This window comes from Salvelinus sp. IW2-2015, linkage group LG6.2, assembly GCF_002910315.2.
Source record: "Salvelinus sp. IW2-2015 linkage group LG6.2, ASM291031v2, whole genome shotgun sequence".
NCBI classification, from domain to species: Eukaryota; Metazoa; Chordata; class Actinopteri; order Salmoniformes; family Salmonidae; genus Salvelinus; species Salvelinus sp. IW2-2015.
The window spans coordinates 1047072-1118419 of record NC_036846.1 but is presented as its reverse complement, the minus strand read 5'-3'; the positions used below and the strand labels follow the sequence as shown (position 1 = coordinate 1118419).

Sequence of the window (71348 nt, the reverse complement as noted above, 5' to 3'; positions counted from 1 at the left end):
ATACACACACTGTTTCTATTTTCTGTCTCACAATGGACAATTAAGTTATATTCTGCGCTTTATTTTTATCATTGACTCCCTCTCTCTTCTCAGGAGACTGCTGACGGAGAGAGGGAGATCTCCTTTTCCATCGCTGGCACCTCAGACTGCCTCCACTCATCTGAAGACTGCTTTCAGTTCCAGATCAAGAAAGAGGGAGACAAGGAGAGCAAAGCAAAAAACTACTTCTCCACACTTCCACTGGACACAGATACCTTGGAGACTTGCAGCGTCTACACTTCTGAAAAACTCAACTTCTTATAGAGCACAGAGAAGAGGCGTGAATGGAGGTAAAGAAAGAGCGAGAGGAGAGAAAATAGTGGAGGGCGATATGATTAAACTGTTCACGGGTGATATTGTAATTATAGTGCCTTCACTTTCAGAACCCTATTTGGATCTGTTTGGGTATTGCATATTACTTCATATAATTTCTTTATGATCATGTTGTTACGCACGCCTCTAGGAAGAGGGAACGCAACACCCTGCTACAACTCAACTCCCTGTGAAGTGAAWGAGTTATGGACTGTAGGCAWGAGAAAGGATGACAAAAAGGCAGAATTGACCGTTTACTAGGATTTTATTCCTTTACACGGTAATATGGGGAAAAGGGGCTGGACGGAACCAAAGCAAAGAAAGTRAATGTCAAAGCCCCCCTCTCTCCTATCTAACCTGCCTACCCACTACTTACCTAACTTAGCACCACCTGGTGCACTAACTAAAATACAGGGGGTGGTCCGCCCAGGTCTTACCTAGTGTGCCTAGACAGTGAATATACTACAGGTATATGTATGCCCGCGGGCCTCTGTTAGGATTTATGTTTATGCACTATAGCCTGTTAGCATATTGTTTGAAGATGAATATTGTTTTGTTACACACACACACACACACACACAAACAATACAGATGGGTGTGTGTGTGTAGGTGTGTAAGGACTGACCAACACAGGCCATAAAAGCTGTGGTCAGTCTGGAGAGGGGAGGGGTGCATCACTCTAGGCCAACCAGGGAGGTTGAGAGACTGTTCAGTACCATATTAGGAATTGTTTGRGTGAAGAATCAAGGGGAGACACAAGACGGAGCTACTCTACCCAGCAACCAGATGTGGACAAAGAAAAGCGCCAAGGGGCTTGGACAAGTTCGGGTGCCCCCAAAGGCGGAGCAAGAGTCCGCGCTCAGCCTCTACTGTGATAGGCCAACAGGCGCGTTGGAACTACGTCATCACGGTATAAGAACAGCTGTTTACGTACTTCCTGCCAGTTCCCTGTTTTACCCTGCGCGGTGATACAGCGAACCCGTATATACAAAAATTGCATTTGCCATTCATTGTTTGCGGTAATTTAACATAATTAAAGAAAGTTAGCAGACCTTGCTTTTTATTTATCCTGACACCGGATGTGTTACACACAGCGTTCACACCTCTTGCCTAAGYACTCCCTAGGTGCCTTCCCCTTCCCCCCTGGGAACAAATGAAACAATCTCAAACAATTACTCAAACTAATAAACAAAGGACATCAAATAAGCTCTAGCTGAGCAACAATCTCACACGGAACATACCAACTGCTCCCAGCAACAACTAACACAGTACATACCAACGACCAACATGCTATAACCCTCAGCCATCAACCTCCTCTCTCAGCAATGATATATATAACATTCAATCTCTCAGCCAGCAATGATCTCAGCCAGCCAATGATCTCAGCCAGCCAATGATCTCAGCCAGCCAATGATCTCAGCCAGCCAATGATCTCAGCCAGCCAATGATCTCNTCAGCCAGCCAATGATCTCAGCCAGCCAATGATCTCAGCCAGCCAATGATCTCAGCCAGCCAATGATCTCAGCCAGCCAATGATCTCAGCCAGCCTATCATCTCACTCTTCTGAACAACAGAACACTGGCTTTTATAGCTTCAGAAGGCATTGTTAATTGGAGACTGCTGCGTCTTGACGAGGGGGCGGGGTCAGCTCTCCAATCATCAATTGGGGCCGACCAATCAGCTGCCTGGGGAGAATTTCAGGAAGCCATCTCCTGAAACACACACACTCAAATACAAACTACAACACAGAAACTGGGGAACGTAACACATGTCATTATCATTCCTTTTAAGAATGAGATGAGCAATATCCTCCATTTTGGCATATCACTCCTTTGTACAACTGGATAGGTAATGTTTCCAAAAATCAAAAATACTTTTTGCTACCTACCAAGGAACCCTCAGGACCACACATTTAAACCTGTACTGTAAGCTATAGATGACTGTATATATGTGTAAATATATGGAAGTTATGTTAGGATGAAGAAGAGATGTCAACGTTAAAGAAGAGATGAGGAATTGTCAGATTTTGTAATAGAATATGGGAATTGCCTCTCAATTTAAAAGCATATCTAACTGCATGTGTTACCTACTATTAAACATGTAAATTAACACAAAATAATAAAAATAAACTTTTATTAGATTACATATCTTTACATAACATATACGTTGTTTGCGAATGCCATAAAATGGTGTACATGATTAAATTACTGTTACATTATTTCACAAGGTATTCACATTGTCATTGAGGTTTTATAGAATGGATTATAATATGTTTGAAGTCATATACCTTTCCCAATGTTTTGTGTATTAACGTATCATTGGTTTGTTAGTCAAGTAATGAATGAAGCTCGAGAAAATAAAAGGAATTAAATCTAGTTATGAAAGTTGTCGTAGTCATGACAGTGGGGGAACGAAGAAGAGCTCGCTTTGGAGGACTGATGCTATCCCAGCGTGCACTGTTTTCGACGCGGCAATGAAACGCCAGCGTGCGAACTTGGAACAAAACAAAAATAAAGTAGGCACAATAGTTGCCTAAATAGTTGCAAGACTTTCAAGATAGTTTGCCATCAAGCGTAACACAAAAAAATCGTGTTTAGCTACAGAGGGACGTGCACTTGAAATATGTCTTTGGTTTGCGCAAGTAAGTTGAACATGCTTCTGAAGTTGAATGAGCTAGATCGCTTACCTAGCACCCTGCTAGCTAACGTTAGTGTGGCTAATTTGCGAGCTAGTAACTGATGCATTGTATTTCTAGTCTGTCACTTTTCTGCAACATGGTATTCATGGTGGCTTACTAGTTATATTATCTAGCCATGAAACAATAGCTAACAATTGTATGTATCCTCTTATGTTCCCCCACTCAGTTTCCAATGAGGTCCCGGAGCACCCTTGCGTGTCCCCGGTGTCTAACCAGGTGTTCGAGCGCCGACTGATCGAGAAGTATATCGCAGAGAATGGAGTGGATCCAATGAATAGCCAACCACTGTCGGAAGAGCAACTTATCGATATAAAAGGTAAGCAGGGCGGGGAGAGACAGTTAACGTAATCGGTCGAATCGATTACATCAAATATGTATTTATGTACTGATTTTAGTTTTGGCTTAGAAGGAAATCCTAAGTAGGTTCCAATGTATTCGAAGAGATGTTTTCGAAATGGATTTGAATCAATGTTGTGCCGCCTTCTGTTGCCCAGTGTCTCATCCTATCCGACCAAAGGCTCCCTCTTCTACCAGTATCCCTGCCATACTCAAGGCTCTGCAAGATGAGTGGGTGAGTTTCTAGGCAGACTGGTTTGTAGTCTACCTGTGGACAGTGTTACAACAGAATACTCTTCCTCTGTATTATTAAATCTTTCCCTTAATGTATTCTGTCTCTTTCAAGGATGCGGTCATGTTGCACAGTTTCACTCTGAGGCAGCAGCTGCAGACGACTCGCCAGGAGCTCTCTCACGCCCTCTACCAGCATGACGCAGCCTGCAGAGTCATTGCTCGTCTTACCAAGGAGGTCACTGCAGCCAGAGAGGGTAAGAGAGGGCCAAGGGATCTCTATAGTCTGAAGTCACTTCCTCACCTTCTCTCATTCACTGACCTGTGAAGGCAAAATGCTTACTCTTTGCCCATTCTCCCATTCAACAGCCCTGGCCACACTCAAACCCCAAGCCGGATTGGTGGCCCCTCAGAATATGCCTGCCTCTCAGCCAGCCGCTGGGGTGAGTGATTAGCGCTGATTCCCATCCATCAAACAGGATTCCTGTCCATCAGAGATTGAGGATAGATGTTTTCTCTTTTCTAAGTATTGTTCTCTCTGTTGTTTTGACTCCCTTTCTCAGGGTGCTGGTGGGGAACCAATGGAGGTTAGTGTGCAGGTGGGAATGACTCCAGAGATCATCCAGAAGGTAAGAGCTAATTTCCTCTTCATCTTTTTACCCCCTGTGATTAGTGTTCTCATTACTCTGAGACCCTCTCAATATGGGATAGGATTTGTGATTCGTTGAATTCTCATTAGTCTCTTTCCTGCTTCTCTACTGTTCTGTTTTCAGCTTCAAGATAAGGCTACTGTCCTTACCACAGAAAGAAAGAAGGTAAGATTTTCATTCAAGAAAATGTCTGTCATGCGTTGTAGGCTTGCAGAGATGGATGATAAAACACTCAATCTTTTAATACACTTATTTTGTCCCTTGTGTTTGCTCACTCCTCCCTTTCTCTCCCTAACCAGAGAGGAAAGACCGTGCCAGAGGAGCTGGTCAGGGCTGAGGATCTGAGCAAATACCGCCAAGTGGCTTCCCACGCTGTGAGTACTACTATCTGTAGGACTGTAATAACCTGTAACTGGGCTGACTGTGCTGCTTAGCACTACTATCTGAGGTTGCCCTTAGCTGTCTGTCTGTCCATATAGTGACCATGTTCTTTTGAATGTCTCAGGGACTTCACAGTGCCAGTGTCCCAGGAATCCTGTGTATGGACCTCTGTCCTTCAGACACCAACAAAGTACTCACTGGTAAGTACCCCTGCTTTTTCTAACAGCTTTTTATTTTCTCTCCATCTCTTTTTCTTGCATATCTAAATAGAACTATCAATCAAATGCCATTGATGACTATCTTGTGTTGCCAGGTGGGGCTGATAAGAATGTGGTGGTATTTGATAAGAAGGAGGAGCAGATCATTGCCACCCTCAAGGGTCACACCAAGAAGGTCACCTCTGTCATCTACCACCCCTCCCAGGTAACAGACCTGTCTATACACCTGTCTAGCTCCTAACGTTTTATGGAAATTAACTCAATTATGCTTTATATGCTACTTTTCAACATCATGTATACAGGGAAATTAAAATAGAGTTAAAAGATATGTTGATTTGTGGTATCTATATACCCCGGTTTAAAATGTGTTGTAGTGTGTAAATCTCCCTTATTTCCTTCCTCACTTTAGTTTTTTTCTTTTATTTGTATTTTCCATCTTTCTTTCCTCTCCAGTCTGTGGTGTTCTCTGCCTCTCCAGACAGCACCATCCGGGTGTGGTCTGTTACTGGGGGCAACTGTATCCAGGTGGTGCGAGCTCACGAGGCGAGCGTAACCGGGCTGTCACTTCACGCAACCGGGGACTACCTTCTCAGCTCTTCCGAAGACCAGGTAAGTCCATTGTACTGGTAGAACACCTGAGTTCAGCATGTTGTTACAACTCCTGAGTCCACTGGTCTGTTGAATATAATGGCACCAGCTGCAATTTTGTCAAAAGTAAATGTAATGGCACCTCTGTGTTGGTGGATGTATGTTAACACTGCATTCCTCTCTATCTTTCTCAGTACTGGGCCTTCTCGGATATCCAAACTGGCCAAGTCCTTACCAAAGTCACAGATGAGGCTGCTGGTGTTGGTAAGTGGGTTTGTGGTCAGGTCTATGCGTATGGACACAAAAGATGGGTTACTATTTTTGTCTGTGTCTCATATCTCTGCCCACCTCCTCCTCCTCAGCTCTGACTTGTGCTCAGTTCCACCCTGACGGTCTGATCTTCGGGACGGGAACCGCCGACTCCCAGATCAAGATCTGGGATCTGAAGGAGCGCACAAACGTGGCCAACTTCCCCGGCCACTCTGGCCCTGTCACCTCCATCGCCTTCTCTGAGAACGGATACTACCTGGCTACAGGTCAGTCGCTCTCCAACCTCACAAAACAGTGTAAATAATGTTGGATTTCTCATGGATTCCCTGACCCAGTCTCTCTCTCTCTGTGCTCCAGGTGCCCAGGACAGCTCTGTGAAGCTGTGGGATCTGAGGAAACTGAAGAACTTCAAGACCATCGCCCTGGACAACAGCTATGAGGTGAGAATGAGAGACTGTGCGGAGTCTGTTAGCTACAGATATGGGTCAACTTCTCACTAATTTAGCTCATGTACTGCAAATAACATGGTTATTTCTTGCAGAGTTTTTCACTGGAATTTTATTTACTCTCTCTCAGGTTAAGTCTCTGGTGTTTGATCAGAGTGGTACRTACTTGGCTGTGGGTGGATCTGACATCAGGGTGTACATCTGCAAGCAGTGGTCGGAGGTCCTCAACTTCAGCGGTGAGAAAAACAACTGAACAGAATATTTAACTCAACTTTCATCAGACCTTGTGTGCTCACTGTACAAATCATACATACACATGGTTAGGAAAAACTCAGTGTCCTATTGCATGCGTCATCTTACACCGAGTCACCTTAAATGTTTTAAAATATACATGTTTTTCTTCCTCTTTTCCCCAGACCATTCTGGCCTGGTGACAGGGGTGGCGTTCGGAGACAATGCTCAATTCCTTTCCTCCGCTGGAATGGACAGAAGCCTCAAGTTCYACAGCCTGTAGATTAGTACAGGCGGATGGATAAAGTGAGAGGAAAGAGAGCGAGGATAAGATTGGAGGGTTCTGGTTAGGCCTAATCTCGAATCTAGACCAGTGTGATTATTTTGACTCTGCTACACAGCTATCCGTTTTGTGAAATATAGACCGATGGCCAGGGGGTAGACGGTTGAATCCTTATGATTTATTTGATGTTCTTGTATTGCTGAGATCAGAATCCCTATCCGAGGTGCGTTCAATAAGGGAAATAGTTTGCGAATGTTGGCTAGCGTTAGCAAACATATTCCATTTGTTTTGTGTTAGCCGCGACCGTTAGCTAACCGTCTGAGAATATAGTGTACGGCGAACGTAAGTGTCTGTTTCTGGTCTAAACTGCTGCTAAAAACAATCAAGTGGCCATGTAGACTTTCTACTATATTTAGTAGGAGTAGGTAAGTCGTTTTCAGTTTGAATATTGTTGCTAAAAAGCCACAGTAATCCTTAAAAAATGCTGTTTGATGTTTCACCGTAACATATTGGAATGTTCATTCAAATAGTTCAACTGAAATTGTTACTCTGGCAGCAAGCCCTGTTTTAACTCGCCTCTGGCCTAGGCAGGAGCTTTTTAGTCAGTTACCAGCAGATTATGAATTTAGCATTTTGAAAATGGACCTGTRGTTATTTAGGATCCCAGGGTGGGTGGAGGAACRGGTGCTACGGTATTTACTTTTCCCTTCATGTATTCTTCTTAAATCCCCTCCCCAGACGTCTGTTCTTCTCCTTTCAGTGGTTAAACCAACAGCTCTCAGCTGTTGAAATATCATTTGTTGTAACTGTTTTTAACTGTTTTTGTGTAAGCCAATTCTCTATATTGCTGTGTTTATTCAAAGGTCTCCTTTCCCTTCCACCCTTTTTACACTTCAATAAAGCAAGTTATTTTTGTAGTGACGGCCAGCTATTTGCTTGATCAATGGAATGTATTGTGTATGCCTCAAGTTGTCCTTTCAGCCTGTCTGAGGCACCAGTATGACTTTGATCCCAATAGACTGTGCTCTGCTTTGTACATGTTGTCACTATGACAGGGGTGGATTGGTCATCTAGCTGGTTGAAATTGACAATGTTTTATATATAAAAAATAAAACAATGAAAAAGGTGMCATGRCCCGGATAAAAAAAAAAGTGAATATTTTCTCTGTTATACTAATCTACTAATCTATAATGAGCCTTTGGTTGATCGGTGGGCAATGGCAGGTGTGGTGATAATGATGGTTTGTTAGTATAGCAGGTTAGGATCATTAACGTGGCTGGTTACTAATGTAGGAGGTTAGGTGAGTTAGCTTTGCGGTTAGAGCTTTAGGCCAGTAACCAAAAGGTTGTTAGTTCAAATCCCCAAGGTGAAAAATCTGTCTGTTYGACTCCCCGAGCTGACAMGGTGAATCTGTCGATGTGCCCTTGAGCAAGGCCCTTAACCCTAATTGCTACTGGGTTACTGTTGATAATGGCTGACTGGCCGTGATCCCACTCTCTCCGAAGGTGTCTCGGGGAGTTGGGTTATGCAAAAAACACATTTCCAATTCACACATGCATATAATACATGCGAAATAGGACAAATATAAGCACCCACCAAATGATTATTAACATAGCAGGTTAGGAGAGTGAGGTTAAGGTCACAGGAAAAACATCCCCACAGCATGATGCTGCCATCACCATACTTCACTGTAGGGATGGTGCTAGGTTTTCTCCAGACATAACGCTTGGCATTCAGGCCAAAGAGTTCGATCTTGGTTTCATCAGACCAGAGAACCTTGTTTCTCGTGGTCAGTGTCCTTTTTAGGTTCCTTTTTGGCATACTCCCAAGTGGGCTGTCATGTGGCTTTTACTGAGGAGTGGCTTCCGTCTGGCCAATCTACCATAAAGTCCTGATTGGTGGAGTGCTGCAGAGATGGTTGTCCTTCTGGAAGGTTTTTCCATCTCCACAGAGGAACTCTGCAGCTCTGTCAGAGTGACCATTTGATTCTTGGTCATCTCCCTTGATTGTTCAGTTTGGCTGGGTGGCCAGCTCTAAGAAGAGTCTTGGTGGTTCCAAACTTCTTCCATTTAAGAATGATGGAAGTCGCTGTGTTCTTGGGGACCTTCAATGCTGCAGAAATGTTTTTGTACCCTTTCCCAGATCTGTGCCTCGACACAATCCTGTCTCGTAGCTCTACAGGCAATTCCTTCAACCTCATGGCTTGGTTTTTGCTCTGACATGCACTGTCAGCTATGGGACCTTTATATAGACAGGTGTGTGCCTTTCCAAATCATGTCCAATCAGTTRAATTTACCACAGGTGGACTGTGGTAAATTCGAGTTGTAGAAACAGCTCAAGGAGGATCAATGGAAACAGGATGCACCTGAGCTCAATTTTGAGTCTCGTAGCAAAGGGTCTGAATACTTATGTAAATAAGGTATTTCTGTTTTATTTTTAATACATTTGCAAAAATGTCTAAAAACTATTTTTGCTTTGTCATTATGGTGTATTGTGTCTAGATTGATGAAAAAATATGTTTTAATCAATTTTAGAACAGGGCTGTAACATAACAAAATGTGGAAAAGGGGAAGGAGTCTGAATACTTTCTGAATGCACTGTATATTTTGTATTTCTCAACTTTAAATATTCAGCTCAATAGCCACTATTTTACAACCAAGATATTTGATATGGCTTTTCAGATCATATGGAGCAGCGTGTGCTCGGAATTTGCACACMGGCCATTGCGAGGTCTTAGGCCTAAGGTCTCATGGGTAATAGCTTACAACTGCACATTTTATTAGGACACTAAATTTACTGTTGGATGAATACATGGCTACTAGCAGTGGGTATTATATCTAGAGTTAGCGATTTAGTTAGTGTTTTGAGTTTCCACTTCCTCAGGATTTGAACCCCAAATTATTTAGCCTATGAACAAAACAACAAATCGGGAAATTCTGGTGTCCTATTTTGACAGTAAAATATAGCAACTATATTCTAATTGTCAACCCAAAATTCATGACAAATTACTGAATTATGTTGCGCATCAAAATATCTTGAATCATGCATTCCTGCTTGGACGTGTTAGATGAAACAACTTAGTTATTGAATATCTCAGTAGCCTATTTATTATACTTCTTAATAAAGCATGAATGACTGGGACACTGCCACCACCTGTAAAAGTTATTGACACCAGTGGAAAATGTTAGTCTGGAGCCCTGTAATAGTAATTAACACTTAGGGTAGGTGTCGATTCAGGGGAGCACAAATGACAGGCACTAATTTGCAATATAGCCTAAGTCATTAGCTTGGCTTTTATAACTTATATTTCTTACGCAGACAGACAGATGGAGAACAAGAAGAAGCACAGAGTGACAGCAGAGAAGATGCTGAGACAGATAGACAGCACAACATGGAGGCAACACATATGTCTAGAGCAGAGACTGTTATAGTGGTGAGTTGTATCTCCAGACAGAGACCGTTATAGTGGTGAGTTGTATCTCCAGACAGAGACCGTTATAGTGGTGAGTTCGTATCTCCAGACAGGAACACGTTATAGTGGTGAGTTGTATCTCCAGACAGAGAGACAGTTATAGTGGTGAGTTGTATCTCCAGACAGAGACCGTGTATAGTGGTGAGTTGCATCTCCAGACAGACACAGTTATAGTGGTGAGTTGCATCTCCAGACAGACACAGTTATAGTGGTGAGTTGCATCTCTAGACAGAGAAACCGTTGTAGTGGTGAGTTGCATCTCTAGACAGAGAAACCGTTGTAGTGGTGAGTTGTATCTCCAGAAAGAGACATAGTTGTAGTGGTGAGTTGTATCTCCAGACAAAGACACAGTTGTAGTGGTGAGTTGTATCTCCAGACAAAGACACAGTTGTAGTGGTGAGTTATATCTCCAGACAGAGACACAGTTGTAGTGGTGAGTTGTATCTCCAGACAGAGACACAGTTGTAGTGGTGAGTTGTATCTCCAGTGGTGCTTTTACGTATTGTATTTGTTTTAAACATGATCTGGTTAAAAAAGTGGAGGATCGGATCTCGCCAGACTGGAACAGAAGTGGTTGAGAAACACTGTACAGATCTCGCCAGACACTGGTACAGAAATGGTTGAGAAACACTGTACAGATCTCGCCAGACACTGGTACAGAAATGGTTGAGAAACACTGTACAGATCTCGCCAGACACTGGTACAGAAGTGGTTGAGCAACACTGTACAGATCTCGCCAGACACTGGTACAGAAGTGGTTGAGAAACGCTGTACTGTACTGCCAATGTTATGTGTCAGCACTACTGCCTGTCTAAGTAGGGTCAGGGTGTGTGTATGGTGGCATGCACAGTGATGTGGGCTGGTGTGGATAAAATTCCAGGGCCCAATACATGTCCCAGTCTGCAGCTGCAAGTTTGTGTTTTTTTAACAAGGCTGATTTGAGGAATTTGGGCTAAGATAGGGAAGAATAGAGAATAATATATATACTGTAGGGTAGAAAACTCAACATGTTTTTAAACGTCCACTTGCCATCTAACCAGTCTGTCCATAGGCCTCTGACCTATGTAAATAAAGTTTGGGAACGTTAACAAATAACGTGACATGAAACCAGCGAACGGGAAGGGCGAGTCATTTCTCTCGCTCCTTCCCCTAAGAACTTCACCAAAGACAGTACTCGTGATTACCGTTCTCCTACCGGCAGGATATTATGCTGGCAGGATGATTGCAAAATGTATGTATAAAAAAAAGTCCCCTGCAAAGACATGCTAAACTTTGACTAGCAATAAAACATTTTTAAAAATCCCAGCATTGCAACGACCTCTGAAGAAATACATGTATAATTTGACGTATTTTAATTTTGTATTATTTATACCAGAATTTATTTTGAAAGTTTACAAAAATACTGGTATATTGAAAGCTTTTGTGTAGGCTATATTTAAAGAAATACACTTTTAATAAAATACAAATATATGTTATTGGAATTACTTAACAGTATCTGCAAAACTTAAATGGTTCTCTTGTGCTGGGCACCAGGTTTAATACAGAGTACTGGTGACTCCTTATACCTAGGTGTCTAGTTAGACTGTAAACTCTCCTTCCAGACTCACATTAAGCATCTCCAATCCAAAATTAAATCTAGAATCGGCTTCCTATTTCGCAACATAGGATCCTTCACTCATGCTGCCAAACATACCCTCATAAAACTGACTATCCTACAGAACCTTGACTTCGGTGATGTCATTTACAAAATAGCCTCCAACACTCTACTCAGCAAATTGGATGCAGTCTATCACAGTGCCACCCATTTTGTCCCCAAAGCCCTATATAAACAACCCACCACTGCGACCTGTATGCTCTCGTTGGCTGGCCCTCTCTTCATATTCGTCGCCAAACCCACTGGCTCCAGGTCATCTATAAGTCTTTGCTAGGTAAAGCCCCGCCTTATCTCAGCCCACCGGTCACCATAGCAGCACCTGCCCGTATGTAGCATGCTCCAGCAGGTATATTTCACAGGTCATCCCCAAAGCCAACTCCCCATTTGGCCTCCTTTCCTTCCAGTTCTCTGCTGCCAATGACTGGAACGAATTGCAAAAATCACTGAAGCTGGAGTCTTATATCTCCCTCACTAACTTTAAGCATCAGCTGTCAGGGCAGCTTACYGATMATTGCACCTGTACACAACCCACCTGTAAAAAGCCCACCCAACTACCTCATCCCCATATTGTTATTATTATTTTTTGCTCCTTTGCACCCCAGTATCTCTACAGTCGTGGCCAAAAGTTTTGTGAATGACACAAATATTAATTTTCACAAAGTCTGCTGCCTCAGTTTGTATGATGGCAATTTGCACATACTCCAGAATGTTATGAAGAGTGATCAGATGAATTGCAATTAATTGCAAAGTCCCTCTTTGCCATGCAAATGAACTGAATCCCAAAAAAGCATTTCCACTGCATTTCAGCCCTGCCACAAAAGGACCAGCTGACATGTCAGTGATTCTCTCGTTAACACAGGTGTGAGTGTTGACGAGGACAAGGCTGGAGATCCCTCTGTCATGCTGATTGAGTTCGAATAACAGACTGGAAGCTTTAAAAGGAGGGTGGTGCGAGGAATCATTGTTCTTCCTCTGTCAACCATGGTTACCTGGAAGGAAACACGTGCCGTCACCATTGCTTTGCCCAAAAAGGACTTCACAGGCAAGGATATTGCTGCCAGTAAGATTGCACCTAAATCAACCGTTTATCGGATCATCAAGAACTTCAAGGAGAGCGGTTCAATTGTTGTGAAGAAGGCTTCAGGGCGCCCAAGAAAGACCAGCAAGCGCCRGGACCGTCTCCTAAAGTTGATTCAGCTGCGGAATCGGGGCACCACCAGTATAGAGCCTGCTCAGGAATGGCAGCCGGCAGGTGTGAGTGCGTCTGCACGCACAGTGAGGCGAAGACTTTTGGAGGATGGCCTGGTGTCAAGAAGGGCAGCAAAGAAGATACTTCTCTCCAGGAAAAACATCAGGGACAGAATGATATTCTGCAAAAAGGTACAGGGATTGGACTGCTGAGGACTGGGGTAAAGTCATTTTCTCCATTTCCCCTTTCCGATTGTTTGGGGCATCCAGAAAAAGCTTGTCCGGAGAAGACAAGGTGAGTGCTACCATCAGTCCTGTGTCATGCCAACAGTAAAGCATCCTGAGACCATTCATGTGTGGGGTTGCTTCTCAGCCAAGGGAGTGGGATCACTCACAATTTTGCCTAAGAACACAGCCATGAATAAAGAATGGTACCAACACATCCTCCGAGAGCAACTTCTGCCAACCATCCAGGAACAGTTTGGTGACGAACAATGCCTTTTCCAGCATCTGATTCGGAGCACCTTGTTCATAGGCAAAAATGATAACTAAGTGGCTCGGGGAACAAAACACCATATTTTGGGTCCATGGCCAGGAAATTCCCAGACTTAATCCATTGAGAAACTTGTGGTCAATCCTCAAGAGGCGGGGGGACAAACAAAAACCAACAAATTCTGACAAACTCCAAGCATTGATTATGCAAGAATGGGCTGCCATCAGTCAGGATGTGGCCAGAGTTAATTGACAGCATGCAGGGCGGATTGCAGAGTCTTGAAAAAGAAGGGTCAACACTGCAAATATTGACTCTTTGCATCAACTTCATGTAATTGTCAATAAAAGCCTTTGACACTTATGACATGCTTGTAATTATACTTCAATATTCCATAGTAACATCTGACAAAATCTAAAGACACTGAGGCAGCAAACTTTGTGGAAGTTGATATTTGTGTCATTCTCAAAACTTTTGGCCACGACTGTACTTGCTCATCATCTTCGCACATCTATCACTCATGTGTTATTGCTAAATTGTAATTATTCACCACTATGCCCTATTTATTGCCTTACCTCCCTAATTGTACTACATTGCAACACACTGTATATAGATTTTTCTATTGTTATTATTATTCTACGTTTGTTTATCCCATGTAGCTCTGTGTTGTTGGTGTCGCACTGGCTTTGCTTTATCTTGGCCAGGTCGCAGTTGTAAATGAGAACTTGTTCGCCACTGGTGAAATAAGGTGGGGGAAAAACCTTTACCACCCACTTCTGCAACCCAATACACGTACAGTGGGGAGACAAGTATTTGATACACTGCCGATTTTGCAGGTTTCCTACTTACAAAGCATGTAGAGGGTCTGTAATTTTTATCATAGGTACCATTTCAACTGTGAGAGACAGAATCTAAAACAAAAATCAGGAAAATCACATTGTATGATTTTTAAGTAATTAATTTGCATTTTATTGCATGACATAAGTATTTGATACATCAGAAAGCAGAACTTAATTTTTGGTACAGAAACCTTTGTTTGCAATTACAGAGATCATACGTTTCCTGTAGTTCTTGACCAGGTTTGCACACACTGCAGCAGTGATTTGGCCACTCTCCATACAGACCTTCTCCAGATCTTCAGGTTTCGGGGCTGTCGCTGGGCAATACGACTTTCAGCTCCCTCCAAGATGTTCATTGGGTTCAGGTCTGGAGACTGGCTAGGCCACTCAGGACCTTGAAGATGCTTCTTACGGAGCCACTCCTTAGTTGCCCTGGCTGTGTGTTTCGGGTCGTGTCATGCTGGAAGACCAGCCACGACCATCTTCAATGCTCTTACTGAGGGAATGAGGTTGTTGGCAAGATCTCGCGATACATGGCCCCATCATCCTCCCTCAATACGGTGCAGTCGTCCTGTCCCCTTTGCAGAAAAGCATTCCCAAAGAATGATGTTTCCACCTCCATGCTTCACGGTTGGATGGTGTTCTTGGGTTGTACTCATCCTTCTTCTTCCTCCAAACACGGCGAGTGGAGTTTAGACCAAAAGCTCTATTTTTCTCATCAGACCACATGACCTTCTGCCATTCCTCCTCTGGATCATCCATGGTCATTGGCAAACTTCAGACGGGCCTGGACATGCGCTGGCTTGAGCAGGGACCTTGCGTGCGCTGCGGGATTTTAATCCATGACGGCGTAGTGTGTTACTATGGTTTTCTTTGAGACTGTGGTTCCCAGCTCTCTCAGGTCATTGACCAGGTCTCTCCGTGTAGTTCTGGGCTGATCCTCACCTTCCTCATGATCATGATGCCCATGAGGTGAGATCTTGCATGGAGCCCAGACAGAGGGTGATGAGTCATCTTGAACTTCTTCCATTTTCTAATAATTGCGCCAACAGTTGTTGCCTCTCACCAAGCTGCTTGCTATTGTCTTGTAGCCCATCCAGCCTTGTGCAGGTCTACAAATTTATCTCTGATTGTCCTTACACAGCTCTCTGGTCTTGGCATTGTGGGAGGGTTAGCGTCTGTTTATTGAGTGTTGTGGACAGGTGTCTTTTATGACAGGTAACGAGTTCAAACAGGTGCAGTTAATACAGGTAATGAGTGGAGAACAGGAGGGCTTGTTAAAGAAAAACTTAACAGTTCTCTAGAGCCGGAATTCTTACTGGTTGGTAGGTGATCAAATACTTATGTCATGCAATAAAATGCAAATTAATTACTTAAAAATCATACAATGTGATTTTTTGGATTTTTGTTTTAGATTCCGTTTCTCACAGTTGAAGTGTACCTATGATAAAAATTACAGACCTCTACATGCTTTGTAAGTAGGAAAACCTGCAAAATCGGCAGTGTATCAAATACTTGTTCTCCCCACTGTATACTTATTGTTTTGTAGAGAGAACCTTTCTACTTGTTTCAGCTAGAGTGGGGTGGGAAATTCTCAGTAGGGTCTCTACTAACCAAACTGTGTAGATTTGGAGGGGACCTTGTCATATATACCCAGCAGCACTTCGTTCTCCACCCCCTTTATAGCGCCCAATGCAGTATTCTGTAATAGACTGTACATGGGATACTTATTGGCTTGTAGAGAGAACTTTTCTACCTGTCTCAGCTAAAGGGGGGTGGGAAATACTCATTAGGGTCTCTACTGACCAAATAAGGTTATCTTTGTATGGGGGCTTTCTCTCTATAAGCCAATATGTATCCCATGTACAGTCTATTACAGTGAATGTGTCACGGCCGTCGAAAGAACTGGACCAAGGTGCAGCGTGGTAAGCGTACATATTCCTTTATTTAAGAATGACGCCGACAAAAACAAAAAACGACCGTGAAGCTAAAGGGCTATAGTGCCACAAACAAAGTTAACCTCCCACAAAGACAGGTGGGAAAAAGGGCTACCTAAGTATGGTTCTCAATCAGAGACAACGATAGACAGCTGTCCCTAATTGAGAACCCTACCCGGCCAACACATAGAAATACAAATAATAGAACTAAAGAACATAGAATACCCACCCCAAATCACACCCTGACCAACCCAAATAGAGACATAAAAAGGATCTCTAAGGTCAGGGCGTGACAGAATAGGGGCTATGGAGGGGGCCGGGAATTAAGTGCTCCTTGGTATGACACAGTCCCACTCCAAAACTAACCCTATTTGGTAGTAGAGACCCTACTGAGTATTTTCACCCCACTTTAGCTGAGACAGGTAGAAACATTTTCTCTCTACAGCCCAATATTCTCAACATACCAGCTTCAACATTGTATTTTGTTATTATTGGTATTAATAAATAAAATAAAAAACCATAATTTGTATCTGTTTTCKTAAATTACCCAGTGCATTTTCTTATTGTCACAATAGAAGTGGTCATAGAATTTTAATCAAGCCTTTGAATTAATTATCCACATTGCAATGTTTTGAAATGCAGGGGGGTTTTTGAAGGCAACGAAAGTGACGTCATCATTTGTGCTGCTGGCAGAATACTGGTGTACCGGTGACAGTAAGAATGTTAAGAAACTGACTTTACCGTCAAAAGAGATTTGTTTGCCACTGTTTGTTGTTATTTTCTGTCATCTCGAGCTAACTCTCACAAGCAGCCATCACATTCGATCGAGCGGGACAGATTGAAGAGAACAGGTAAAGTTTATACATTTGCAACGTGCTTTGTTCTCAAAGGATAGATTCGTGTATGGTGGTCGGTCAACAAGTTGTCTAATTTCAGTTACAGGTATGTGGATAACTTGAACCTTCTGTTGTATGCTATTTGAGATGCTGACATTGGAAAAATACAAGTTGCCTAATAATAACTGATTTATAGCCTAATAATGCACTATATGGAAACATAGTGGCCAAACAGGATCCTTTTTTTTTGGTTTTGACTGACGAGAGAGGGGGGGACATTTGCCAACTTTTGCATACAATGTTGCCAACAATGTCTCATGATGACAGCAACTCTTCCCGTGAAATTGTTACATTAAATTCGTCTGGAATGATTGATGCTGGACGAATTCGCGGCATTTGTGGGTGGTGCATCTTTTTCTGGTAAAGCGAAACCGAACCTATCACTCATTGTGTAGTCTATTCGTTCAGTCTCTCTCCAGTCTCCCGAARAGTCCTTGAAATTCCTCACTATGGACCTATTTTAGTGACCCACATGAAGGGTGGTCGTGTATTGAGACCCAAGGCTAGATGTATTGACTTGCTGTCAGCATTTCATTAGTTGGGAAGCGCAGCTTGAGTGGAAATTCCACTGTTTTGCAATTCATGTGACTTTTTCAGTTAGGCAGAGGGGCCTGAATACATCCTTCCCTTTTCTGCAACTGCCTTCTGACAGCTGTATTTGAAGACACGGGTGTAGGCCTATTGCTCTGGTGGTGTCCTACCTCAAGAGTTTAGSCTCTTGCCGTGCACTTTAATACAATTACCACAATATATCTCTTCTCCTTATCTCTCATTACTCTTATCTATTTACTCCTTCTATCCAATCTGCTTTCCAACTGTRTCTCTTTCTCGACCTTACCCAACTTCCCTCTCTCTCTTGCTCTCTTCTCTCCCCCTTCCCCTCTCCCTCTAGGCCTATCTCTAGGTGGTGATGGGTTCTATGTTCCGTAGTGAGGAGGTATGCCTGGTGCAGCTCTTCCTCCAGTCTGGTTCGGCCTATAACTGTGTCAGTGAACTGGGAGAACTGGGCCTGGTCGAGTTCAGAGACGTGAGTTCTGTTCTCCCCTGATCTCGTTTGTCTCATATCGTCGCGTGACTAAAGTTTCACTGGCTTAGAACTAATAGCTGCAACTAATATCTCAACCCGTCTTGCTGTGAATAACTAAGTTTGACATTAACGACGTGTCAACTAAATAAAGCCTAGTGTGAATAACTTGTGAGTAACTAACTGTCTCTTTTGCTAATTCCCTCCGTGGTGAATCAGTTGAACCCCAATGTCAACTCCTTCCAGAGGAAGTTTGTGGGGGAGGTGAGACGATGTCAGGAACTGGAGAAAACCTTCAGTGAGTATCTAGATCTCTCACACTATCGTCTCCTAAACCGCTCATTAAAACCCAAATCCTAATACAGGAAAATTATGTTTGACAGTTTTCTCCTATGCATTTCTCTTTCTCTCTCTCCTTCGGTCTTTCTCTCCCTCCATCTCTCTGTCTTTTCATCCTTCTCTCCACTCAGCGTTCCTGGAGCAGGAGCTCAATAGGTCCCTGTTGCCCCCCTTCCATGGCCCGACCCCCTGCCCGACCCCCTCGGCCCCCCAGCCCAGAGAGTTGCTCACCATTGAGGAGGAGAGTGAGAGGCTGGCCAGGGAGCTCAAAGAGGTGTCCAGGAACAGAGACGGTCTCAGAGCCCAGCTGATCCAGCTCAGCCAGTACAAAGGAGTTCTCACCCAGACCCACTCCCTCACCGCCTCACAGGTCAAAACTACACCTCCCATCACCACCCTCTCTCAATTCAATTTCAATTTAAGGGCTTTATTGGCATGGGAAACATATGTTAACATTGCCAAAGCAAGTGAAGTAGATAAATAAACAAAAGTGAAATAAACAATGCAAATTAACAGTAAATATTACACTCACAGAAGTTCCAAAATAATAAAGACATTTCAAATGTCATATTATGTCCAAATACAGTATTGTAACGATGTGCAAATAGTTAAAGTACAAAAGGGAAAATAAATAAACATAAATATGGGTTGTATTTACAATGGTGTTTGTTCTTCACTGGTTGCCCTTTTTTTGTGGCAACAGGTCACAAAATGTGCTGCTGTGATTGCACACTGTGGTATTTCACCCAGTAGATATGGGAGTTTATCAAAATTGGGTTTGTTTTTGAATTCTTTGTGGATCTGTGTAATCTGAGGGAAATATGTGTCTCTAATATGGTCAATCATTTGGCAGGAGGTTAGGAAGTGCAGCTCAGTTTCCACCTCATTTTGTGGGCAGTGTGCACATAGCCTGTCTTCTCTTGAGAGCCAGGTCTGCCCATGGCGGCCTTTCTCAATAGCAAGGCTATGCTCACTGAGTCTGTACATAGTCAAAGTTTTCCTTAAGTTTGGGTCAGTCATAGTGGTCAGGTATTCTGTCACTGTGTACTCTCTGTTTAGAGCCAAATAGCATTCTAGTTTGTTCTGTTTTTTTTGTTAATTCTTTCCAATGTGTCAAGTAATTATCTTTTTGTTTTCTCATGATTTGGTTGGCTCTAATTGTGTTGCTGTCCTGGGGCTCTGTAGGGTCTGTTTGTGTTTGTGAACAGAGGCCCAGGACCAGCTTGCTTAGGGGACTCTTCTACAGGTTCATCGCTCTGAAGGTGATGGCTTTGTTATGAAAGGTTTGGGAATCGCTTCCTTTTAGGTGGTTGTAGAATTTAACGTCTCCTTTCTGGATTTGGATAATTAGCGGGTATCAGCCTAATTCTGCTCTGCATGCATTATTTGGTGTTTTACGTTATACACAGAGGATATTTTTGTGGAATTCTGCATGCAGTCTCAATTTGGTGTTTGTCCCATTTTGTGAATTCTTGGTTGGTGAGCGGACCCCAGACCTCACAACCACAAAGGGCAATGAGTTCTATAACTGATTCAAATATTTTAAGCCAGATCCTAATTGGTATGTCGAATTTTATGTTCCTTTTGATGGCATAGAAGGCCCTTCTGGCCTTGCCTCAGCTCGTTCACAGCTTTGTGGAAGTTACCTGTGGCGCTGATGTTTAGGCCGAGGTATGTATCGTTTTTTGTGTGCTCTAGGGCAACGGTGTCAAGATGGAAWTTGTATTTGTGGTCCGTGCAACTAGACCTTTTTTAGAACACCATTATTTTTGTTATACTGAGATTTACTCTCAGGGCCCAGGTCTGACAGAATCTGTGCAGAAGATCTAGGTACTGCTGTAGGCCCTCCTTGGTTGGGGACAGAAGCACCAGATCATCAGCAAACAGTAGACATTTGACTTCAGATTATAGTAGGGTGAGGCCRGGTGCTGCAGACTGTTCTAGTGCCCTCGCCAATTCGTTGATATATATGTTGAAGAGGGTGGGGCTTAAGCTGCATCCCTGTCTCACCCCACGGCCCTTTGGAAAGAAATGTGTGTGTTTTTTGGCAATTTTAACCGCGTACTTGTTTGTGTACATGGATTTTATAATGTACAGTTGTGGTCAAAAGTTTTGAGAATGACACAAATATTCATTTTCAGAAAGTCTGCTGCCTCAGTGTCTTTAGATATTTTTGTCAGATGTTACTATGGAATACTGAAGTATAATTACAAGCATTTCATAAGTGTCAAAGGCTTTTATTGACAATTACATGAAATTGATGCAAAGAGTCAATATTTGCAGTGTTGACCCTTCTTTTTCAAGACCTCTGCAATCCTCCCTGGCATGCTGTCAATTAACTTCTGGGCCACATCCTGACTGATGGCAGCCCATTCTTGCATAATCAATGCTTGGTGTTTTGTCAGAATTTGTGGATTTTTGCTTTTCCACCTGCCTCTTGAGGATTGACCACAAGTTCTCAGTGGGATTAAGGTCTGGGGAATTTCCTGGCCATGGACCCAAAATATCGATGTTTTGTTCCCCGAGCCACTTAGTTATCACTTTTGCCTTATGGCAAGGTGCTCCATCATACTGGAAAAGGCATTGTTCGTCACCAAACTGTTCCTGGATGGTTGGCAGAAGTTGTTCTCGGAGGATGTGTTGGTACCATTCTTTATTCATGGCTGTGTTCTTAAGCAAAATTGTGAGTGAGCCCACTCCCTTGGCTGAGAAGCAACCCCACACATGAATGGTCTCAGGATGCTTTACTGTTGGCATGATACAGGACTGATGGTAGCGCTCACCTTGTCTTCTCCGGACAAGCTTTTTTCCGGATGCCCCAAACAATCGGAATTTACCCCAGTCCTCAGCAGTCCTCACCTGTACCTTTTGCAGAATATCAGTCTGTCCCTGATGTTTTTCCTGGAGAGAAGTGGCTTCTTTGCTGCCCTTCTTGACACCAGGCCATCCTCCAAAAGTCTTCGCCTCACTGTGCGTGCAGATGCACTCACACCTGCCTGCTGACATTCGTGAGCAAGCTCTGTACTGGTGGTGCCCCGATCCCGCAGTTGAATCAACTTTAGGAGACGGTGTTGGCGCTTGCTGGACTTTCTTGGGTGCCCCGAAGTCTTCTTCACAACAATTGAACTGCTCTCCTTGAAGTTCTTGATGATCCGATAAATGGTTGATTTAGGTGCAATCTTACTGGCAGCAATATCCTTGCCTGTGAAGCCTTTTTTTGTGCAAAGCAATGATGACGGCACAGTAACCATGATTGACAGAGGAAGAACAATGATTCCAAGCACCACCCTCCTTTTGAAGCTTCCAGTCTGTTATTCGAACTCAATCAGCATGACAGAGTGATCTCCAGCCTTGTCCTCGTCAACACTCACACCTGTGTTAACGAGAGAATCACTGACATGATGTCAGCTGGTCCTTTTGTGTCAGGGCTGAAATGCAGTGGAAATGTTTTGGGGGGATTCAGTTCATTTGCANACATGATGTCAGCTGGTCCTTTTGTGTCAGGGCTGAAATGCAGTGGAAATGTTTTTTGGGGATTCAGTTCATTTGCATGGCAAAGAGGGACTTTACAATTAATTGTAATTCATCTGATCACTCTTCATAACATTCTGGAGTATATGCAAATTGCCATCATACAAACTGAGGCAGCAGACTTTGAAAATTAATATTTGTGTCATTCTCAAAACTTTTGGCCACGACTGTAGTATGTTTCAACCCCAACACCACTTTCCATTCATTTGTATAGCAGACCCTCATGCCAAATTTAGTCAAAGGCTTTTTTWAAATTAACAAAGCATGAGAAGACTTTGTTTTGTTTGTTTGTCAATTAGAGTGTGCACGGTGAATATGTGGTCTGTCGTACAKGAATTTGGTAAAAAGTMAATTTGACATTTGCTCAGTACATTGTTTTCACTGAGGAAATGTATGTGTCTGCTGTTAATGATAATGCAGAGGATTTCCCCAAGGATGCTGTTGACACATATCCCACGGTAGTTATTGGGGTCAAATTTGTCTCCACTTTTGTGGATTGRGGCGATCAGTCCTTGGTTCCAAATATTGGGGGAATTTGATTTATTTTACCTTTATTTAACTAGGCAAGTCAGTTAAGAACAAATTCTTATTTTCAATGACGGCCTAGGAACAGTGGGTTAACTGTCTTGTTCAGAGGCAGAACGACAGATCCTTTCGKTTACTAGTCCAATGCTCTAACCACTAGGCTACCTGCCGCCCCAGGAAGATGCAAGAGCTAAGGATGATGTTAAAGATTTTAAGTATAGCCAATTGGAATTTGTTGTCTGTATATTTGATTATTTAATTTCTCTCGCTCTCTCGCTCTCTCTCACACAACCAGACACACTCCTTCAGAGAACATAAACTACTGTTTGGATGTGTTAAAGTCTCCCGAACCCTTTTTATTGTTTCCTTTTACAGGCTCCACCTCCAGTACGTGAAACAGTAGGCATATTGGAGCCTAACCGACAGGATGTCCACCTCCGGTAAACATCATTGGTTAAAGTGATTGCCAGTGTCCTTCCACCTTATTTTTTTTTTTTTTACATTGGCTCTGGACAATGATTGATCTTCAACTTGGTCAACATCCTCTTTTGCCTACTTACCTATTTTTTTGCTCGTCTCTCATCCTTCTCTCTTCTGCAGTTTTGTGGCTGGTGTGGTCCACCCCTGGAAAGTCCCATCATTTGAGCGGTTGCTATGGCGAGCATGCCGCGGTTACATCGTCGTGGACTTCAGAGAGATGGAGGAGCAGCTGGAGCATCCTGACACGGTAAGGAGAGGAGGAGGAAAGAAATGAAGAGAAAATGTATACTTAAAGTAAAACTCCACCCTATCTTTTGGTATTTGTTTCATTAGTCCATAATTGATCAAGTTGCATCATATGCTAAATGCATAATACCGGCTGTATTTCTGTATTTTGGAAGTTATATATCTTGAAACAAATACTAAATGAAACAAAAAACAATTTTTGGGGGGGTGGAATTTTCCTTTTAAGTAAGAGTGGCAAACAAGATGGTCAATGCATCAACATTTCTAATATGTGATGGGATTGCAGGGGGAGATGGTGCAGTGGACAGTGTTCCTCATATCCTACTGGGGAGATCAGATCGGACAGAAGGTCAAGAAGATCTGTGATTGGTGAGTAAAACCTGTCCACTTCTTGTGGTGTCATTTACCACATTGCGGTGGTCCATGTACATGCTTGTTTAATGACCCTTGTCTTTCTTGCACCTCCTTGATAACTTGCATTTCCAGCTTCCACACGCAGGTGTTTGCATATCCTGACAGCCCCACGGAGAGAGAGGAGATTCTCCAGGGACTGCAGGGCAGAATTGAAGACATCAAATCAGTAAGTCAGACACTAGCGCTGTATAAAATGCATTCACCTTCAACTTTGTTGCTCTATCACTAAACTTCACTAGACATCCTTGGGTGCAGCAAACAGAGCGAACGTTTACTGTCTGTAAAGCTCCCCCGGACGCCATCTCTAATCCACACCTCCCCCTTTCGTCCTTCACCCCTCTGCCCTCCCCTCCTCAGGTCCTCTTTCAGACAGAGCAGTTCCTCCAGCAGATGTTGGTGCGTGCAGTAGCGGTGTTGCCCCAGTGGAAGGTGCGGGTCCAGAAGTCTAAGGCAGTCCAGGCCGTACTGAACCTCTGCAGCCCCTCCGTCACCAACAAGTGTCTGATCGCGGAAGCCTGGTGTCCCGTCAGCAAGCTGCCCGAGCTACAGAGCGCCCTGAGGGAAGGAGGGGTGAGCGAGGGGAAGGAAACAGGGACGGGGAGGTGGGAGACACAGAAGAAGGGAGAATAGAGKAGGGACAGAGATTGTGTGCGGTTGAGTAACGCAACAAGAGCGAGTTAGTTGTATGTTGTTGTCACGCTGTTTAAGTGTAGGCATGGATGTCATTTTACACAGTACCCTAAACGTGTATGACTTTAAGCCCCCTCATCTTCTCTCTGTCTCTACCCCTATCAGAAGAAGAGTGGCAGCGGGGTGGACTCGTTCTACAACCGCCTCCCCTGCTCCACGCCTCCTCCTACCCTGTTTCCCACCAACTCCTTCACTGCAGGCTTCCAGAACATTGTAGACGCCTACGGAGTGGCCAGTTACCGCGAGGTCAACCCAGGTATCAGCCTAATCAATACATCAACTCATTTAGCGGTCACTTCCAACCTCTAACCAGCCAACAACCCAGGGAAGAACCAGCTCCTCTGGTATATGTCAACGATCAGAACTATTATGCCCCCCGTTCTCTCGTTCGCCCCTCTCTCTGTTTTCTCCTCTCCTACTTTCTCTGGCTAACCTCTCTCCATTACCCTCGCTCTCCTTTCCCCATATCTCCCTCCCCCTTTCTCTTTTCCCCCTCTCTCTCATTCCCTCCTCCCCTCTGTCTCTGTAGCGGTGTACACCATCATCACGTTCCCCTTCCTGTTTGCCGTGATGTTTGGGGACGTGGGTCACGGTCTGCTGATGTCCCTGGCTGCCCTCTGGATGGTTCTGGAGGAGAAGGACCCCAAACTCAGGAACAACACTAATGAGGTCACACACACACACAGTCACACCTTTTCATACACACCCTTTAAATTGTGAGACTGACAAATATACTGATTCAGAGGAACAGTCCTAATATAATGTCTCTGTGTGTGTGGTTTAGATTTGGCGGATGATGTTTGGAGGACGTTATCTGATCCTGTTGATGGGACTGTTCTCTGTCTACACTGGGGCCATCTACAACGAGTGTTTTAGCAGAGGACTCAGCCCCTTCAGCTCTGGCTGGCATGTAGGACCCATGTTTGAGAACGGAGAGTGGAAGTAAGGACACACACACACACACACACACACACATGCGTGTGCCCATGCCCGTCACTCACACATGCATAACAGCGCCACAATCACTTTTCTGATTGTCCTGTATGTTATGTTTACAATATGAGTTTTGTGTCTCTCTCTCTCTCGCTCTCTTTTTCTCTTAGTCCAACAACTGTTAAAGACAACAACTTCCTGTCCCTGGACCCTAACATCACTGGGGTTTTTACTGGACCCTATCCCTTTGGCATCGACCCGGTATGGAAATGCACCTCACACTGCCTCCATCTTTCTCTCACTCCTCCATCTATCTCTTCCTCATCTCTCATCTCTCAGTAATGCTTGTTTCCATGACTGTTCTTATGAGTAACTGTGCCGTCTGTCTGTCCCTCTCAGGTCTGGGGTATGTCCAACAACCACCTGACGTTCCTCAACTCCTACAAGATGAAGATGTCTGTCATTATCGGGGTCATCCACATGACCTTCGGAGTCTGTCTGGCCTTCTTTAACTACATGTGAGGGAACGTGTGTGTGTGTGTGTGTGTGTGTGTGTGTGTGTGTGTGTGTTGTGTTGTGTGTGTGTGTGTGTGTGTGTGTGTGTGCCTGTACGGGTTGGGGTCGATTCCATTTCAATTCAGAAAGTTAACCATATTCCAATTTCAAAACAAAATTCATTGAAAAGCATTGTAGAGAATTAGAATTTGAGTGTACTTCCTGAATTGAGCCCAATCCTGGTGTGAATGGAACGGCAAAGGAGTATCACTGTAATCTAATACATTTCTCACCATCCCTCTTGCTATCCCTACCCCTCTCTCTCTACTCAAACCCATCCTTCTACCTATGCATTCCTTACTCATAAACCTACGATTCCCTCTCTACCCATCTCTCTCTACTAATCCCTCTCCCTCTACCCACCCACTTCTCTCTTTGTCTCTCTCTATTCATCCCTCTCCCACTCTACCCATCCCTCTCTCCCCCATCCCTCCAGACACTTTAACCAGTTGAGCAGTGTGTTCCTGGTACTGATCCCAGAGCTGTTCTTCATGCTGTGTCTGTTTGGTTACCTGGTCTTCATGGTCATCTTCAAGTGGCTGGCCTTCGACACGACCCACTCTAACTCCGCCCCCAGCATCCTCATCCACTTCATAGACATGTTCCTATTCGCCGAGAACAAGGACAACCCGCCCCTCTACGGAGGACAGGTGTCTGTCTGAATGTGTCTGTCTGAATGTGTGTGTTTTGTGGGGAAACCTGGTGCCACTGTACAGGACTGGTATGTTTGTGGAAGGGCACACAACGCGCTCACTCCAATGTACTTATTTGTCTAAAGTATGCTTAATGTTAGCTGAGTCCTTGAAAATATCATCTATAGGTAAACAATAGTATGGCAGCATGCTCTCTCCAAAATACAACCTGCACTCGTGTGTGTGTGTGTGTGTGTGTGTGACGTTCTAACTCCCTCTCTCTGTACTGTAGGTGGTGGTGCAGAAGGTTCTGGTGGTACTGGCACTGTGTTCTGTTCCAGTCCTGCTGCTGGGGAAACCCATCCATCAATATATCACACACAAGAGGAAGCACCGGCACATGGTGAGCAACTGTGTTGTGTGTGTCTTGTCTGGACGTGTGCTATGCCTATTGATTTGACTGTAAGTATCTAGGATGACTTTGTTTAGTCTTATGTGTATAACATCTGTATGTGTAATATATGTAAACTCAGCAAGAAAAGAAACAGCCCTTTTTCAGGACCCTGTCTTTCAAAGATAATTAGTAAAAATCCAAATAACTTCACAGATCTTCATTGTAAAGAGCTTATACACTGTTTCCCATGCTTGTTCAGTGAACCATAAACAATTAATGAACATGCACCAGTGGAACGGTCGTTAAGACACTAACAGCTTACAGATGGTAGGCAATTAAGGTCACAATTATGAAAACTTAGGACACTAAAGAGGCCTTTCTACGGACTCTGAAAAACACCAAAAGAAAGATGCCCAGGGTCCCTGCTCATCTGCATGAACGTGCCTTAGGCATGCTGCAAGGAGGCATGAGGACTGCAGATGTGGCCAGTGCAATAAATTACAATGTCCGTACTGTGAGACGCCTAAGACAGCGCTATAGGGAGACAGGACGGACAGCTGATCGTCCTCGCAGTGGCAGACCACGTGTAACAACACGTGCACAGGATCGGTACATCCGAACATCACACCTGCGGGACAGGTACAGGATGGCAACAAGAACTGCCCGAGTTACACCAGGAATGCACAATCCCTCCATCAGTGCTCACATTATCCGCAATAGGCTGAGAGAGGCTGGACTGAGGGCTTGTAGGCCTGTTGTAAGGCAGGTCCTCACCAGACATCACCGGCAACAACGTCGCCTATGGGCACAACCCCACCGTCACTGGACCAGACAGGACTGGCATAAAGTGCTCTTCACTGACAGGTCGCGGTTTTGTCTCACCAGGGGTGATGGTCGGATTCGCGTTTATCATCAAAAGAATGAGTGTTACACCGAGGCCTGTACTCTGGAGTGGGATTGATTTGGAGGTGGAGGGTCCGTCATGGTCTGGGGCGGTGTGTCAAAGCATCATCAGACTGAGCTTGTTGTCATTGCAGGCAATCTCAACGCTGAGTGTTACAGGGTATACATCCTCCTCCTCATGTGGTACCCTTCCTGCAGGCTCAACCTCACATGACCCTCCAGCATGACAATGCCACCAGCCATACTGCTCRTTCTGTGCGTGATTTCCTGCAAGACAGKAATGTCAGTGTTCTGCCATGGCCAGCGAAGAGCCCRGATCTCAATCCCATTSAGCACGTCAGGGACCTGTTGGATCAGAGGGTGAGGGCTAGGGCCATTCCCCCAGAAATGTCCGGGAACTTGCAGGTGCCTTGGTGGAAGAGTGGGGTAACATCTCATAGCAAGAATGGGCAAATCTGGTGCAGTCCATGAGGAGGAGATGCACTGCAGTACTTAATACAGCTGGTACTGATACTGACTGTTACTTTTGATTTTAACCCCCCTTTTGTTCAGGGACACATTATTCCATTTCTGTTAGTCACAGTTTATGTCTCAGTTGTTAAATTTTGTTAAGTTTGCTGAAAATAAACGCAGATGACAGTGAGAGGACGTTTCTTTTTTTGCTGAATTTATTATGTATTAATATATGTATTTATATACAGTATGTATTATAATCTCTGTGAGTGGGTCTGATGTGATTGTGTCTTCCAGGCAGGAGACAGACGACCTCTGTTGGCTGAGAACAATTCCATCAATGCTCATCAGGGAGAGGTGGGGAGTCACAGAGAGGAGGAGGTGGTGAGAGGGAGAGGGGGAGCGAGTCATCACTGTGTTACCCATGCTAGCTCTGTTTCAATGTACTCATAGCCCAAGCTAGTGTCACAAGTAATAACATATTACTCCGTCCAACTTCTCAAACCTTTTTCCCTGTCTTTAAAAAAATGCGTCTCTAGGATTTTGACGCTGCTGATGCGTTCATGCACCAGGCCATCCACACCATAGAGTACTGTCTAGGCTGCATCTCCAACACAGCCTCCTACCTACGACTGTGGGCCCTCAGCCTTGCACACGCACGTGAGTCACACGCGCACACACACTTTCCCCACTGATTTACAGTGACTTACTGATCGCACACTGACTCATTTCTTCAAGAGTGCTAACTCATTCTAGCGCCTACTCAGTGTGTCCCCTTTCACCCTCCGTCCCTCCAGAGCTTTCGGAGGTGCTCTGGGTGATGGTGCTGCATAACGCCCTGACCTGGCAAGGCAACATGGGATCTGTGATCCTGTTTCTATTCTTCCTCGCCTTCGCGGTGCTGACAGTCTCGGTCCTGCTGGTCATGGAGGGCCTGTCTGCCTTCCTGCATGCCCTGCGTCTGCACTGGTGAGAGAAGGGGGACGCAGGCAGGGAAGGGTAGAGGTGGGGGGTGAGAATGAGTGAGAGATGGTGGGAAGGAATTAGACGAAGGGGAGAGGAGTGTGTGAATGGAGAATAAGATAAAATATATTATTCATGAAAAAAATGTAATGCAATATTGTCTGTTGATTTTTGAAAATGTTGTCTCTCTCCTAGGGTGGAGTTCCAGAATAAATTCTACAGTGGAACTGGCTACAAACTGAATCCTTTCTCCTTCTCTTCCATAATCCACGCCTCGTCCGCTCTGTGATCATTTAAACGATCAATGAATTATGATTGCCAAATGGTTATATTATCTTGCTCTGCACCTATTACACTGCACACATTTCAGAATGATTGCTGTCTTTTTTTGTACGCTTGGTGTTTTGTAAAATGTGTTCAATGTACAAGAATGCATTTAGGCCTTTGCACTATGGTATGGAGTGTTTATGTGCCTATTTCAGCATGCATGCTGTGTCATCAAAATCAGATTCTCTTGTTCCTTCTTTGCACTGATCATGGGGTGGGTCTGTAAATTCACTCTGGCTGTCTACTCTGATTTCAGGAAKTTACGAACACGCAACACCCGTTGAATATGAYTGGTGTCTGCAAAAAAKATATAAATAATTGTTGCCAGCAGCACAGTTAGTCACCAATGCCCTAGATAACACGGAAATAGTCTAACCAGCTCTGCTAGGGCGAATAAAATAGTCAGTGAGGTGTTTGTTCTCTCATTTGTGTCTGGATGTAGCTAGCAAGCTAGCCAACTTTAGCCAGTTAGCTCGGGTGCTTGACTGCCATTGTGAGGTCAGAACGCTCGGATCAACCCTACTCCTCCAGTGTGCGCTCTGAACACCCCGAGAGCAAAAAGCTCTGAATTCACGAAAGGGCAATCTAACAACGCTCTGAATTTATGAAAGCCCAGAGCGCACTTACGAACACACCCCATGTGTCCCAACTTCCAGTAATGTACCCTTAGATAATATGTTGTTTAAATAATATATTAACAGTAATACATTCACAGCCTCCCTGTTTATCGTTCAAAGCATTATTTGAAAATGGTTGAATAACTCAGGAAATGGRTGCTATTGACTTTCCCACATGACCGTGATCTCAAAGTCAGTAAAGATAAGGCACACACCAATTGTTTTAACTCATCTGTTGTGGTCTTGAAGAGAGTCCACATAGACATGATTTTGCTATGATGGTGTAGTATTATCTAAAATAAGGTCGCACGACAACGAGGTTCTAGCTCCAGCATGTTTWCTAACCTAACCCTCGCATGTCATACCTAGGTACGGATATCCCCAAGGGACATCCTACGACAGATGGTAACATGAACAACCCTTTATGGTACTCAACACCTCTTTCTTATGTCATATTTGAACACGGTTAATAATTATGGAAAGGGAAACTTGTAAACTCATGTGTCATTCAAATGACTTAAATGACTTAAAAATTCACATTCTGTTTGATCTGAGCAGAGAACCATCTGAATGAAGATCATTGTTTTGCCAATGTTCTGCCGCATTCTCTGTATGATGGTTCACATCGTACTGTCTGTCTCTTTGCATTATCACTGTGTTAAACTCTAGGGCTGAAATTAAATTAAAGCCAGTTTYTTCCAGACGGTTCTTGTGTGGGTATGCGATTTGACTTGTTCCTATTGTAGAAATTAGGCAAATCAGACATTTTCTTTAMATTAATTAAAAAAATATATAGAATTGTATTTATTTTTTATTATCAAATCAATACAAAAAGTACATTGGAACACAAGTATATATAAAGAATATACAAGGACATTTGGGCTAGGGGGTACAATATCACATTACACAAGGACCTTAAACACACATTGATAATTCTATCAGCTTTTTTGTTGGAGTATTTAATTGCCTTAAAATATAGTTTAATTTTRCAAGGTAATAAAATGTGGTGTTTTGTTTGTAAATTTACATTGGTGAATATGACATTTGGCCAAAAGAATAATGAAATTATATATACATAAAATTGTTTCAACTTATTTCTATCATAAGTAAAGAATCCAAGCAGCACATCTCTCCATAATAGTTTAAAATCTTCATAAATGTGTTCAATTATAAATCTACTGATGTCTTGCCACAGATTCCTTACATGGATACAATGCCCAAAAAGATGCAACACTGTTTCTTGGTGGTCATTACAAAAGGTTAAAAAAAAAAAAAAAATTTTTTTTTTTACTTCTTCATATAATGAATGGTTGGTAGGATAATATTTATRAATAATTTAAGAAACTTCCTTAATTTTGTTAATAAGTATGTATGTGTGTGGCAACATCCAAACTTTTTTCCAACAGACGTTATCAATAAAACCATTCCAATAAGGCATTACATAAGGTATACACTACCGTTCAAAAGTTTGAGGTCACTTACAAATGTCCATGTTTTTGAAAGAAAGCACTTTTTTTGTCCATTAAAATAACATCACATTGATCAGAAATACAGTGTAGACATTGTTAATGTTGTAAATGACTATTGTAGCTGGAAATGGCTGATTTTTAATGGAATATCTACATAGGTGTACAGAGGCCCATTATCAGCAACCATCACTCCTGTTGTTCCAATGGCACGTTGTGTTAGCTAATCCAAGTTTATCATTTTAAAAGGCTAACCCTTTTGCAATTATGTTAGCACAACTGAAAACTGTTGTTCTGATTAAAGAAGCAATAAAACTGGCCTTTAGACTAGTTTAGTATCTGGAGCATCAGCATTTGTGGGTTCAATTACAGGCTCAAAATGGCCAGAAACAAAGAACTCTTCTGAAACTCGTCAGTCTATTCTTGTTCTGAGAAATGAAGGCTATTCCATGCGAGAAATTGCCAAGAAACTGAAGATCTCATACAATGCTGTGTACTACTCCCTTCACAGAACAGCGCAAACTGGCYCTAACCAGAATAGAAAGAGGAGTGGGATGCCTCGGTGCACAACTGAACAAGAGGACAAGTACATTAGTGTCTAGTTTGAGAAACAGACGCCTCACAAGTCCTNGAATAGAAAGAGGAGTGGGATGCCTCGGTGCACAACTGAACAAGAGGACAAGTACATTAGTGTCTAGTTTGAGAAACAGACGCCTCACAAGTCCTCAACTGGCAGATTCATTAAATAGTACCTGCAAAACACCAGTCTCAACGTCAACAGTGAAGAGGCGACTCCGGGATACTGGCCTTCTAGGCAGAGTTGCAAATAAAAAGCCATACCTCAGACTGGCCAATAAAAATAAAAGATTAAGATGGGCAAAAGAACACAGGCACTGGACAGAGGAACTCTGCCTAGAAAGCCAACATCCCGGAGTTGCCTCTTCCCTGTTGACGTTGAGACTGGTGTTTTGCGGGTACTATTTAATGAAGCTGCCAGTTGAGGACTAGTGAGGCGTCTGTTTCTCAAACTAGACACTCCAAGAAGTATTTTTATACAATATACAATTCTGCTTATAAATTAAGGACCATGACAAGAACCTGCCGATGAAAAGCCGAGTTTCACTGGAACTTTGTCAATATTATAATTGCAAATCAACATAAAGTTAAGGCCACCAAAAATTGAGAAGACATGATGAGGAATAAAATTCCATATAGATGTGGGTCTTCTTAGGAACTGTTTTATCCAATTGATCTTAAAAGTATTATTTAAGGTAGTAAAGTACAGAAAATTCTGCCCACCATAATCATGTGTTCATTACAACAGTTTTCCTAATGTAATGGGTAGGGTTTCTCCACAGAAATTTGAAAAGCATTTGGTCTATATCTTTACTTATGTTACCGTCAAGATATAAAGATAGAGCGGCATATGTTAGTCTAGAGATCCCTTCAGCCTTGGTTATTAGGACTCTTCCTTTTAAGGATAAGTCCCTCTGTAGCCATTGATTTAGCTTCTTCTGTTTTTTTTTAATGTGAGGGTTAAAATGTAGTAAGCCTCTAGACTTCTGATCCTTAGTAATGTTTATGCCTAAATATGTAAGTTATTCTATCACTGGAATGCCATAATATGAGGGTGTCACACAATCTTTGACATGAGTTCACATTTATTAATATTAAGATATAGGCCAGATGCTTTGGAAAAGGATTATATCACATTGATCGATATGGGAATCTGACTAGTGTCTTTCAGAGAAAGTGTAGTATCATCAGCCAACTGGTTATAATAACTTCTTTACCCGCTATGAAAATACCTTGTACAGGACTACTATTTAAAGAATTTGAAAGAAGTTGGGTGATTGATAAAAATAAATACAGTGAGATAGGACAACCTTGCCTAATTCCTCTCTTTAACTCAAATCTAGGTGAGATGCCAGGTTTCAGTTTGATAGAGCTGTTACTATTCGTATAGAGAGTCTTAATAGCCTTACTGAAAAACCGAGGTAAAGACAGTTTCAAGTAGGATATTCAACGGATATTTGCGCTTTCAAACCTCAATAGCTTTCAAACCACTTGGGCCACAGACTCCAAATAAGTGTAATGATGTTGGAAAAATTGCGCACCACACTGCACAGGTCTTATTTTCACGATTTGGACATTAATTCGCTTTCCAAGCTAATAAACATGGAAATGTGAGCAGCATTTTGTATTCCTAGTTAAATTAGTTAGGGAGCGTAAACAAAGTACAAACTTATTTTCTAATTTCAATATCTTCTTGGTCATGTCACCTACTTGACTGAAACAAGGTTCAGAATGTCCACTGACTACCCTTCTATATTGCACACCCTTTAGTTTGTCCATTTTCATCTCACACGATTTTACATACATTTTTCAAAATGTTACATTTCAATAGCTCCTTGGTCATGTGACCTATTGGACTCAACCAAGGTCCAGAATGTACACTCAGTGGGCCTACACATTGCACACCCTTTGGTTTGTCCATTTTCATCTCACTCGATATTACATAAWWYWTTTTAACTTTCTAATTTCAATAGCTCSTTGGTCATTTGACCTACAACCCTCAAACTACTTTCAGAATATCCACTGACTAGCGTTATACATGGCACAMCSTTTTGTTTGTCCATTTTCATCTCACACGATTTTACATGAATTGCCTGCTCTGTTCCCCTGCCCGCCTGCCCTCTCACTGGGCCTGAGAGTGTATAGCTTACTCCCTGGAACTTCAGACCTCCAGGCCTCCACACCTACTCGCCCTACCTAGTCAACACCCCTCTCACTGGGCATCATCCATCACCGTGTCCCGGCCCGGGGCTCAGTGGGGCTCAGCCATCTCCATAGCATTGCCCACCAGGCGAAACGGGGCACCCACACTTCAGCACCCCTCCCAGGACACTAAGACGTCTATATTCCTGCTGTCAGGAACCATGTGCACCTGGTAACCCGAAACAGGCTCTGTACACCTGGTGACCCGTCCACTTTTTTCCACTCAGAGACTAGGTCCCCACTCCAACCTCCATGGCCCCCGAGTCAGGCTACCCCTGCTCGGACTCTGAGTTCCCYCTGCCTTGATAGAGGCCTCCTTGTGCASCTGGTGACCCTTTGGGTTCCACAGCGGGTCCAAACCTGACTCACAGTCCCACCAGAGGACGGGCCCGGGCGGMTGGGCGACCACCATCTAGCCCTCTACCTATCCAGAGCCCATGTTAATGTCTTACGCCTTCTACCCGCCTGCCTGGGCTCTCTCATACTCTGTGTCTGGCCTCTGGCCCCTGACCCTTCTGCGAGCACCTGGTAACCCGTAAGTAAAGAAGGAGGATGGTGGAGGAAGACGCCTTCTGTCCCCAACAAAAGCTTGGATTGAGGGCTGACTTTCAATAGATCGCAGCGAGTGAGCTTCTCTGCTACGTACGAAGCCCTAACCCAGAATCGGGTCGTCTACGAGTGATTTAGCACCAAGTTCCCCACAAACATGCGATGCGAATCAGGAGAGGGGCGGCAAGTCATCCGGCCGCACCCCAACCCCGTCACGAACGGCTCTACTCATCTGCCAAAAGAGGCAGGCTATCCCAGGCCAACCGAAGATCCGTGGTGCTACGGTATCGTTACGTTTTGGGGGGGATTCTGACTTAGAGGCGTTCAGTCATAATCCCACAGATGGTAGCATCGCATCATTGGCTCCTCAGCCAAGCACATACACCAAATGTGCTTGGGTGATTTGAGTGTGACCGCGACAGGTGGGTATGCTCCTTTGAATTTCATCCAGTTGACATTCGGTGATCCGTGCCCAGTGGGAGCCTAGGCTTCATCCGTCCGTTTTATGGGTCCGYAGCAAATCAATGGGCATGGATGGTACTACCTACATCAGATGTAGGCCTCTCTCCCCAGACAAGCTGGAGATACCTCTCCCCACTTCGTAGGGCATGATCCAGATCCATGCAATGCCCTATCACTGCGGGGCCAATGGGTTTAGTCTCTGCCTCGAGTCTAGTGAGCGTAGAGGAGACCTCCCCACCTACAATGAGTGGTGTCCCGAACTCAGACAAAGCCTGAGGCCTGGTAGTGTCAGCTAATGGTAAGGCACATGCAATCTCCACTACATGCTCCAAGAAACGTGGAGGAGAGCTCCCACATAGAATGTGTAGAGTCCCGCACCCAGGCGGACCCCTGAGACTTGGCAGTGTGCTAAGCACTTTCCATCTCCATTTAGTGCTCCATTATTAGCGGGTCCAGCCGAAGCCAGCGTTCGATTCAAACCTTYGCGGTTTAGAGTTAACAAAGTATACGGGGGACGCGTGTTAAACGTTTCACCACAGCCGCTCTGTGATCAGACTGATGCCAGCAGTACACTTTCATCAGCCGTCTCCCAGGACTTAACTCCCCCCTCCCAGCCAAAGCCAGGGATGCGTTCGAGCCATCATTCTCTGATTGGCTTCCTGTCAAGGTCAGGATTCGTTTACAAGAGCCCCGCAGCAAATAATTGAGTCTGGTGGAACCTCCCTCACATTTTCATGCTTGRCCGAAAGCCCCATATTCCAGGACTGACTTCCGTTTAACGATCAACAGCCATCACCATCTGCAGGACTCTCTTTGCGTACGGACTAGTACCGAGGTAACTCCCGTTTGGTTTTCATCGTTAGCAACACCTGAAAACAGGTGACATACAGGGAGGGATTGGAAGAGCCCTGCTATCTCCCTTATCTCCCTTACTAAGGCTAAGGACTCATTAAGAGAGTCATTGTTACTCCCGCCGTTTACCCGCGCTTCATTGAATTTCTTCACTTTGACATTCAGAGCACTGGGCCGAAATCACATCACGTCAACASCCACCTCGGGCCTTCACAATGCTTTGTTTTAATGAAACAGTCGGATTCCCTGGGTCCACACCAGTTCTAAGTCAGCTGCTAGGCCCCGGCCGATGCGACCCGCTGGAGACCCAACGTGAACGGGGCCGGCGAGCGCCGTAGCTGGGAGTTCCCCCACCCGCTCCACCTTTGGCCCGCCGACAGACACCACCCCGACGAACCACCACACGCAGCCAGCCCCTTGCGAGACCACGCACGATATACCGCGAGATGAGCCGCACAACGAACTTTCAGCGGTGTCGCGAGGAGGGCGACGGAGCGACTGCTCCCCCAGCAGCGACTCGATCCCCGCTTCGCACCCCAGCCCGACCGACCCAGCCCTTACACGGAACCCAAACCGGGTGCGCGCGTGCGCCATCGTGCGCCATCGTGCATAAATGTATTTTGTCCCCCCACACCAAACGTGATCACGACACACAGGTTAAAAATATCAAAACAAACTCTGAACCAATKACATTAATTTGGGGACAGGTCRAAAAGCATTAACCATGTATGGCAATTTAGCTAGCTAGCTTGCACATGCTAGCTAATTTGTCCTATTTAGCTAGCTTGCTGTTGCTAGCCAATTTGTCCTGGGATATAAACATTGAGTTGTTATTTTACCTGAAATGCACAAGGTCCTCTACTCCGACAATTAATTCACACATAAAACGTTCAACCGAATCGTTTTTAGTCATCTCTCCTCCTTCCAGGCTTTTTCATCTTTGAACTTATATGGTGATTGGCATCTAAACGTTCATAGTATTACCACGACGACCGGCAAAACAGTTCGTCTTTCAATCACCCACGTGAGTATAACCAATGAGGAGATGGCACGTGGGTACCTGCTTCTATAAACCAATGAGGAGATGGGAGAGGCAGGACTTGCAGCGCAATCTGCGTCAAAAATAGGAATGACTTATATTTTAGCCCTTGGCAACGCAGACGCTTGTTGGCGCACCCGAGCAGTGTGTATGCAATAATTGAATAACATGGATTTCTAAATTAATTTTGCAACGAGCACACGATGTGTCTGGTCTGGTCAGCATGTTAGAGCCAATCCTTATCCCGAAGTTACGGATCTGACTTGCCGACATCCCTTACCTACATTGTTCTAACATGCCAGAGGCCGTTCACCTTGGAGACCTGCTRCGGATATGGGAACGGCCCGGAGCGAGATTTACACCCTCTCCCCCGGGATTTTAAAGGGCCAGCGAGAACTCACCAGATGCTACCGGAACACTTTCCAGGGCTTGGGCCCCTCTCTTGGGGCAAATGTAACATTTWGAAAAATGYATGTAAAATCGTGTGAGATGAAAATGGAGAAACCAAAGGGTGTGCAATATAGAAGGGTAGTCAGTGGACATTCTGAACCTTGTTTCAGTCCAGTAGGTCACATGACCAAGGAGCTATTGAAATTAGAACGTTTTAAAAATGTATGTAAAAACGTGTGAGATGAAAATGGACAAACTAAAGGGTGTGCAATATACAGTATAAGGCTTGTCAGTGGATATTATGACAGCAGTTTGAGGGTTGTAGGTCACATGACCAGAGAGCTATTGAAATTCGAAAAACATTGCAAATTAATGTAAAATCATGTGAGATGAAAAAGGATTAACAAAAGGTTGTGCTACGTATACGGCTACTCAGTGGATATTCTGAAAGTAGTTTGAGGGTTGTAGGTCACAAGGAGCTATTGAATTTTGAATTGTTTAAACATTATTGTAAAATCTAATGAGATGCAAATGGACAAACAAAAGGGTGTGCAATGTATAGGTTCACTGAGTGTACATTATGAACCTYGTTTGAGGTGTGTGGGTCACATGACCGAGGCCCTATTGAATTTCAAAATGTTTAATAAATAATTTAAAATAGTGTGAGATGTAAACCGACAACAAAAAAGTGTGTGCAATGTGTGTCTATGGCATCGGGTTAGCTATAACCAGTTTTGAAAGTTTTAGGAGTAATGATTAAAGAGCTATTGAAATGTGAAAATGTTGATTTGTCACTATGTTGACGGTCCCTAACTGATATTGGTCGACGTAAGGAAAACTACAGGCGAATATCCGTCGAATATCCAGTCTGAATCTGTCTTTACCTCGGTTACAGAAAAATCCCCAAAGCCAAATTTCTCAAGGGAGTGGAAGATGAAGAAGAACTCCACTGTGTTAAATGCTTTATAAAAATCCAAAAATAATATGAAGCTATCCTCGGTTATTAGGTCTGAGTAGTCAAGTATGTCTAATACTAGACTGATATTGTTAGAAATATCTGTCCCTCATAAAGCCAGACTGTGTTTCATCAATTATTGCATCCAGGACTTCTTTAATTATTTTTGCAATTAGTAAGGCTAATATCTTATAGTCATTATTATGAAGACAAATTGCCAGTTATTGATGAGCAGCACTTCTTTTTTAGACTTCGATATCATTGTTATTAACCCCTGAGTCATTGTAGGAGGGAGAACATTGTTTTTAATACACTCTAAAAAGACGAAGTAGGAAAGGAGCTACTTGTTCAGAAAATAACTTGTAAAATTCTGCCGTAATCCTATCAGCGCCTGCGGATTTCTTGTTTTTTAGATGTTTGATAGAGYCGAGAATATCATCAACTATGATGTGTTCACCACACTGTATAGATTATATATCACTGATAGAGTGAACATTATTCAGTAAGTCAACAAACATATATGTGGATTCCTGAGAGCAGGTAGAGCTATACAATGTCCTGTAAAAATTGCTACAGTAGTTAGCGATACACCTTTGGTCATCTGTAATAACACCATCAATGTTTAAATGATGGATAGTGTTATTTGTAGAGCGCAACAGTGTCTCTCTTTTGCGAGGAAGAACCGGATGTTGTCAAAGGTGACGAAGAAGGAAGTGGTCCGTACAAAGTGTCAAAGATGGCGGCACACATGTCAAGGCTAATGCTGCTTAAATAATATACACAATTATACTGTTTTCTCTGCGGTATGAGTCGCTAAAGTGGATAATCAAGTATAGACGGCACGTTATTACTCATATATGACCACATAAGGAACGAGAGGATGGCAGTTTTGGGTGATTTAAGTCGGACYGTGCGGTTATTACTAGGTCAAATTCGAAGGTGCGGGCAGAGTGGGTCTGCAATCAATCAATATCAGAAATCAGGTAAGAAAACACTGCTCCTCGTTGATGCGAAATGTGTTATGTGTAAATCATCATGTTTATGAAAATGTCTATTGGGTTAGCATGTTCCTAATGCTGCTTTATACACCACCGTGATCTTCTTTTGATCCCCCTTCTCTCTCTCCAGTCCGCTGTATGAGCCTGGCGGCGCCCAAGCTTCAGCCCACTGTAGATGATAATGAAGTCGTGAACCCGACATTTGTGAACAGAAACCCGCGGAACCTGGAGCAGATGGCTCTAGCGGTGAAGGACAGGGGCTGGAGAACAACCTGGCCCTCCCAAACGTTCTACCACAGGTGTGTGTGTGTGTCTCTAATCTAAATTTATTGGTCACATACACATGTTTAGTAGATGTTATTGTSGGTGTAGCGAAATGCTTGTGTTTCTAGCTCCAACAGTGCAGTAGTATCTAACAATTTCACMACAATACACACATCTAAGTAAGGATCTGTGTGTTCATACTTTGGATGAAGAGATTGACACTAGATAGGCAGACATACAGATTGACACTCCTTTTATAACCCCTTTTGTCTTTACCCTACTCTTCTCTGCCATCTCTCTTCATGCCCTTACCCCTTGCTTCTCCACCGATCCCCCACTCTTCTCTCCTCCTTCAGGTTGGTTTTCTCTCGCTCCCAGCACTATGTAACAGCTGAGGTGTTTGCCAACGGTGATGCAGTCCCTGTGCTGTCGTGTTCCACCAAAGAGTGGGCCCTGAAGCGTGAGCTGGGTTCTACCCGTTGTGTGGCAGCCAGCCAGGCTGTGGGTGAGGTGCTAGCACAGAGGTGTCATCAAGCTGGCATCACTAGGATGGTGTACAGACACATCCCCTGGCAGTATCGCTCTGATGCTGTAAGTACGGGTGGGGGGTTGTGACATCCCTTGACAGTACAGGTAGAAGGCTGTGTGTGTGTGGTGTGTGTTGTGTGTGTGTGTGTGTGTGTGTGTGTGTGTGTGTGTGTGTGTGTGTGTGTGTGTGTGTGTGTGTGTGTGTGTGTGTGTGTGTGGTGTGTGTGTGTGTGGTGTGTGTGTGTGTGTGTGTGTGTGTGTAAAACGGGCTTCATATTGTTCAGTGTTTGTTGAGTAGTTGGAAACAGCCAAGGTTAGGAAGATCCAGAGCCCTATACTATGAATCTGGTTTGAGGAGTTAGCCGAGGTCCACCTTTTAGCCAGGTCAATTTCTACGGCAATGAATTCTTCATAGCCTTCCTGCTCTGGGGCAGGATMACTCCACTTATCCTGAATGAAGCGTTTGAGCCGTGAGTTCAGGACCAATCAAAGAATACTTAACAAAAATATAAACGCAACAATTTCAAAGATTGTTACAGTTCATATAAGGAAATCAATCAATTGAAATAAATGCATTAGGCCCTAATCTATGGATTTCACATGACTGGGAATAATAAAGATGGTTGGTTACAGATACCTTAAAAAAGGTTGGGGAGTGGATCAGAAAACCAGTCAGCATCTGGTGTGACCACCATTTGCCTCATGCACTGTGACACATCTCCTTCGCATAGAGTTGATTGTGGCCTGTGGATAATTGTCCCACTCAACAATAGCTGTGTGAAGTTTCTGGATATTGGCGGTAACTGGAACACGCCGTCATACACGTCGATCTAGAGCATCCCAAACATGCTCAATGGGGGAAATGTCTGGTGAGTATGCAGGCCATGGAAGAACTGGGACATTTTCAGCTTCCAGGAATTGTGTACAGGTCCTGCGACATGAGAGCTGCAACAAACACTCAAACTGGACAGTTTTATCTCAATCTCTTCATTCAAAGTCTGTCATGGACACTCTTACTGACAGTTGTGGCTGCTTTGCGTGATGTATTGTTGGTTCTACCTTCTTTCCCGTTGTCTGTGCCAAATAATGTTTGTATCGTGGTTTGTGCTGCTATCACGTCTACTCAAGTGCAATATCGCAATTCTACCATATTTGGTAGTGAGTGGAAACGCCAAGCGGATGCTTCACATTTATACTTCCAGTGAAATGTCTCAGTTCTGTGGATCTACCGCTTCGAATGTAATTCTGGTGTACCAATATGCAACGTCGGTGTGATCGAAGCGTAACCCGGGCGACACTGGGCCAATTGTGCACCGCCCTATGGGACACCCAATCATGGACGGTTGTGATACAGCCTGGAATTGAACCAGGGTCTGTAGTGACGCCTCTGACTAAGATGGTGCCGTAGACAGCTGCGCCACTCGGGAGTAATGAGAAGATGCATTTGAAACTTCACGCACAGTTAAACTTTCGTATGACTTAATAAAATTGTTTAATCAATAGTGGGGAAAAGGGGACTTGTGCATTGATAAGCACACCAGACACTTTCAATAGCCCATTTCATACCATAGCATGCTGAATTTGCAGGTTAACCTTTTTCATTTTGATTTTGGCACAAATGAAAATGTGGCACTAACTGGCCCATGGATTGATGTTTCAGCATTGTCACAATGAAGCGTTTGGCGTTCGAGTAGCCATGTGCGACATGAACGCACAGTTACAAGTCCGGCTTGAGTAAGCCGGTGGGTGCACGATCAATATCTACATTCGTAACATGGATGAAGCCTGAGCTGGAATGTGGCACTAACTGAACCTAGCTAATTTCAGAAAAGCCTAAGTACATCTAKCTTGATTTGTAGTATACCCCTAAGGGCTCCCGAGTGGCCCAAGGCACTGCATCTCAGTGCTAGAGGCGTCACTACAGACACCCTTGTTCAAATCCAGGCTGTATCACAACTGGACGTGATTGGGCATCCCATAGGTTGGCGCTCAATTGGCCCAGCGTCGTCCGTCATAAGAACGTGTTAACTGACTTGCTTAGTAAAACAAAGTGTTCGTGTGTGTTTCTCTTTTTCAGGTTCAGTCCTTCCGGACAGCAATGAAAGAGGGAGGAGTCACCCTCAGTGAACCGCGGCAGAAATTCATCGGGAACTAACTGCAAAGGTTCCTAATAGCCTATAAAACAAAATATTCTCCCTGTTTGTCTTGACACAAATGGCCCATTTTCACAATTTTTGTTACGCATTGTGTAATTCAATAAAGGCAGACAAATTAACGTGACATGGTTTCAGTATAATCATTTATTAATTCACTCAAACAGTATAGCTGTAAACAAATGTAAACGCAGCCATAGATGAGATACAAGTCATTTATCTATTTAATCTTAGAACAGCAGAGATTGGCTCAGGCAGCGTCAATGGCATGATGTGGTGGAAACCAGTTTTATAATGGTTTAATTGTGAGTATAGAAAGAAAGAGTGTGCTCAACCTAAAAATGTGTAAACATCATTGGTGAATATACAAATCAAGGCCAGCGGAATACATATATTTTGTTTAATGATTGGATCGATACAGAAGCCAGCATAAAGAACAGAAGGTCCATCCAGTCAACTGCGGAAAGTTCAGAAACACCATAATGCTGAATCTACCTTGATCATCTCAAAAAGTCCCAAATAGACAAACACTCATTCCAAAAAACAAAACAAAAACTTAACACCCCCCCCAAGCATGCACCTGGTCATAATCAGCAACGCCAGAGCATACACACAGGAACACATTCAATGCAAGTAGCTACATACTGCACAATGACATCATCCCAGTCAAGCAAGGAACAAGACTAAATACATTTAATCAATATGAAATAATGCCACCACCTCAGAGAAATAGCAATATACTGTAGATATTATAAATACTTTCAATTAGGGTCTTTCAGGAAAGAACTTGGTAATTTGTCCCACGTCCAAGGCACTCATACAGCAAGGCTATTTGTGGAATGACAGTGTGACAAAGAAATAAACATATCAAATAAATTGAACACCCAAGATTTTTTTTTAAATGGTAGAAGTTTTCTAAAGMTCCTCAGTAAATATTTAGTCTTGAGATTAACTCAAGGACAACGTTGATTGGCACAGAGGAACACATTGGCACACAGTTTGGTGCCTTTGGATTAGTCCAGAATAACAGTTTAAAACAGTCACTCAATATTATATCTCCCAGTTGTTAATACTTTTGAATGACCCGCTATTTTGAAACATCTGAGAAAATTGATCATATATTACCATGCAATCTTCATAAACTTTAAAAAGATATGGTATGTGTGTAATTAAAAATCTAATAAAGGAATAGAGAATGGCACTTAATGCATACAATAATCCCAATTGGCAGCACACAGCCTCTAATGTCTGTCTTCTCTGTGAATTTAAGGAATCATTGCATAGATATCATTAAACCATAGATATGCCCTGAGGAGAGAGAGGGCGGGCAAACTCCACATATGCATGTGGTATGATACGTACTGAAATACAGAAGAAAAATGTACATACATTCCAACTTCTATGGACCGTAGGTAAGTCTAACCAGAAACACAACGTTTTTGTCATACACATATTGGTGTCATTAAAACAATGAGCCATCACTACCAATTGCGTGTAAATGGTTTGGTGAACAGTGATACATTAACACAGGTCACCAACCTTTGAGTCAAAATGCAAGCCGAGATCTACCGCTCAGATAACAAAAACATTTGCCTATGCAACGACCAATTAAACACAGTTCTGTAGCAATGACGTTTGTGCAGTAGGCTATAGGCCCAAAACATTATCACTGCATATTGCCTACCCTTGAATTGCCCAGCCAATGTTGTTCTTCTCAGACCATTTTTTAAATTATATTTCAACATTGTAGGTATATGATCACACTGATAATATATAATTTGTTGTTTTACTTATGAGGCACAGCTAAGTGAGCATTATATATATATATATTTTTTGTTTTACTGGACTGATGGCCTGTTTCTGATGGTTAGTCTGAGGGGAGGAAGGGAGCAGCGGACCCTCTCTCCGCTGAGAAAAAGGGACACAGTCTTAATCCATCTGATGGGAAATTTAAGTCGCACTGCATTATTTCAGCCTCAAGCACCAATTCATGTTGACCAGAGAAAGTGAAATATTCCTCTATATTAAAAAAGACAAGTAGAAAATAACGCAAGCTTATCGAAACACGCATTCTTATGTCTTATAAAACGGTTGAACAAAGTGTTGACAGCAGTGGAGGCTGGTGGGAAGAGTTATAGGAGTATGAGCTCATTGTAATGGCTGGAATGGCACAGAGTCAAACATTTGTTTTCCATGTGTTTGATACCATTCCATTTATTCCATTACAATGAGCCCATACTCATTCAAACAGCAGCTCTTTGCTGTATTCGTTGAGTCCCTCTAGTCATGGTTTGAAAAGTTTTTAAATCTCACATTATCAACTTTGCTGTGGGTTCGAGGCTTCTTTTTACAGTCTATGGCGCGAGGAAACTGCAGACACGGTGATCTGAGCTATACGATTGGCCAGCGGTAGGCCTATAGCTGCACTTGATTTGCTCTCTGGGCCTGCCGAGTAAGTGGAGTTCTACCTTCAGACACATGAAATGGTTAAAAATGTGAACACTTTACCTTCCCGGCGCTCGGGCTGCTGAATCAAGTGCACCTACTGTCAAAAGTGCTAGAGGGAGAAAAAAAAAAGGGGGAAAAAAAGGAATCCAAGGCCTTATCGTTGTTTTTCTACAGTGTTTGGTGATCGACTAGAATGGCTTGGAGATCAACCAGTCAATCGTGATCGATCGGTTGGTGACCACTACATTCAAAGAACCAAACAAGAAATATTGTGCAAAATGCATGACTGYTAAATAATCTATAATATAATGATGATAGTTGGAGTCTAAGGTCTGATGTCTATAACTATATTAGGGTAATTCTTTCATGTTTATAGCTTGAAAGTTGGCAGAACATTTAATCTCTTCCTATTAGTGTCTCCTCTAGGCTTCTCATTCTCCATCCCCTCTCCCGCCGCCTCGTCTTCTGTTCCTCTTTATCGCACCTCTGTTGTCTTGGCATCTCCTTCCCCGGTCTCAGGTTTGCTTGGCTCCGCCTCTTCCAGTTTTCTGAGTCCTGATAGGCGGCTTGGCTCAGGTGAAAAGTCCACATGGGCCCTCTGATGCATGAGGCCTTTCCGTCTATAACTCCGCCTCCGTTGCCCCGGAGACCTCCGGTGACTGTTGGCAATCTACGCCAGCGAATGATAAAGGTTAAGAAAAACTGTTGCCCTTTCTTCTCTACCCTTCCCCGTCTTTTACCTCTCTTACCTGTTCATTCCTTAGGTCCTCGTCTTCCAGTTCGTTGATGGACTGCATGAGAGAGAAGAGGTTCATCCTGCCACTGCGACTGGGGCTGTGAGAAGCCACCTAGAGAGGATGGGAGGGAGGGTATTAGAGATGGATAAACAGGTTGGTTTTGACATTGATTCAGTGTAATACAAATGTTAAAGAAGGTACTGTCATGTCACTACACTTGTGAGAGAGGTCGCCCACCTGTACAGTGATGAAGGGATTGGGTACAGACGGTTCCGTGGATGGAGCAGCCGGTTCTGTGGGTGGAGCTTCTGGGTCAGTCTCAGACATGTGGGCAGGCTCTTCAAATACCTGGTCAAGAGAGGGACAGAGATTTCTGATTGCTTCAAATAATTAAAATATAATAAAATTGCACAAAATAAAATTCATCTGGATCTTGACAATATCATCCTAACCATAAATATTTCATAACCTTCATCTCTATTTCAACTTCATCTGAACTCTCCAACTCTTCCTCTTCTTCCTCTTCCTCCTCGCTCTCTTCGCTCTCCTCCTCCTCATTGCTGTGTGAAGCAGCAGACTGCGCTCTCTCAATCTTTCGCTGCTCCTTCTCTGCCCGTGACTTCCACCTCCAGAGAGCGCTGTGGCGCTGCTGACTGGAATGGAGGGTACAGTAAACATACAGGCGATGTTAGGTTAAAACACACACACACACCCACGTTAATTAACCTGGCGTTGAGGATGCCGCTGTAGGTGTGGAGCTGCTTCATGAAGCCGTCGTTGGGCTGGACGATGGGCCTGCGTTCCGTGACGTAGGACAGAGCCACCTCCAGGGGCCAGCGCTGCTGCTTCATGGCGTAGGCCACCACCGTGGAACCAGAGCGAGACACACCCATCTTACAGTGCACTAGCACCGCCTGGCCACTCTGCCTATGGGGGGGTGAGGAGGATGTGTTATCATTGTGTGACTAAAATGAACAGTGCCGTAGCCTAGTGGTTAGAGCGTTGGACTAGTAACCGACAGGTTGCAAGTTCAAATCCCCGAGCTGACAAGGTACAAATCTGTCGTTCTGCCCCTGAACAGGCAGTTAACCCACTGTTCTTCACTGACTTGCCTAGTTAAATAAAGGTTAAATAATAATTCCCACAATGTTCTAGAATAGACTGATCGACTTAAAATCCATATCATTACAGTGCAATGCAGGGAGAAGGTCTAGGAGTGAGAGGAGGGTGTGACTACCTGGCTGTGTTGATGAAGGAGTATGTGTCTTTCCAGTGTGACAGCAGGTCTGTAGCCTCCACGTCGTACACTCTGATATTCATGTAGCTGAAGGATTCTGGGAAGAAGTTGTCAATCTCCCGCGTCACGTTCAGGATGTAGCCCACACTGCAATGTCATTGGCAGACAGTTACCCAGCAACAACACATTGGTTTGCTTACGCACCTTATACAAGTCAATAGCAAGCGTACACACACACACGCAGTAAATTGAAGGTTTACTTGTTTTTCTGTAGCTCCTCAAAGTTGGCAGCATTCCACTCAGAGCCCTAAAAGACAGAGACACACAGAGCCTAATTCACCAGCCTGGAGAGGAGAGGGTCAGAGCTTTCTATTTACCAGCTGTAAACACTAGGCTCGAGTCATGTGACCGACTCTTGGCTACAGCACACTTCCTGTGTTGATCATCCCTGAGGAGATTTCGCAACTTAAATCCCCTAGAGTCCATTGATGCACCGGTGCGTCAATCTAAGTAACATAATTTAAAAAAATCCCCAACAAAATCTGTCAGTTTAAACTAGAGATCTGTCACCCTTCTGCATCTGTGGTGGAAAGTGGCAGAGCTACAACGCTGTTCATCAGACCAGGAGAAATCCTGAAAAATCGGTCTTCTCACAAAAACGTCTGAAGCATTTCGAAAGGTTTGGCCTAGAATATGACCACTCTACGACCCCAACAAGTGTCAGGAGACGAGTCTAAAGCAACCCATCGAAATGAATGGAGGTACAGTACTTTTTACCGCTCCTCATGATCAAGGTTAGGGATTTGGGATCGGGTAAGCTGATCAGATCTGTGGTTAGGGGCTACTGCTGTGTGGCATAGGTCAAAGGTGACCGTATTAAAAGGGTCAGATGGGACTCACCAGGAACAAGTAGTCAAATATTTTGGAGGGCTTGTCCATCTGCGCCATGGTGACCATCATCTCGTTGTCGATGTATTCCTTGTAGTTCTTCATGTCCACGCCTATCCTGGTCTCCAGGGCACTGCGGACCTGGAGAAAGGAGGAGGATGGCCAACCGAACAACAGCACGACGCCATGTTTGCTCCCAATGAGCATTCAATCCACCCATGAGGTTAAACTAAACCATTGAGCTCTGGTTCTGACTTGACCGGTTTAAAATGGCTTGTGTTAGAGGTAAGGTGTCATAGATACGGACACAGACTCTACAAGTCATTTCGGTCAGACTGTAGACCGTAGACTCCCTGTACACTACCAGATGAATTATGATCAATTCTATCAAGTGATCTACTTCGGTTGCATTTCATTGGCAACTATTCCGTTCGCCTGTGACCATGACAAGTATCGGGCTTACTTCATGAAATGTATTATGGATATTATATTCCATCTCCATCGGTCTCTCTCCGTGGTACCTGTTTGGAGGTGATATTCTCTAGGTCTTCTGTTCTCATGATGTCTCTGAGCTCCTCTTTGATCTGCCGCTCCACAGACACCCTCTCTGTCGAGCTGCATACAGACAAGACAGAGAGAGACAGAGTATGACTACCTGCATCCCCTTCCACATCTAGCTGACACACACACACACACACACACACCTCTGCCCGGCGCTGTCCCTCCTGACTGACTCCAGGCCCGTCATGGCTCCCCACTCGTTGAGACAGAGACGGTCAGACTCCACATGACCGTAGTAGTATTGGGCCCAGTCCAGCCCACAGCCTGGGATCACTGCCCCCTTCACTGCCCGCTCGCAGCAGCCATGCAGCGCCTGCAGCACTGACCTGGGGACAGCGGAGACACACACATCAGGGTCTACACAGTGGAAGGAGGCAAAAGACGCAAATTCAGACAAGGCCATTATGGACGAAAGCGTAGAGGTTTTAGGTCATTCTATTACAGTACTGAAAGGGAGTATCGTATGTGTGTGTTTACTGTATGTCAGACAATATTCAACCGACCACAGTCTGTAAGGAAACAGAATTGAATAAAACCTACCACATAGTCTGTATGGAAACAGGCTTGAAGATTCTTGTCTTTTCTGCCGATGTGACACTGAAACCACTGAGAAGGTGGAAAAAAAGGGGAGGGAGATTGAGAGAGAGAAAGAGTGCAAGACAGATGGTGTGTGTGTGAGAGAGAGAGGATCATTGCAGTGTGAAGGTATGATCCTGCTAATGGCAGACACCCAGTCAGTGGGTGTGAGAGAGTCATGGTGTGACAGAGACATCACAGAGACAGCATGTGAGCCCTATTACCTCTACACAGAACAAGACAGGGCTACAACATCAACTTAATGCGGTTTCTTTTTCCTGGGTAAAGATTGGAGTAATCTGATCCTAGATCTGTGGTAAACAGAATCTTCTCCCTTGAGCCGACACTGCTGCACACCCGGGTCAACGACGCAACAAATTCCCACCACACACCAGAACAGCCAAAAGCTCTACATAAACTTTATAGTCAACGCTTAAAACTATTGGAATAATGGCGCCGGAGGGCCGCCGTTTTACGGGCCCCAGACCAACTGTGCTATTTTGTGTTTCTTTGCGCTGATCCTAAAAATCTTTGTACATAATGTTTCGGCCATCTATTCATATGACCAAAAAGAGCTTCTGGACATGAATACAACGATTACTAACCTCAACTTGGATGAGGAGTTCTATTTCAAAGAATCGGAGGCGAAGGACATAATGCTCATCCCAAACTAGGCCCAGGTCACTGGGAGGAGGCGGAGCTACAGAGGTCCCTGTGCAGGATATCTAACGAAACTGCGACGGCGAGTGGATAAGTCACCATTAGCCTCTGTTCTATTGGCGAACACCAACGTGATCTCTAGAACTGTAATAGCCTATGTTTCACTGAGTCGCCACTGAACAAGGACATGGAAAATATAAATCTAGTTGGTTTTCTATACATCAGTAGGACAGAACAGCTGCGTCCGGTAATCTGACGGGAGTGGGAGTTTGTCTCTTGGTCAACAGCAGTTGGTGGGTAGGTGATTTCTAATATTAAGGAAGGTTCTGCTTGCTGGAGTTAGATTACCTCATGATACGCTGTAGACCACACTACTTACCAAAAGAGTTGTCATCTATATTTTTCATAGCTGTCCATTTACCACCACAAACTGATGCTGGCACTAAGACCTCACTCAACAAGCTATATTTGGCCATATGCAAAGAAGAAAATGCTCACCCAGATGCAGCGCTCCTAGTGGCCAGGGATTTTACTGCAAATCCATTTTACCTACACTACCGTTCACAAGTTCGGGGTCACTTAGAAATGTCCTTGTTTTTGAAAGAAAAGCAATTTTTTTGTCCATTAAAATAACATCAAATTGATCAGAAATACAGCGTAGACATTGTTAATGTTGTAAATGACTATTGTAGCTGGAAACTGCAGATTTTTTATGGAATATCTACATAGGCGTAAAGAGGCCCATTATCAGCAACCATCACTCCTGTGTTCCGACTCCGGGATGCTGGCCTTCTAGGCAGAGTTGCAAAGAAAAAGCCATATCTCAGACTGGCCAATAAAAAGAAAAGATTAAGATGGGCAAAAGAACACAGACACTGGACAGAGGAACTCTGCCTAGAAGGCCACCATCCCGGAGTCACCTCTTCACTGTTGACGTTGAGACTGGTGTTTTGCGGGTACTATTTAATGAAGCTGCCAGTTGAGGACTTGTGAGGTGTCTGTTTCTCAAACTAGACACTAATGTACTTGTCCTCTTGCTCAGTTGTGCACCGGGGCCTCCCACTCCTCTTTTTATTCTGGTTAGAGACAGTTTGTGCTGTTCTGTGAAGGGAGTAGTGCACAGTGTTGTACCAGATCCTCAGTTTCTCAGCAATCTCTCGCATGGAATAGCCTTCATTTCTCAGAACAAGAATAGACTGACGAGTACAAACTTGATTTGTACCAAATGCAATGATCATAGCTTTAGAAATGTTTAGGACCAGTTTATTACTGGCCACCATTCCAAAACAGACTGCAAATCTTTGTTAAAGGTTTCAGTGACTTCATTAGCTGTGGTTGCTGATGAATATATGGTTGAATCATCAGCATACATGGACACACATGCTTTGTTTAATGCCAGTGGCAGGTCATTGGTAAAAATAGAAAAGAGTAGAGGGCCTAGAGAGCTGCCCTGCAGTACACCATACTTTACATGTTTGACATTAGAGAAGCGTCCATTAAAGAAAACCCTTTGAGTTATATTAGATAGATCGCTCTGAATCCACATTATGGCAGAGGTTGAAAAGCCATAACACAAGTTTTTTCACCAACAGGTTATGGTCAATAATGTCAAAGGCTGCACTGAAATCTAACAGTACAGCTCCCACAATCTTCTTATTATAAATTTCTTTCAACCAACCATCAGTCATTTGTGAGTGCCCTTCTCTATAAGCATGCTGAAAGTCTTTTTTAATTCCTTTACAGAGAAATAGCATTGTATTTGGTCAAACACGATTTTTTCCCAACAGTTCGCTAAGAGCTGGCAGCAAGCTTATAGGTCTGCTGTTAGAACCAGTAAAGGCTGCTTTACCACTCTTGGGTAGCGGAATTACTTTGGCTTCCCTCCAGGCCTGAGAACAAAGACTCCTCTAGGCTCAGATTAAAGACATGACAGATAGGAGTGACTATAGAGTCAGCTACCACCCTCAGTAGCTTTCCATCTAAGTTGTCAATGCCAGGAGGTTTGTCACACTAACTTTACAAAATTCAAATTTGCAATGCTTTTCTTTCATCATTTGTTTTTTTTAATGCATGAATTGGATCGCTCACTGTTCGTTGTTGGCATTTCCTGCCTAAGTTTGCCCACTGACAATGAAGTAGTCATTAAAATAATTGGCAACATCAAATGGTTTTGTGATGAATAAGCCATCTGATTCGATGAAAGATGGAGATGAATGTCTTTCTACCCATAACTTCATTTAAAGTACTCCAATTTTTTCCCATCATTCTTTATATCATTGATTTTAGCTTCATAATACAGTTTATTATTTTTGTTGGGTTTAGACACACAATTTCTTAATTTTCAGTAAATCAGATGTGCAGTCAGACTTATTAGCCACTCCTTTTGTCCCATCTCTTCAACCATACAGTTTTTCGATTCCTCAGTCCATGGAGCCTTAACAGTTCTAACAGTCAGTTTCTTAACCGGTGAATGTTTTTTTAATAATTGGAAGAAGCAATCGCGTACATTCATCAAGTGCAGGACCTGGATGTTCCTTATTAATCACATCATACCAACAAACATCCACATAAGAGTCACAGCAAAATMTTTTGTATGATCTCTTATACACTATTTTTGGCCCAGCTGTTGGAACTTTGGCTTTCCTGGATATAGCCACTACACTGATCACTGAGTCCAATGGGTACTACAGCTTTAGAACAAAGTTCTACAGTATTAGTAGAAATGTGATCGATACATGTGGATGATCTTGTTCCTGTAGTGTTTGTAAACACGCTGGTAGGTTGATTAATAATCTGAATCAGGTTACAGGCACTGGTTACAGTAGGAAGCTTCCTCTTGAGCAGACAGCTTGATGAAAACCAGTCAATATTTCAGGTCCGCAAGAAAGTAGACCTCTCTGTTTACATCACATGCACTATCAAGCATTTCACACTTAGATACTAACTGTTCGCACTTGCTGGCCTATAGCAACACCCCAAAAGAAAAGGCTTTAGATGTGCCAAGTGAACCTGCAACCACAACACTTCAACAACACTTGACATAAGATCTTCTCTAAGCATTACAGGGATATGGCTCTGAATATATACAGCAACACCTTCCTCATAACCATTTCGGTCTCTTCTATAGATGTTATAGCCTTGTATTGCTACTGCCGTATCATCAAATTAATTATCTAAGGGAGTCTCAGAAATGGCTAATATATTAATGTTATCTGATGTTAGCAAGTTATTGATTTCATGAACTTTGTTTCTAAGGCAACATATATTTTCAGCCCTTTGCTGGGTAGCTTATCAGAGATAGACATAATACTGAAAAGGGCAAACAAAACAAGAAAACTACAAATTCAGTAGTCCATTAATCAATTGGTGTGTGTGTGCGCTGTGGGGTTGAAGCTACGAACCCATAGGCTTGGCTTTCATCCCTTCCAGGCTTCTGGAAGGGAGGGTGGACAATGAGCCTGTCATAAAGGATGTAAGCAAATGTCCCCAAGTGCCCTGGCAGCTTTCATGGCTGGGGTAAATTCTTTCCTCTTCTGGTGAGCATCTTCAGGATAGTCCTTGTTGAGGAAAATATACGTTCCTCTCAAGTTCTTGGCTCTTTCCAGAACAGCTACCTTGTYCTTGAACCTCACAAACTTGGTGGGTTTTACAGTCCTGTGGGGGCGCTCCACCTCAATCTTCCTGTGGTCCATCTTCCATTTTTCAGAGATAATTTCCCTCACTTTGTCCTCAGACTCCGTCCAGGTCTCATGTGGAGATTCTGCAATTCCATCCTCAACCATGTTCCACCTCGATTGTCCCTTGATATTTCTGATTTATCAGTCATTGTTATGATGTCCTCAATGACTTACAGATTGCTGTGCTCTTGCCATTCTCCTGTTTGAACTCACCGAGCTGACCCTGGGAGAACTGCAAACTGTTCTTCAGGTCCTGGACCTCTCTGGTCAAGTTATCCATTATTTTATTAGTTGAATCCACCAGTATTTGGACAAAAACACTTGAAGCTAATTTCTTGATGTTGTAACAACTGCTTGTATAACTGTTTTTATTCGTTTAAAAGATCCTTCACGTGTGATAGACACATCACTGTCCTCAACGGTACTCCCGCCGGCTTTGGTCTTTGTCATGGTAGCTAGCAACGTAGGTTACGCTGTTACTCCTCGCAGTTCCAAACWGGGAACTCGGTGTCCACGTCACTAAGGACCTATCATGGTCCAAACACACCAATACAGTCATGAAGAGAACACCTCATCCCCCTCAGGAGGCTGAAAAGATTTGGCATGGGCCCTCAGATCCTCAAAAGTTCTACAGCTGCGCCATTGAGAGCATCTTTGACTGGCTGCATCACCGCTTGGTATGGCAACTGCTTGCGTACTGGGCCGAGCGCCCTGCCATCCAAGACCTCTATACCAGGCGGTGTGAAAGGAAGGCTCTAAAAAGGGTCAAAGACTCCCACCACCCAAGTCACAGTCCGTTCACTCTGCTAACGCACGGCAAGCGGTACCGGAGCGCCAAGTCTGGGACCTAAAGGTTCCTGAACATCTGCCCCAAAGTCATAAGACTGCGAACAGTTAATTAAATGGCTACCCGGAATTTCTATTTCTCACCTCCTACCTACATGTACTTCAATCAATCAATCACCTAACCAAACATACAGGTACATATTACCTTAATCACCCTAACTACCTCGGTACCGGTGCTCCTTGTATATAGCATTGTTATTGTTATTTTATTTTTTATCTATTTGTTAATTTTCTTACTTTTTAACTGCATTTTTGGGAAATGGCTCGTAAGTAGACATTTCACTGTAAAGTCTGCACTTGTTGCATTCAGCACATGTGACAAATACATTTTTATTGGATTTGATTAGGAAGTACTTATGCAGTGAATGCAGATGTTTTAAGTGTTGCCCTAAGGGGTGACATAGTGACAGAAACAGAATGATCCAAGTACATAAACAGAAAGAGATTACTCATTGGTATTACTATGTCTGGCCAGCCACCAAGATGCCAAGCCAACCATGCTGTGACACAGACTCAGCTAGCTACTTCCTAGTTTCCTCATTTGTCTCTTGCACTCTTTCAGTTCACCCCTCCATCTTTCGCTTTCACTCACAACACGTTTTTAAACTCTTACCCATCTCCGTCCAGATACACTTGTGTGTCGCTCCATACCGGCACAACCAGACCGATAGTACACTGACATCTGAAAGATACAGAGACAGACCATTTTAATACATTTGTCTTAAATTTGGCAACATTTAATAGATGTATTTTCTATCAACATAAGTCATTGTCTAGACTGGTCTAAGGTAGGGCGGGGCGAAATGGCCAAAATATATCACAGTATTTTAAAATTGGACTGTATGACAGTATTTTAAGTTTTTGAATAATAAAAGTTGTAAATTTGCTTTGAGTAGTGTGTAATCCTAGGGTTGCAACATGTATATTCTAAATTATTTCAATGGGTCTTTCTCTATACCGATTGTTTAATACTGTTCAATTCAACAACAAAAAAAATTCAACAATTTCTGCATCCATTTGAGATCATTTCCACACTGCCACGTAGGGCTGCAAGATATGAGCAAACAATCTAGACATTATTTTTAACCAWATACTGCACTTACGATTTAGAGCAAAAACACTTGGGTTCACTTTTGGAATTATGGAAATAGAATGATTATTCTAATTCTATAGTTAGAATAGTATAGTGGGCACTTTGAATATAGTGTTGGTTGATATGACAATGAATGAAAATGCCAGGGAGGAGTTATTGTGACAGGGTAGGAACCAAAGTGTTGATAAGTGTTCACTAGGGGACCCTATAATCTTTGGCTACATTGAATGTTTTCTCTTAGCTACTTCGTATAGCTAACATTTTCATGCTTTGCATATTCCTCTTAGATTTAGACGATACGGTTGTACAAACAACATACTGATTTAGGTCTACACCATCACTGGTATTATCAGGCTGTATAGCTAATTACATTAGCTCTGACTTAGTACATTTATTAGTTAGCTAGCCAGCTAACTAACTAGCGATTAGCGGCAAACAAGATTTAGGCCCAACTTGCTAAGACAAACGCGCTGTTTGTAGATGTAAGAAACGCAAACTAAGTGTAATTATAGAACGCTATGAAGAAAAGTGAAAACAGCATCATTGTCATCAACATTGCTGCATTGACCATGCAGACTGAACGCAAGTGTCTCGTGGTCGAGGAACAACGAATGCGCTCCTTGAGTGACAGGAGGTTGGGCTAGGTCTGTGTGGAAAGCGGCATAGAGAGAGAGAGAGAGAGAGAGAGAGCGAGAGAGCGGAGCAAGTTGACTCAAGTAGTGAACTATAAAAATGGACGTTACACACTGCGCATCACATTTAACAAACCAAACATTCAAATACCGTTATACAAGGTACAGTAAAAACCCAAACCGGTCCGTGCATCAGTACCGGTATATCGTAAAATACGGAATACCGCCCAGCAAAAGGTCTAAGGTAAAAACAGCAACCGCTGTACACCTCTACTGAAACAATGATAACAGCACACACCTGTCTGTGTCGGGGAAGTCCATCCCTAGTAGAATACTCTCCTGTTTGTTACTGAAGGTGGAGACTATGATCAGATACCGTACCCTGACTGGACTCACTGACTCCAACCTCACCGCCTGCATGGAGATGTGGAGGTGAGAGAGAGGGGAGGAGAGAAAAGAGGATAAGGGATGACATGTACAGGTAGGGTTGAGAGAGGGGTAAAGGGCATTTATACACTGAACAAAAATAAACAACTATTTCAAAGATGTTACTGAGGTACAGTTCAGTAAGGACATCAGTAAATTGAAATAAATTCATTAGGCCATAATCTATGGATTTCACATGACTGGGGACCACAGGTACCTTTAAAAAAAAAAAAAAGTAGGGGGCCTGGATCAGAAAACCAGTCAGTATCTGGTGTGACCACCATTTGCCTCATGCAGCGCAACACATCTCCTTCACATAGACTTGATCTGGCTGTTGATTGTTGCCTGTGGATTGTTATCCCACTCCTATTCAATGGCTGTGTGAACTTGCTGGATATTGGCGGGAACTGTAATATGCTGTCGTACACGTTGATCCAGAGCATCCCAAACATGCTCAGTGTGAGACACGTCTGGGGCACACAATGGGGCACTCTGTTCACAACGTTGACATCAGCAAACCGCTCACCCACATGTCTGCCATCTGCCCGGTACAGTTGAAACTGGGATTCATCCGTTAAGAGCACACTTCTCCAGTGTGTTAGTGGCCATCGAAGGTGAGCATTTGCCCACTGAAGTCAGTTACGACGCGATGCTGGAGGCAGCTTACGGTACAGAAATGAACATTCAATTCTCTGCCAACAGCTCTGGTGACATTGCTGCAGTCAACATGCCAATTGCACACACCCTCAAAACTTGAAGCATCTATGGCATTGTGTTGTGTGACAAAACTGCACATTTAATGGCCTTTTGTTGTCCCCAGCACAAGGTGCACCTGTGTAATGCTCATGCTGTTTAATCCGCTTCTTGATATGCCACACCTGTCAGGTGGATGGATTATCTCAGCAAAGTAGACATGCCCACTAACAGGGATGTAAACAAGTTTGTGCACAAAATGAGAGAAATAAGGTTTTTGTGCGTATGGAACATTTCTGGAATCTTTTATTTCAGCTCATGAAAGAAAGATATATAAAACGCAACATGCGTTGGTCCTTTTTGTTCACTATATGTATATGTATATGTATTTATATGTATATATATATATATGTGTGTGTAGGTGGATGTTACTAGCCTGAGTGCCAGTCTGGTGTGTTATCATGCCAATACCTTGTCATGCMAAACAGGTTTGGTTTGACAATGAGTAATGGAGTTGGCAAGAGCACAAACAGATCGGGGACCACCAGGCTAGGATGTTACATGTTGGAGGTGTATAAGGGTGAGTTACCATACTCTCTATAATGTAAAAAGGCACTTTGAGACTAAGTGAAACGCATTACATGAATGTGACCCATTAGCAGAAGCTTTTAACATTACATTGCGGAGTGTTCCAGGCATCACGCCTGTTCTAGTCATGCTATTGTAACAAAAGGTGGTTTGGTGAACCACACAACAGTGATGAGTAACCTTGCCTGAGACCTGAAGACTTGCTGATGCCCAGGCATTATCTAAGCACTAAGACAGCTTTGTGGTGTGCAGACTACAGATGACCCAAGTTTAAACCCAGTTCTTCACACACTGCCTGTCCTTTCCATTATATGCTTATTCTATACATTCTATCTCTGGACATGTGACTGCTGACAGGTCTCACCAGTTTGATAGTGTCCTCTGGTCTTAGTAGTGACACCATGGCGTGCAGCTGTCTGTGCTGTGTGTCTGAAGCTCCGCCCCCCAGCTTCAGAGGTGAAGGGGAGTGATTGGGCGACATCTCTTCATGTGGCCCCTCACCCTCTCCCTCTTCCAGGAGAAGGACGGCCCCTTTGACCAGAGCAAAGCTCTCTCTGTTTTGGAGGATGGAAGACTGAATTATTACTTTGAAAGATGTTTGCAATCAGCCTTCCATATGACAACATCCAAACTACAGTGCATTCGGAAAGTATTCAGACCCCTTGACTTTTTCCACTTTGTTACGTTACAGCCTTATTCTAAAATGGATCAAATTGTTATTTTTCCTCAGCAATCTACACACAATACCCCTTAATGACAAAGAAAAACAGGTTTTTAGAATTCTCTTCTTTTTAAAAAACAAAACAAATGTATATTAAAAACAGAATTATCAAATGTACATATGTTTTCAGACACTTTACTCTGGCTGGGCCACTCAAGGACATTGAGACTTGTCCCGAAGCCAGTTTTGCATTGCCTTGGCTGTGTGATTAGGGTCATTGTCCTGTTGGAAGGTGAACCTTCGTCCCAGTCGGAGGTCCGGAGCGCTCTGGAGCAGGTTTTCATCAAGGATCTGTCTGTACTTTGCGCCGATAATCTTTCCCTCGATCCTGACTAGTTTCCCAGTCCCTAAAAACATCACCACAGCATGATGCTGCCACCTCCATGCTTCACCATTGGGATGGTGCCTGGTTTCCTCCAGACGTGATGCTTGGCATTCAGCCCGAAGAGTTCAATCTTGGTTTTATCAGACCAGAGAATCTTGTTTCTCATGGTCTGAGAGTCCTTTAGGTGCCCTTTGGCAAACTCCAAGCAGGCTGTCAATGCCTTTTAGTGAGGAGTGGCTTCCGTCTGGCCACTCTAACAAAGGCCTGATTGGTGGAGTGCTGCAGAGATGGTTGTCCTTCTGGAAGGTTTTCCCATCTCCACAGAGGAACTCTGGGAGCTCTGTCAGAGTGACAATCGGGTTCTTGGTCACCTCCCTGGCCAAGGTCCTTCTCCCCCAATTGCTCAGTTTGGCTGGGCGGCCAGCTCTAGGAAGAGTCTTGCTGGTTCCAAACTTCTTCCATTTCGCAAGGTATTCTTGGGGACCTCTAATGCTGCAGAAATGTTTTGGTACCATTCCCCAGATCTGTTCCTCGACACAATCCTGTCTCGGAGCTCTACGGACAATTCCTTCAACTTCATGGCTTGGTTTCTGCTCTGACATGCACTGTCAACTGTTTATAGAAACATTTCAAGGATGATCAATGGAAACAGGATGCACCTGAGCTCAATTTCAAGTCTCATAGCAAAGGGTCTGAAAACTTATGTAAATAATGTATCTGCTTTTAATTTTTTTAGTAAATGTGCAAAGATTTCTAAAAACCTGTTTTCGCTTTGTCATTATGAGGTATTGTGTATAGATCGATGAGGATTTAAAAAAAAATTAAACACATCTAAGAATAAGGCTGTAATGTAACAAAATGTGGAAAAGGGGAAGGTCTGAATACAATGTACATACAAATTAAATTCACAACCCAAAAAACCCCACTAATCTACCTTTTCTGAAGTCTCCCTCTTCTTGGGATGCTTTCATCCTTAGAAAAAATGATATGAAAGATGATTAATTTACTAACAAACTCCTTAGCCCAGTGGCGTAACTACATCGTCACATGCACGTGCTAGATTTATCAGTGGACCCCCAACGTAAATCAGAAGAGCAACAAAGTCAACAGACCAGATGAACTGGAAAGACACTCACACTTACAGGTGGCCAAAAATAACTAACTGAAAGACATGCACCCCAATAAGCCACGCCTCCAAATCCTTGCTATAATACCATTGGACAGTATTTGCTTATGTCCCAGCAATCTTTGCACCCCCCCAAAAAAATACATTGTAACTATTCAGTGAGGTATGTGAACCAAATAGATTTGTCATCAAATATTTGGGGATAAAAAAAWATATATAATTACAAAGAACCATGACTGGGATGTTTTGTATGCAAATCACTTGTAGGTGTCTAATAGCATGAGTTCTTTTTCGCATTTTTTTCATGTTAAACAACGCGATTGACTAATGATGTCCGGTGTACAAATTATAGGGCCCAACATGAAATGACTAGGGGGTCCATGCGAAACTTGATATTGAGAGCTTGACATCCGCCACTGCCTTAGCACAATTTTTTTTGTGCCATCATGCCAACTCCCTGTAAATCATTGTCATGCCAAACTTCACTTGACAATGACAGCAATGTAGAACGCAAGAGCACAAACAGATCTGGGCCCAGGCTATAAACAATTTACTTTTTCAATCTACAATCTATTAAATATACCATCTTGTGTCACATATTGAAGTCTGCTGACTACAGAGTGACAACCCTCTTCAGATTTAATAAGGGATTTATTTCATATCTAAAACCAGTTATGTGGCATCGAGAAGTGGGTATTTCAGTGTTCATGTACTGAAAGAATGAGCAGGATCAAGAGTAAAATGTGCATTTACAACGATAGGGAGACAGGGAGAGAAAGAATAAGAAACAGAGGAACAGAAAAGACAAACGGAGGGAAAAGTGAGAACAGAATGTATGAGGGAGGGGTAGCTGCAGTATCAAGGGTTCAGCAGTGTGAGAGTGAAACTTGAGACAGTAACATCAGGGTGATTCCTCACAAAACCAGGAAAATACAATTTCACGAAATGTCTTCCATAGAATGTTTCTTTGGAGGAAGGATTGTTGACATATGTATGTATATCTAAAAGCATCATTGAGAAATAATTAATCAAAGTTGGCATATTTATGACATCTTGGCCTTACCCACGCCTCCTTTAAGACTCCATAATGTTTCATCTGAATCTGCCACAAAACTAAAATTGGTGTCGTATGAAGCTTTATCGCTTGCTCTGTAAAATCTGTAGTATTTTGCTTTCCATAACAATTTTCGTACATTAATTTATTAACATTGAAAAATATAAACACGAATATTCAAAATATGTAATTTTAGATTTTTCAATATATTTTTGAACATAATATACACTACGGGCATATCAAGGTTCCAGAGTGGGATCTCTGCTACTTTTAAAGTTATGGCCCATTTTTAACAGAGAAATTGGCATAGTAGGCAATGTAACCAATCACAGCCCTCCTTTTACTTGTATCATTGCACATCCTGCAGATCACCAACAGAGGGCGACCATTTTGAATCCAATTTTATATTCAGGCTGTTGGTAACGCTTACAAATTGGATCATAACTCAAAAAGTAACAGAGATCTCACTCTGGAACACTGATACGCTGTAGAGTATCTTATGTTCAACAATATATAGAAACATTTGCTTCATGAAAATGTGTATATTTTCTATRTTAATGAATAGTCACATTTTTAATCCAAGCAAATTTGAGAACAAGGCTACCAAAATWCTACCAGCATATTGATTGCGCAATGCGCATGGGCAATACCCTCGACCACTGCTACTCTAACTTCTGCGATGCATACAAAGCCCTTCCCCGCCCGCCCTCATGCAAATCCGACTACGACGCCATCTTGCTCCTACCATTTTATAGGCAGAAACTCAAAACAGGATGTACCAGTGACGAGAACCATTCAACGCTGGTCCGACCAATCAGAAGCCACGCTTCAAGATTGTTTTGATCACGAGGACTGGAATATGTTCCGGTCAGTCTCAGAGAACAACATCGACCTATACGCTGACTCGGTGAGTGCGTTTATAAAGAAGTGTATTGGAGATGTTGTATCCACTGTGACTATTAAAACCTACCCTAACCAGAAACCATGAATGGATGCTGGCATTCACACAAAACTGAAAGCGCGATCCACCACATTTAACCATCGAAAGAGGTCTGGGAATATGACAATATAAGTTTAGTTATTCCCTTCGCAAGGCAATCAAACAAGCGAAATGCCAGTACAGGTACAAGGTGGAGTCGCAATTCAACGGCTCAGACACGAGACGTATGTATGTGGCAGGGTCTACAGGAAATCACAGACTACAAAAAGAAATCCAGTCTGGTCACGGACGTCAAGCTTCCAGACAAACTAAACACCTTCTTTGCCTGCTTTGAGGATAACATAGTGCCACCGTCGTGGCCCGCTAACAAGGATTTAAACATGTTAACCCTCGCAAGGCTGCTGGCCCAGACGGCATCCCTAGCCGTGTCCTCAGAGCATGCGCAGACCAGCTGGCTGGTGTGTTTACGGACATATTCAATTGCTCCCTATCCCAGTCGGTTGTCCCGACATGCTTCAAGATGGCTACCATTGTTTCTGTACCCAAGAAGGCAAAGATAAYTGAACTAAATGACTACCGCCCCGTAGGACTCACTTCTGTCATCATGAAGTTCTTTGAGGGGCTAGCAAAGGATCATATCACCTCCACCTTACCGGCCACCCTAGACCCACTTCAGTTTGCATACCGCCCCAACARGTACACATACGACACAATCGCCATATCCCATCTGGACAAAAGGAATACCTATGTAAGAATGCTGTTCTTTGACTACAGCTCAGCATTCAACACCATAGTACCCTCCAAGCTCATCATCAAGCTGCAGGCCTTGGGTCTCAACCCCAACCTGTGCAATTGGGTCCTGGACTGATGGGCCGCCCCCAGGAGGTGAAGGGAGGAAACAACATCTCCACTTCGCTGACCCTCAACACTGGGGCCCCACAAGGGTGCGTGCTCAGTCCMCTCCTGTACTCCCTGTTCACCCACGACTGTGTGGCCATGCATGCCTCCAACTCAATCAGGAAGTTTGCAGACGACACAACAGTAGTGGGCTTGATTACCAACAACGACGAGACAGCCTACAGGGAGGTGGTGAGGGCACTCGGAGTGTGGTGTCAGGAAAACAACCTCTCACTCAATGTCAACAAAACAAAAGAGATGATTGTGGACTTCAGGAAACAACAGAGGGAGCACCCCCTTATCTACATCGAAGGGACAGCAGTGAAGAAGGTGGAAAGTTAAGTTCCTCGGCATACACATCAGACAAAATTAAATGGTCCACCCACACAGACAGTGTGGTGAAGAAGGTGCAACAGCGCCTCTTCAACCTCAGGAGGCTGAAGAAATTTGGCTTATCACCCAAAACCCTGACAAACTTTTACAGATGCACAATCGAGAGCATCCTGTCTGGCTGTATCACAGCCTGGTACGGCAACTTCACCACAAGGCTCTCCAGAGGGTGGTACGGTCTGCACAAAGCATTACCRGGGGYAAACTACCTGCCCTCCATCACACCTACAGCATCCGATGTCATAGGAAGGCCAAAAAGTTAATCAAGGACATCAACCACCTGAGCCACTACCGGTTCACACCGCTATCATCCAGAAGGCAAGGTCAGTACAGGTGCAGCAAAGCTGGAACCGAGAGACAGAAGCTGTTTTTCAATCTCAAGGCCATCAGACTGCTAAACAGCAATCACTAACTGAGAGAGGCTGCTGCCTACATTGAGACCCAACCACTGGCCACTTTAATAAAATGGATGATCACTAGTCACTTTATACAATGCCACTAAATAATGTTTACATATCTTACATTACTCATATCACATGTATATACTGTATTTTATACCATCTATTGCACCTTGCCTATACTGCTCGGACATCGCTCATCCATATACTTACATACTTACACATTCACCCCTTTAGACTTGTGTGTATTAGGTAGTTGTTGGGGGATTGTTAGATTACCTGTTAGATATTACTGCACTGTCAGAACTAGAAGCACAAGCATTTCGMWACACTCRCATTGACATCTGCCAACCATGTGTATGTGACAAATACATTTTTATTTGATTTTGATTTGAATTCATTTTATAAAATTGTTACATAACTCAAAATACTCCTCATATTACAGAGCAAGCGGTAAAGCTTCATAYGACACCAATTTTAGTTTTGTGGCAGATTCAGATGAAACATTATGGAGTCTTAAAGGAGGCGTGGGTAAGGCCAAAATGTAAAATATTCCAACTTCCATTAATTATTTCTAAACTATGCTTTTAGATATAAATGTCAAATTTGTGTCAAGTATCCAAAAGGAACATTCTATGGATTACATTGCTTATGGCGCTTTTTACATGGAAATGCCCACACCGGACGTTGAAAAGTAGTTGAAATTTGGTCAGTCCAAATCTGAACCAATCATAGATGTCTGTTTCACAAGTTATGCCAGTAGAGTAGAGTTCAGTACATTACTAGAGCACAGTATAATTTACTGTAATGTATTGAACTATACTTTACTGTGCTGTGATGTGATGTCCAAACTACAACTGGTAGGTGGTCACATAAAACTGAGGGAGATTTTAGTGTCATTGTGTTACCAAACTTTACATCGGTTCTTCGAGTAAATATGTTTTTTAGTTTTTAAATGAACTGGAAATTGTTAAAACTAGTCCTTCTGCATAGTTGTATGGTTTGTTTAACTTTGGAATCAATGGTTTTTGTTTGTCGTACTTTTAAAGTGAAAAGTCGTTGTCATCATCATTCGGTTACAGTGGAACTGCCCAAAAGTCAAACATGTCAACAATCCTTCCTCCAAAGGACCATTCTATGGATAAAATTTCATGAAAATCCCCCCAAAAATCATGGTATTTTTTTGCCATCACASAATACCTGTTATTCAACTGACATGTCCAGACAGACACACACAAAAAATTGTAGAGGGTAGGCTGGAGAGGAGCGTTGAGGGTTTGAAAGGAAGAGATGAGTTAACAGTAGTAGAGATGACAGAGTAGTAGTATGCAGGGGGACGGAGGAAGACAACGTTATGTCTGCCTGTCCGGGGAAGCTGGGAACAGAAAAGTGAGAATGCCAAAACATCAGGTGACACACTCGTAACATACCAGCGAGGCCTTGGAAGTAACAGTTTAAATTAGCCTGTTAAAGTTGCTCTAACTGTTTAAAGAGAAACACAGAGAGGGAGTGAGAGGAGACACGATAAGGACTGGGGGTGAGTGAGTGAGGTTATCATTTGAAACACTGTCCGTGTGGTGGTGAGGGTTAGGCAGATACTCTGTGATATATCACACAGCTTATGGGCTGTGATATATCACACAGCTTATGGCATGTTTGCCCCTCTACTTAGATATGTCATCTCTGCTTGTCAATACAAATCACTGCCTTGGCTACCAGACAGCATCAAATACCCTTTACATTATCAACAATCTACAATGCTGTGATGATGACATCGCAAATGAATACACCAAGCAGGTTATTGGACAGCCTCAGGCAAAGACTGTTGTTCATTAACCAAAGCAAATGGATTCTGGATAATAGGCCATAGCAGGCTTGGCCAGTGTATCGAATCGCACACTGTAAAACAGAGCATTATATGACGTGAAGTGAAGGCGCTGCCATGGAAAATAAAAGGCTTGTAAAGCTGCATTGCGATATGTGTGGGGCTCGCGGGAAACTCACCGGAGCGGTGGAGATGGACGGCGAACGATGCAGGGTCAGAAGAGCCATGGCAAGGCACCGCTCGGTCGGTCGGTTTTTTCACGCGCACGGATCAAAACAAGAGGCGAGTGAGAAGCAGCGGTTTCCCTCAAATGTGTGGGCGTGGAGGGTATAGGATGTATTCACACAAATCTGGAACGAAGTTGGAGCTGATGATTAAATACCAGTTTATACATTATCTGCAGACACAATGGATAGTGGAGGAGACACAAATTGACACGTAACATTATAGGCATTGATGGAAGATATGCCATTGTAGTTACATGCAAAGCATTCCTTCACAACGACCACGTATGGTGATGAAATGAATGCGCGCTGCACTGCGGCCGAACGTACATCTCCAAAATAAATAGAATGTTGCTACAATGAAACAATGTGGCTAACTAACTAGACGTTTCTGAAAAATAGCAACATTTGAGAATCTAGACTAGAGCATGAAGTTAATTCATATGCTAGATGTCATATGGAAAACATGTAAAGCATCAACTCAGTTTGAGTGGACAATCTGCTCTGTTGATCGTTTGCAAATCAACAAGCTGTTAGGCAACTGATCCATGCTAGCTAACTAAAAACAAGTGTGAAAGGGATAACGTTAAAGATAGAGCAAAAGTTCATCTTTTACCTGCCTCCGACAAACTGCCTCCGTCTGATGCTTCTCCCTCACATGCAGTGAGCTTGGATATTTGTATTTTTTAATCCTTCGCGTTGGCAAAAGTTATTCGGCACTCTGATATCCAAATTAATGGAGAGTTTACTATTTCATAGAACAAGGAAGACATCGGCAAAGAAAAGCAATCTACAAGGAGGGGCATATAGGATTGCTTTTCTTAAAGGGGAAATGGCAAGATTTCTATTATGATGAATATGCTATTGATTTAGGTTGTTTTGCTTCTGTGAGTTATCTGCACGAATCCGGTTATTTTAGTTATGTATAGTGTAGGCTACTTTCCACAAACCATATACTTGTTATATAACTACGTAACTGCTGTAGGCCTATAACAAACTGTATTGACAGATTTCCAACTCATTAACTGTTACATGTGCTACTGCACAAACAAACAAGAACACTGATGATGATTTTATTTATTTCATATTGATCATCTTATTATGAGTATCTATTTATTCATTCATTGGACGTTGGATGCCCAGGATTCAGTAAAGGCAGTGAAAGGATGAATAGGTGAAAATCTGGTGATGTGCCCTTGAACAAGGTACTTAACCCCAATTGCTCCAGGGTCGCCATTGATAACGGCAGACCCGGGCCGTGATCCCACTCTTCGAGGGTGTCTCAAGTGGAGTTGGGATATGCAAAAAAACATATTTCTAATTCACACACAGTGGTGGAAAAAGTACCCAATTCTCATACTTAAGTAAAAGTAAATGTAATTTATAAAATGTACTTAAGTATCAAAAGTAAAAGTATAAATCATTTCAAATTCCTTAGATTAAGCAAACCAGACGGCACGATTTTCTTGKTTTTTAAATGTATGGATAGCCAGGGGCACACTCCAACACTCAGACATAATTTACAAACGAAGCATTTGTGTTTAGTGAGTCCACCAGATCAGAGACAGGAGAGATGACCAGGGATGTTCTCTTGATAAGTGTGTGAATTGGACCATTTTCCTGTTCTGCTAAGAATTTAAAATGTAACAAGTACTTTTGGGTGTCAGGGAAAATGTATGGAGTAAAAARTACATTATTTTCTTTAGGAATATAGTGAAGTAAAAGTAAAAGTTGTCAACAAAAAAAAAGAGTAAAATACAGATACCAAAAAAGACGACTTAAGTAGTACTTTAAAGTATTTTTACTTCAGTACTTTACATCACTTTTCACATATGCGTGTTATACACACTTGTACATGTGAAATAGGACAAATTGAAGTACCCACCCAATTATTATATATTTTTTAGATCAACAACAAGGAATTGGACAAGGAATTGTCCTGGTATTATGGAAAGCAGGAAAACTAACAAAAACAAATCAACAGACAGAAATAGCTTTAACCGAAATGAGAGATCACATATGGGATGTACAGCCAAAGCAAGATTTTGTTGTCAAATATGACTCTCTAAATGCCTTCAGAATTCTGGCCAATGTTGACTCCAATGCGTCCCACAGTCCCACAGTTGTGCCAAGTTGGCTGGATTTCCTTTGGGTGGTGGACCATTCTTGATACACATGGGAAACTGTAGAGCGTGAAAAACCCAGCAGCTCCTGACACAAACTGGTGCGCCTGGCACCTACTACCATACCCAGTTTTATCTCAATCTCTTCAATCAAAGACTCAATCATGGACACTCTTACTGACAGTTGTGGCTGCTTTGTGTGATGTATTATTGTCTCTACCTTCTTGCCCTTTGTGCTTTTGTCTGTGCCCAATAATGTTTGTACCATGTTTTGTGCTACTACCATGTTGTGTTGCTACCATGTTGTTGTTATGTTGTGTTGCTACCATGCTGTGTTGTCATGTGTTGCTGCCTTGCTATGTTGTTGTCTTAGGTCTCTCTTTATGTAGTGTGGTGTTGTCTCTCTTGTCGTGATGTGTATTTTGTCCTATATTTATTATTTATTTATTTTAATTTTAAATCCCAGCCCTCGTCCCCGCAGGAGATATTTTGCCTTTTGTAGGCCACCTTTGTAAATAAGAATTTGTTCTTAGATGACTTGACTAGTTAAATAAAGGTTAAATAAAAATACATTTTAAAAAGGCAGTTAAAACCTCTTAAGGATCTAACCTTTTTTTCAATTTTCGCCTAAAATGACATACCCAAGTCCTGTAACTCAGGACCTGAAGCAAGGATATACATATTCTTGATACCATTTGAAAGGAAACACTTTGAAGTTTGTGGAAATAAACATAACACATTAGATCTGGTAAAAGATAATACAAACCAAAAACATGCATTTTCTATTTTTTTGCTTGTTCCATCATCTTTGAAATGCAAGAAAAAGGTCATCATTTGATATTGCAGTTTAGGCGCAATTTAGATTTTGGCCACTAGAAGGCAGCAGTGTGTCCAAAGTTGCAGATTGATCCAGTGAAGCATTGCAATACTGCATAGTATTTTGTATCAAGTCTGTCCAAATGTGCCGAATTGGTCAATTGATACATTTTCAAGTACATAACTATAGAGAACATACAAACATGATATGGCAATACAAAATGTAAGTTTACACACTCCCAGGAATGTCATTCATGATGGATCATTATACAGTACACTAACTTTCACACATCTGTAGAACCCAGTTAATTTTTGTATTTTTACTTAACAAGGCAAGTCAGTTTTAACTTTTTTTTTTWAATTTCACCTTTATTTAACCAGGTAGGCTAAGTTCTCATTTACAACTGCGACCTGGCAAAGCAGTGCGTCACAAACAACAACACAGAGTTACACATGGAAGAAACAAACATACAGTCAAATAATACAATAGAAAAAGTCTATATACAGTGTGTGCAAATGAGGTAGGTAGGAACAAATTCTTATTTACAATGACGGCATAATTGCCTCATTCAGGGGCAGAACGAGAGATTTTTACCTTGTCAGCTCGGGGATTCGTTTTAGCAACCTTTCGGTTACTAGTCCAATGCTCTAACCACTAGGCTACCTGCATTTGAATATATAAATGTATTTTATCAAACAAAACTATGCTACATTTTTATCTCTGGGACCCTCAGGATGACAAATCACCTTCAGAGGTGAATGTATCAAACCAGTTCCCGTGATAAAAGTTTTTGTTGTTGTGCACTCTCCTCAAACAATAGCATGGTATTTTTTTGCTACTGTAAATTGGACAGTGCAGTTAGATTAACGAGAATTTAAACTTTCTGCCCACATAAGACATGTGTCTATGTTCCCGAAAGTGTTCTGTTACTTACAACGTCATTCTAGTCACATTGCAAACGTTAGCGCACGTTAGCATCAACCGCCCCGGTATAGGGACACCGATCCCGTAGAGGTTTAAATCTTTTGTCTTGCCCATTCACCCTCTGAATGGTACATTTACACAATGCCTCAAGACATAAAAATCCTTCTTTAATCTGTCTCCTCCCCTTCATCTACACTGATTGAAGTGGATTGAACAAGTGACATCAATAAGGGATCATAGCTTCACCTGGATTCACCTGGTCAGTCTAAATCATGGAAAGAGCAGGTATTCATAATGTTTTGTATACTCAGTGTGTAGGGAATAATGCTGTTTTCGTAACCAAGTGGGAGGAGGGAATTGACCAGTTGTGAAGTTGTAAATACCATTTGGATGCATTCACGTGCTTTGAACTTGTTGAGAAACGCTGACTGTCTAATGGCCAACAAGCTACATAAACCATAAACTATAAGTACAGCTATCATGCTTGTTAACAATTTATGGTTTAAAAAAAAATATTAGTAGATTTCTTAAAACAATTAAAGTTTTGTTGTTGCATTTAACTGCCGGAAATGCTGTTGTCAAGGTTATTTCCTTAGTAGGTGACGTCAGAGATCAACATGTGGGAGAAGTGGGAGCTCATGTCATGTTCAAAACTGCTGGGAACTCAGAAATCTCCAACATCCGACTTCAGTGCATTCAAGATAACTGGGAACTCTGAAAGAAACTAGCTCCGACCAGGATTTTTTTTTAATAGTCATCTTTTATTTATTTAACTAGGCAAGTCAGTTAAGAACAAATTCTTATTTACAATGATGGCCTACCCCGCCCAAATCCTAACCACGCTGGGCCAATTGTGAGCCACCATATCAAGGCCAGTTGTGATACAGCCTGGAATTGAACCAGGGTCTGTAGTGACACCTCTAGCACTGAGATGCAGTTCCTTCGACCACTGTGCCACTCGGGAGCCCCTGTACCTGTGACAGTGAGGCGAACGGTCTCATAGGTGAATCTAGAGGACAGTTTGATAGAGTAGAGCCCCTGGTCACGGTGGGTGACGTCCTTCAACTATAAACACACAATAGTGCTTAGCATAGAAGAACACACACACACTTAAACACACGTTATGTTCTTCTATCCTCGTGGGGATCTAAAATTAATTTCCATTCAAAATCGTATTTTCCCTGAACTTAACCCCCAACCCCTTACATTAATTCTAACCATAACCCTAAACTTAACGCCTAAGCTTAAAATAACCTTTTTCCCTATGGGACTCCCAATCACGGCTGGTTGTGATACAGACTGGAATCAAACCAGGGTCTGTAGTGACACCTCTAGCACTGAGATGCAGTGCCTTAGACCGCTGTGCCACTCAGGAACCAACTCAGAATTCTAAGTCAGAAACTCAAGCATCTTTCTAGAGCTCCAACTTTCTGACCTGAAGATCACTGACGTCATGAATTGATCCGCCCCCCCCCCCCCTGTTCAAGTGGAACGCAACATGCAGCTACAGGGGATACAAATTAAAGTGGTATTTGTGACCTCTCTCAAACCAATTAATTGTACACACGTTATGTTTTACGTGCTAGTCGGAACTTGGAAACTCTGACATTTCCGACTTGCTAACTGATTGAACGTGTATAACTACAACCAGTTAGCATGTCGGGCATTTCTGAGTTTCCTAGTTCCGACTAGCACGTAAATGCRGTATCTCAACGCATCCAAGAGAGATTCTCGTTTGGAAAAAAAGACCGTCCGCCATCATTTCTCCTCCGTGACCCGTGTTCGAGGAGCGTGTCATTTCGTTAGTAGGGTCGTCACTATTTACTACAGCCACAAACTCATAAGCCCCGCCTATTTCTACAATTGATCTTTTTAAAATGTTATTTTAAACCTAACCTTAACA

General features: G+C 43.1%; 5 protein-coding genes across 6 annotated transcripts in view; 4 read left to right on the top strand and 1 right to left on the bottom strand.

The window, feature by feature from the left end:
* The window catches only part of LOC139022490 (uncharacterized), a 2970-nt gene extending 1568 nt beyond the window's left edge, over window positions 1-1402 (top strand). The window contains exon 5 of the mRNA XM_023989786.2: window positions 94-1402. Within this exon, the coding sequence (XP_023845554.2) occupies window positions 94-303 (210 nt within the window). The 3' untranslated portion in view covers window positions 304-1402. The remainder of the gene's footprint in view (window positions 1-93) is intronic.
* Window positions 1403-2801: 1399 nt separating this feature from the next.
* On the top strand, window positions 2802-7600 carry LOC111965628 (pre-mRNA-processing factor 19). The gene is made up of 16 exons (XM_023989784.2): window positions 2802-2992; window positions 3216-3365; window positions 3544-3620; window positions 3732-3873; window positions 3986-4059; window positions 4180-4245; window positions 4390-4431; window positions 4566-4640; window positions 4772-4847; window positions 4961-5070; window positions 5319-5474; window positions 5648-5717; window positions 5816-5989; window positions 6081-6163; window positions 6300-6405; window positions 6586-7600. The coding sequence occupies exons 1-16, from the start codon at window positions 2974-2976 to the stop codon at window positions 6681-6683; spliced, it is 1518 nt and encodes a 505-aa protein (XP_023845552.1). The 5' UTR covers window positions 2802-2973; the 3' UTR covers window positions 6684-7600.
* A 9424-nt stretch (window positions 7601-17024) lies between these two features.
* On the top strand, window positions 17025-30138 carry LOC111965627 (V-type proton ATPase 116 kDa subunit a 3-like). 2 transcript variants are annotated; one of them, XM_023989782.3, is made up of 20 exons: window positions 17025-17114; window positions 18052-18186; window positions 18403-18481; window positions 18654-18892; window positions 22954-23018; window positions 23179-23305; window positions 23591-23673; window positions 23791-23884; window positions 24076-24288; window positions 24514-24664; window positions 24938-25077; window positions 25193-25350; window positions 25512-25602; window positions 25741-25859; window positions 26333-26546; window positions 26821-26931; window positions 28576-28635; window positions 28818-28938; window positions 29076-29247; window positions 29437-30138. In XM_023989782.3, exons 2-20 carry the CDS (start codon window positions 18070-18072, stop codon window positions 29528-29530), a joined length of 2448 nt encoding a protein of 815 aa, XP_023845550.1. In that variant the 5' UTR covers window positions 17025-17114; window positions 18052-18069; the 3' UTR covers window positions 29531-30138. The 2 variants fall into 2 exon arrangements, with proteins under 2 accessions (XP_023845550.1, XP_023845549.1); XM_023989781.3 differs by having other exon boundaries at window positions 28576-28662.
* A 9226-nt stretch (window positions 30139-39364) lies between these two features.
* Window positions 39365-42746, top strand: mrpl18 (mitochondrial ribosomal protein L18). Its single transcript, XM_023989780.2, has 4 exons — window positions 39365-39659; window positions 39805-39973; window positions 40295-40529; window positions 42544-42746. The coding sequence occupies exons 1-4, from the start codon at window positions 39557-39559 to the stop codon at window positions 42619-42621; spliced, it is 585 nt and encodes a 194-aa protein (XP_023845548.1). The 5' UTR covers window positions 39365-39556; the 3' UTR covers window positions 42622-42746.
* Window positions 42747-44870: 2124 nt separating this feature from the next.
* On the bottom strand, window positions 44871-66350 carry ssh3 (slingshot protein phosphatase 3). Its single transcript, XM_023989777.2, has 17 exons — window positions 66198-66350; window positions 65537-65707; window positions 59662-59699; window positions 58046-58235; window positions 56273-56388; window positions 54863-54931; window positions 49031-49096; window positions 48634-48816; window positions 48451-48544; window positions 47942-48070; window positions 47302-47348; window positions 47042-47188; window positions 46531-46731; window positions 46274-46457; window positions 46042-46152; window positions 45817-45915; window positions 44871-45737 (listed from the first exon to the last, which is right to left on the bottom strand). Exons 2-17 carry the CDS (start codon window positions 65582-65584, stop codon window positions 45543-45545), a joined length of 1917 nt encoding a protein of 638 aa, XP_023845545.1. The 5' UTR covers window positions 65585-65707; window positions 66198-66350; the 3' UTR covers window positions 44871-45542.
* Between the last annotated feature and the right edge of the window lie 4998 nt (window positions 66351-71348).

Coding starts and splice junctions, on each gene's coding strand:
- LOC111965627 (XM_023989781.3), top strand. CDS start 18,070: ATGGGTTCTATGTTCCGTAGTGAGGAGGTATGCCTGGTGCAGCTCTTC. Junction 18,893..22,953: donor ACTCCCTCACCGCCTCACAG/GTCAAAACTACA, acceptor TTCCTTTTACAG/GCTCCACCTCCAGTACGTGA. Junction 23,306..23,590: donor AGCTGGAGCATCCTGACACG/GTAAGGAGAGGA, acceptor ATGGGATTGCAG/GGGGAGATGGTGCAGTGGAC.
- ssh3 (XM_023989777.2), bottom strand. CDS start 65,584: ATGGCTCTTCTGACCCTGCATCGTTCGCCGTCCATCTCCACCGCTCCG. Junction 48,545..48,633: donor AGGGACAGCGCCGGGCAGAG/GTGTGTGTGTGT, acceptor GTCTGTATGCAG/CTCGACAGAGAGGGTGTCTG. Junction 46,458..46,530: donor AGCGGCATCCTCAACGCCAG/GTTAATTAACGT, acceptor CCTCCATTCCAG/TCAGCAGCGCCACAGCGCTC.